Below are 72,089 nucleotides of genomic sequence, written 5' to 3' on the forward strand. Positions count from 1 at the left end.
ATTCTAATACAAAATTCTAGTACAAAATTTAGGCTCCAAGGATACAGGATAAACTAAGATTGAATGGTGCACTAATGATCTACAAGTGTTAGAATAAGGTACATTAAAAAATACTCCATAAGGCTCAAATATATTTAAGAAAAGTCAAACTTTTATAAACAATGAAGTTTAGAGCTTTTTTTTTTATTATTATAAAGAAGAGAGGTCAAACTAACCATTGGGGGTTTATTCGGTCGAGCTTCGGTTTAACCAATTTGACTAGCCGTTGGAATTCAATGAAACTTAGATCTTTAAAAGCACTTCTTTTTTAGGTTTTCTTCTTCTTCTTGATTTTTGGCTTTGTTTTGTCTTTGTAATTGCTTTGAAAATCTTCCTACTTAAACACACTTAAGATAAAACATTAAATTCAAACATTGTTTCATTATTATCAAAATCAAGATTAACCAAACCTTGGTTTCACAATAATATTTTTTAAAATTCTAATATATATATATATATATATATATATATATATATAAACTTTAATATATAGTTAAAATTAAATAATTTATTTTTCTTTCATTTTCAATATATTCACATTTAAATATTATACATATTTTATTTAATAACATTTAAAAATTTTATACATTTATACTTGTGTATGATTTAATCGATAATATCAACAACAAAAAAATAAATATCATTGATTTTTAATTTATTTATGTAGATTTTAAAATTTTTGTATAATTATTTAAATTTTTTTATTAATATATAAATTATATATTTATGACATCATTGGTTCAACCGTGGTTCAATTACTAATCCAACTATTGAATCATGAACCAATAACTATTTCAATTCAATGGCCTGTCTAATTCTAAAAACATTGGTAAAATTCTTTTAGTGGTACCAATTATAGACATGGGTCACAAACTTTGTAAATACAAAGCTTGACTTAAATTAGTTTTTCGTATCTTGAAGAGAAAATGGGCATAAAATGAAAGCTCTACAATTTGACATGTATCTAAATTAGGGCTACTAGGGATAAATGCCTTAGTAAAACCTAATCCTTAACCATTTTTTGTTTGTTTAAGACCTATTTGGAATGTGTTTCCATAAACTGAAACATGTTTGATAATTGTTTTTTGTGTTCTCAAAGTTGTTTTTCGTGTTTTCAAATTGATATTTTTAGAAAACAATCTGAAGATGTTTTCTCTGTTTTTTAAACTGTTAACTAAATAATTAAATAAAAAACAAAAAAAAAATGAAGAATAGAAAACAATTGAACCAAATCCACAAACCCTCAAACCCTCAAATAAAAAAAATTGAATCAAATCCCAAATCCACACACGAAAAACAAACTCACAAACTTTCAAATTTGCGTTTTCGATTTTTTTTTTCTCATTCCCTTCTCCAAAGGAAAGAATATACTGGTGGGAATATTGGTCATAGAGGATGGTGGTAATGTTGCAATATGAACTTCACATAGATGGGGCAATGGTGGGTGGGTACGATCGTGAACTATATCTAGATGAAAAAATATGTAGGAGTGGGGAAATGGAGGTGACAAGATTAGAGAGAAAGAGAAGAGTGTGGAAGAAGAGATATGAAGAGAGATGGTGATTAGGATCTTAGAAGGAAGAGAGAGGTCTAGAGGAAAGAAATATTTGGGGGTGAGATGGCTAATGCAAAGGTTTAAGAAAAAAAAGAAAAAGGAAAAAGAAATGATAAAAAAACAATTTTTATGTAAAAATGGATACAATTTCTTTTAATTTGAAAATTTTGAAAATTATTTTAAAAATAGATATAATTTTTTATTTAAAATATTAAGTTGAAAAAATATATATATTTACTAATTCAGCCAAACATGTGTTTTTTTTTTTTAAGAACAAAAAACCGTTTTTTAGAATTTAGTTCCCAAACAAAATTTTGTTTTTGATAAAACAAAAAACTGTTCTTAAACATTGTTTTTGGAAACACTTCCCAATTAGACCATTAATTTCCTAACTTTTTAGTCCTCATACCTTAACAATTCACCACTAAAAGTAAAATAAAAAGAAAAAAAAAACCTTCCCTTCAATCTCTTTCTCTCTCACTTTCTTTGGGTTCAACTACTTGAATATTGGTTGGGTTCTATAAATTTAAAGTCCTTCATCTTTGGGACTAATCTACAATAAGAATAAAATTCCAAGAAGTAAGCACAATGCCAATAAGTTCCTACTTACACTTGAAGTCCTATTACATAGTCTTCCTAATCCCTCATTTTCGTAATCAAACACTCCTACGAGGGTTGCTATCAAAGAGTCTACTAGATTTTTTGCTAAAATAATCCTGGCCATAACAATAACACATCTCCCTACAAATTTCATAATGAGGTGATATTTCTTTCTCTTATAATTCTTAGGTTTCTTTACTGTGCAACTGTTCCACTATTGTCCCAATAAAAACCATGGTAAACCTTGTTTCTGCAACAACACTTAGATCTATTATCCCAATATAACTTCCTTAGCTACTATAAAAGCAACATGTCCAACCCCCGTTAGACTTTGCAATGCATGATAACTTCACACTCCTCCGATTAATGGCTTATCCTTTAATAAAAAACGATAAACCCTATAGGTTGATGCCACAAATTCCACCCCCAAAAACCATATTTTGACTGTGAACAAAATCTATCAAAACCAACTCATCACTAGTGAAGATGAGCATGTAATCTTGAATCCTTCTCAATTACTTAAAGATTGTGCTTTGTTACCCTCTAATTGTTGAACCTTAGCAAATTGATAACAATTAACCATCATAGTATAACAAATATCTAACTAATCTAGTGCATAGCATGACATACATGAGACTTCTTTAAGTTGAAGCATCGATAATCTTCCCCATTGCTAAAATGAAACAATTTGAATTCAAATATATTTATATATTTTAATTGGGTGAGAGAAAATTATATTGAAACTTGCTTTGGTTTTAGAAAAAAAATCTCTAACTTGCCCCTAACCCATTTATCGTTATCCCAAATCCATATTATTAAGAGCAGGGTTCTTGAAAAAACCTATCTCATTGTTATCCCAACCCTCAAACCTGGTTTTTTCAACCACCAAAAACTTGGGCTTTGACTCGGCCGAAAAGGCAGCCCAAAATGTGGGGCTTAAGAAACGTTCATGGGTTGGAAACTATATGGGCCTAGACCAAAAACAGGCCCTTCAGGAACAGTTCCATCCATTTGCCATTCATTTTGGGCGGGAAAACAAATTCCTACTGTAAATGTATAAAGCGCCTTGCAAATCTTGAAGCTTCTTTCATGGCGATGAAGCTGTAGCCTTAGCTCGACACTTGCCTTCAAAAAAATGGCTCCCAGGAAGAAACCCAGCTCCAAATCAAACCAAAACCAACCTAACTCACAGCCTTCCAAGTTCGGCATCCAACACTTCTTCCTTCGCCACTCCCAATCTTCCACCTCTCGCCCTAACGACGCTGTTTGCACCCCCGGCCCTAATCCACCATCACAGTCTGCTCCACCCCTTCAAAATCCTACAGCTGCTTGTCCTGAAAATGTTCTTATTTCAGCAACTGCTGCACGAAGCAACGCCGTTTCAGCCCCAAAACCTCCACCGTTGGAATCTGGTTTAGCACTTCAAAACCCTAAAACTGCTCCGAGTTTGGGAATTGCTGATGAAAACGATGCCGTTTCAGCCTCTGGGAACCCTCGGAAAGCTCTGAATTTGGATAGTACTGATCCAAAGAATGGCCTTTCAACCTCTCAAAACCCTAGCAATGCTGGTCGAATTGAATCTGTTTCAAACTTTGGAAATGCCCTGAATTCAGGAACAGCGGATTCAAACAATGCAGTTTCTACCAGGAAGAACCCTAGAAATGCTTTCCCAAGTGCGTCGACATCAAATTCACGGAAAACTGATCCGAATAACCCCTCCCAGAGTACGCCTCCTGGGAATATTCCAGCAATGGCTATGGATGTTGAGGAGAACCCTTCTCAGGTGTCACCTGAGGTTTCCAAGTCCATGGCACTTAAGCGGTTCAAGTTCTCGCCTGGAATGGTAAATAATTTTTTTTTTTTTCAATTTTTTTCCAGTTGAGCATTTTTTTTTAATGTGGATGGGTTGATTGGTAGTTGATAAAGCAAAGCCAGGATGATGGAGGTGACGAGGTGACATGGAAGATCTCTCCTGTGAATGAGCGGCTTCAAGCAATGACGAAGAAGCATGGCCCAGAGGTGATGAGAGTGTTGGGAGATGCTTCTAGGTTGATCTCATTGAATTTTAGACAATGCTCGCAGAATAAGGTATGTTTCTACTTTAATTTTGCTTTATATTTAGTTTCTGTTATTTGTATCCTATGATGGCTGATAAATGGTCCATTGTGCAGACTTCTCCTGATTCAGAAGGCAAACTCGAGAAGTGGCTTTGTTCCCCAACAATGAAAGCTTCTGAAAAATCTGTGGTATTCTCGAATCGGGTTAGCTTAAAAAGGGTGAAACTGGGTCAAGTCATGGATTCCAATGGAAATGAAATTGATATGACTGACCCAGGTGTGGTAAGAAAAAGACAAAGTCCTTTTCGAACTCCACCATCTTTATCATATTGCCACGAGAAGGTAAATGAGCACATTTACAATGTACCTTTGGGATTTTTCTTTTTCTGATGTTTTATGCATACTTAAAGTGCAGAATATTGATGGTGTTGATTGCAAATTGGTATCTGACCAGATGGGCTTAAGGCAACACAAAAAGGTTTGTAATAGTAACTGATTTACATGTTTTTCTAATTAAGCTATTGGTTCCTCCTTTTTATTCTCTTAGGATGCCTTGGTAATGTAGATGATCGATCTTTGGTGTGTCAGATACCTAGATTCTTGTCCTGTGACCAACACCAGTTTGGAAACTTGTAACAGTTCTGACTTTTGTTCATGTTTGTGGACAAATTGAATCTTGATACTATTAATGAATAGAAAGAATAAAACATTTATATGAAGAGGTGTAGCTAATTTAGGAACCTACTTTTTTTTACAGAAAATGACGAATTAGTTCCTGGAAATCAAGACTCACCAACTAACATGCTAACAACTTGGGAAAGAAGGAAAAAAAAATACATCTGTACAAAAGTATATAGTTCCAGTTTCATAGGGATTTTATCCTTTGTTAAAAACGAGTCAACAAATCCATAGTGATGTGTCAACACTCCCCCTCAAGCTGGTGAGTAGATGTTGTCCATTGCCAACTTGCTTGTAATATGTTGAAATGAGTAAGTGGGCAAGCCTTTAGTTAGAATATCTACAAGCTGCCCAGTTGTTGAGACATATGGAGTATAAAATAGACTATTGTCTAACTTTTCTTTGATGAAGTGTTTGTTTACTTCCATATGCTTAGTGCGATCATGTTGTATCAAATTATTAGCAATGTTGATTGTAGACTTGTTGTCACAACATAGTTTCATGGTTCTTGCCCATTTTACCCCAAATCTGCAAGAATTATTTTTAGCTATAATAACTCATAAAATCCCATGTACCATAGCTTTGAACTTTGCTTTTGTGCTTGATCTGCCTACTATTACTTGTTTCTTGCTTCTCCATGTTACTAGATGTAATGAAGCACTCTTAACCATGTCATTTTTGTCCACGTTTGGTTAAAAGAGCCTTCATAGCTTTAAAACACATCTACATTGTTAAGAGGAGTCTATATATATATATAATGTTAGGAGCTTTTTCTTTTATCCAATGTGGGATGTCACAATCACCTCTTGTATAGACTCATTTTTTTCGTGTCCCATAGGATTGTAAGGTCAAATAGATATACACCCCTTACGGGACCAAACAAACTCTTACATTAGGGTCGGGGATCCTCAACTCTGGTATGAGAGTTTGTTTGGCCCCACTAAAGAGTGTCTGTCTGGCTTCACCAAGTGGTGTTTGTCTGTTTGATTTTGCAATCTTGTGGGACATGAGGACGTTGTGTTTGCATATGGGGTTGGTGGTTGTGATATTCCATATCAGATAGGGGAAAAAAAGTTCTTGCACTATATAACTATGGATTTCTTTTAACCATCTAAATGCATTTTAAAGCTGTGAAGACCTTTTCAATTCAAAGCAGACAATATTTATACGGTCGGGAGTGAGTTGATACAATTGTTATTAAAGTCGATTTTCGACCTTGGTATGAGGTTTTTGTTTGACCTTGCAATCCTATGGGATACAATGAGAACATCGTGTCTATATCCCTTATTTGATATGTTTAAAAGTTTTTGATGCTATATGTGCATAAGCTCTTTTTAACTATGTAGATGTGTTTTAAAGCCGTGACGACTCGTTTGGGCTCATTTTAGGCAATATTTGCACGATTAGGAGTGGGTCGTTACACTAGATTATCACCTAAGAACAATAATCTAATGTCAATTTTCTATCAATCTCAAATTTAAGCCTAATCCATCCGTTTATGCTTCTAGAGAGCTAACATTAGACTTATTGTTCATAAGAAACAACTAACTAACTTGAGTATAATCATCAATGAAAGAAACAAACCATCGAGCTCCAATGATATTTGGCATTCGAGAGGGTCCCAGATATCGATATGCACCAAGGAAAAAGGATGAGATGTTTTATTATCACTTAAAGGGAACAAAACCCGATGATGTTTGCGAATTCATAGACTTCACAATGAAAAGTTCTAACATCCAAGTCTTGAAATAAAATAGGAAACATAGTCTTTAACAAGAAGAAATAATGATGCCCTAAACAAAAATGATAAAGCCAAATCTGAGCTTTATTTTATTTTATTTTATTTTTTTGAAAAATGAGAGAGAGATAGGCAACCACTGTCTTTGCCCCTACTTGTATCAAGAAAGTAGAGTCCTTTCTATTCCTTAGCATACTTGATTGTCCTCCCTATAACCGGGTCCTGAAAGACACAATGATGTCGAGAAAATGTAACATGACAATTTAGATCTTTAATAATCTTGTGTATAGGCAAAAAGTTCACATATGGTTTGGGAACATGCAAAAAAATTCTGAAGTAGAGTCCTTACTTGTATCAAGAAAGTAGGCAACCATTGTCATTGTCCCTACTTGTATCAAGAAAGTAGAGTCCTTCCTATTCCTTAGCATACTTGATTGTCCTCCTTATAACTAGGTCCTGAAAGACACAATGATGTGGAAAAAATGTCACATGACAATTTAGATCTTTAGTAATCTTTGTATGGGCAAAAAGTTCACATATGGTTTGGGAACATGCAAAAAAATTCTGAAGTAAGATAGATATGAACCATGAAGTGAGGGAATTGTGCCTTTTCAGATGCCAATGTGCCATTTGCAACTTTGATTTTGTTATTTCTAGGGCATGTGATATAGGAAGTGAAATGTTGGGAGAAATTTATCATATGATCAATGGCATCCGAGTCAATTATCCAGGTTTTATGATTACAGTTCTGTGAGGCACTAAGGGTTTGAGCTATGAGGTACTTACCTGACTGTGCCAATGAGCATGAAGCCACTAGTTTATCAATAGATGTGAGGAGGCTTCTAATCTTCTCAATTTCTTCTTCGCTCAATTTATCCATTTCTGGGTTACTAGGAGAAGAATCATGGCTTGACTTCTCTTCAGTAAGGGCCATGTTTGCTTGACTGCCTCTTGGTATATATTGTTTCTCGAGTGTAATTGTTATTTCTGCCAAATAGTTGTTTTCCCCTCAGTTTCCAGCAAGTTTCCTTGGTGTATCTAGGTTTCTCGCAGTAATTACACCAAAGTTCATCTTTATTGATCGATGGCTTGAATGTCTCCCCTCTGCTGCTTTCGAAGTTAAGAGTTTGGCTACCATAGTTTTTTTAGAGAGGATGGTTTCACCACAGCCAAAGGAGATCCTTCTTCTACTAGGGTGTCCAACATCACATTCCTTCTTCCTTTGTCAGCCTGAATGATGGAGAATACCTCATGTAAGTGAGGCAAAGATTCCTTCCCAAGCACTTGTACCTGTACTTGATCATATTCAACAGAAAGGCTAGCTAAAAGCTAAAAAATTCTTTCCCTTTCAACAAAGTTTAGTAACATAATTGCATCTTCACTATATTTCATTTAAAGATTTTGGTAATAATCTAATTCAAGCCATAATCCTTTCGTTATGGAATAGTATTTTGTTACTAACATTGTACCTTTTTTGGTTAAATGAATTTTGGTCTCGATTTCATAGATTTGAGAGGCATCTTGAACCTTGGAGTACGTTTGCCTTACTGTTTCCCAACTATCCCTTGCAGTGGCTAGGAATATACAAGTTCCACTGATTTCTAGTAGCATCGAGTTCCTCAGCCACACCATTATCATAGGAGTTAGCTTCATCCTAGGCAGTAAACTGAGGATTGCTTTCACCAGGCATAGGTCCAATAAGGTGGCTAAGTTTCCCATTCCCATATAGGAATGCACTCACAAGTTGTGACCAGATTAGATAATCTCAACCATTGAGTCTAAAGGATGGATGAATTTTTTGATATTCTCCTAAGGTTTGGTTTCTGTTTTGGGATGGAGCAAAGTTAATCTAGTGGAGACTTCCAAGGCTTCCGGCATTGCAAGAATCATAAGGGTAAAAAACTGGAATAGATGATTAGATTTAATATGGCAATTAAGGCTGCAACAAAGGTTGCAGTGATGGAAATACTTTTGTAGCAATGAAGGCTGCGCAGACCAGAAACAGTTTGATGGCAACGAAGGCCAAGGTGAGAGATTGTGGAAAGAATAAGCCCTAGAGCTCTGATACAACATGGACAGATTGCATCTCAATACTATTAATGGGTAGGAAGAATACAATATTTATAGAAGAACCTACCTTTAACTCAAAATTGGGTATTAGTTCCTAGAAATCAGGACTCACCTACTAACATGCTAACAACTTAGGAAAGAAGGAAAAAAAATACAGCTATACAGAAATATACAGTTCTAGTTTCATAGTGATTTTATCCTTTGTTAAAAACGAGTCAACAATTCCATATTGATTTGTCAACAATTTTAAATTTGTAAGCGTGTTATAATTTTTTTTCTCTTTTTTGTTGATTTCTGCTGGCACATATGACCTGTGTGCATATCACAAAGAAGTTAAGAAAGCACATGAGATGTGATGTGATGTTTATGCATAACACCCAGAACTTAAGAAAGGTTATATATTTTGGGTTTGGGGCAGCGGGGAAGGTGGTTTGAGATGTTAGAATGATATGGAGAAGGCAGAGAGTAAGGGAAAGATTTGAGAGCTGTGGCACATATTTTTCAGGACTCGTACATGATTATCCTTGTTCTTTGTTCAGTTATTTGTAAAGTAATCTGGTGCAGGATAACAGAGAGGCAAGGTCATGTGTGAGCCCAATCCTATTTGTTTGTAACAGTGTAGATAAACAGTGTACTAAATTCAAAAGCAGACACACTCACACTCACACTCACACTCACACTCACACTCATGTGTGATTGTTTCAATTTGAAACTTTTGTTTCTTCCTTGTCCGTATGGAAACTAGCAAACGTTTACAAGGAAACACATATAGTTGGGCCCTATGTCTAGATAATAATTGCTGTGTAAAAATAGAGGTTGGGAGAGGCAAAAATTGAGACCAGTCTATTGGTTGAGTGGGGTCCAGTTTGGCAGTGATGAAAACAACTATAATGATGTCAAAATCGATCTTCACATTTGATTTTTATCCTTCATGGTAGATAGGAAATAATTAATAGTACATATAGTTGGATTGATGCTAGAAGATGAGCTGCAGTGGTATTGAGCATGATGGTGGTAGATCAACATGTTTATGGCATTTAGGAGTGCTGTTGTACTGATACTTGTAAGGTGCAGGCAATGATGGCTTTTGTGGATGCTGGCAACTTGGTGGATAATGAAGCTGATAATAGTTGATGGAGCTGCATGCTAGGATTACAAAGACCAAAAAGGGTTTGTTGTGGTAGCTATCAAAAATGACTTATTGTGGGTTTGAGGTTGATACCTAATAGAGGTTGTTGAAGTATGCACTGATTATGGCTGGATGTAGCCAGTGAGGGAGGGGGAGAGGGAGAGGGAGAGAGAAGGATATGGTTATGAGTTAGCCAAATTTCGAATATCAAGTCTAGCTAGCCTTGTTTTGAAGTCCCTAATAACTTGGTGCCCTAATAAGCAATTAAGCATAAGATATATTGGTTATTATATATAAAATTTGAGATGTTTATGGTATTTGCAACAAAACATAATCAGGGCATCTTCAGGGATGAATTTCCTAATCCCTTTCCTTCCCCAAATTTGATCTGAGTTTATGTTCCTTTTTATGAATCCATCTCATCCCACTTAAGATGCTCCAAATGGACAAAACTTGTACCTGAAGAGTTTGGGTGGGTTACCTGATTTACCTGCCCATTGCAATTCCTATGTCTGACACCTTGAATTTGCATTGAACTAGTAAAATTGCACATCCATAACTGAGTCCCTATATCGAGATGTATGAGAATTGCCATGCTATAAAATTTGTGTTCTGATTTAAGTGTTCACAAATAATAGCTCATGAGCCCCTATGACATGGCTAAATAAATTTTTGGAGCATATTGTCCTGGCTGATAGCTATAGTTTTTGTTTGCTAATTTTCTTAGGCATTGCTTGAACTTTTGGATCAAGTAGAAGATGCCATTTCTGTTGAAGAATCAGTATCTAGTGATGGAGAGGCATGTTTATCCAAAGTCCAGTGCATAAATGGTGATGAGATGCCTCTTAGAGTTGATCCTGCATTAAAGATACCAGAGATGGGTCCAACAGAAAAGGTCAATGGGGAATGTTCCAACATTATTTTTCTTGTCTTGGAGGTATCCTTCTAGCAAAAATTACATTTAGAACCTTTCCATGCAGAAATGATGAGTTAGAGGTTGATTATTTTGTATCATATCTTTGCCATAGGTTTCTGAGAAGCGGGAATATGCTGATTTATCTGGTGCACAGTGTCCTTCTAAGGTTCTTATTAAACTTTAATCACAAAAATCTTTTTGTTGTTTTGATAGGATTGGTAACTTAGTACTGGTGATCAATTTCTTTTCAGGTACTTCGCTTACTGAATGAGAAAACTGGAGAAGAGCAGGCTGTGTCTTTGAGGGATGAGTGGTTAGCATTCTCCATCCCTGCTTTGGCCATATGTGTTTTTTTTGTCCTGTTTGTTTCTAGATAATTTTTGATTATGAAATATTCCTCGAATGTTATTAACGCACTGTCAAGATCAGGACTATTGGTTCGCTGCTCTGGCAGTGACACTGTTGTGCTATTAGTTGAGGTCTCATGACTTCAATCCTCAGTAGCTCGGATCTTACTGCAATTACAATAGAAAATATTCTTGACTTTCTTATAAATGAAAGTTTGTTTGGAGTGTTAACCCTGTTAATTGGTGTTTTACTTGTTTTGGTAGTAGAATATGACATTATCAATTAAAAATAAACTCTCTTTCTCTCTCCCTTTTTTGGTTTTTTTTTTTTTTTTTTGATTTTTTTTGTTTTGTTTTTTTTTTTGTTTTGTGTGTTTGGAAGGATTACCTTAAAATGAATTAGCATTGATAGGCAAACTTCCAGGATCCAAATAAAATGGTCTATTCATCTTTTACATTGTTGAATCTAAAGAATTGGCCATTGTTGTTGGTTTAATCTTTAATCAGTGTTCATCCTAGTTTCTTGGGGATCCATTCAACATTAAGTAGTTGGATTTTTCATATGGTTATGCAATCTACTTTTCTGTTTTGATTATTATCATGTGCGCCTTCAATCTTCTGCGTAAAACCCTTTTATATATGAAACTTATTCTCATCTGACTGTTTATAGGGTTACTGAATTCCATTACACGTATTATTGTCATACTGTTCCTGAAAATCTTCCTTTTCAGGTTTTATTCTGTCATTGCTCCTGGAGATACTATACATGTAATCGGTAAATTTGATGACCAGGGAAAGTGTGATGTAGACCATAACAACAATTTTCTAATTGTTCACCCTGATATACTGGTGTCTGGCACTCGGGTAATTATTATCTGCTTGCTTAAATATTGTGGCCTTTTCTTTTTCACATATGAAAATGTTTGTTGTTGTTTTTACAATGTTTAGCTGCTTCAAGCCACTTTGTGCTTTCTTTTACCCTAATTGTTCTTAATAAATTCAAGAAAACTTTTAGGTAGCTGCTAGTTTCAGTTGCTCAAGACGAACTGTCCTGGATGAGAGGCTAAAATGCAGTGAACATTCAACTGCAGCATTGATAGGTACCTTGCTGCACCAAATTTTTCAGGTGATAGTTTCAAATTCCCTTTGTTTACATTTCAAAATTGTCAAATATGATTTTGTTTTTGTCATGTGCAAGCTTTTGAAGTACACTGTATCTAATGTCGGATGCAATTCCTTCTCTGTAGGCCGGACTTATTAGAGAGATTCCTACAAAAGTTTTCTTGGAGGAGTATGCAAGAATAGTGGTTCAGAAAAATCTTGAGAGCTTGTATGCATGTGGAGGTGGAGAGTTTACACAATATCATTTCCCTAAAATATCACACTTTACACTGGCAAAATCGTCCAGCTTCATTGTTATATTGGACTTATGAAAGTATAAATGTAGTTGTATTAGTTTAGTTTCCCATATTTATTCTGCTTTTTAGCCTTTTGCTGTAAATGTGATCAACAAACTCATTTTTTTCCTGTTGAGATTTAACATTGTCCTTATCTGGATTTTGCAGTAAATGAAGATGATATGTATAAAACTTTGATTGAGGCAACTCCAAGAATACTAAACTGGATCGTCCTCTTCAAGAATTCACAGGTGACTGCTATTGAATTTCACTAATGTCACACTGTTATTAATTTAGTTATGCAACAGGGCAAATTTGGGATAGGACTAATCCTAAGCCAGATCAAGCCTGACCCATAGTTTCATCATACCTGCTGTCGAGCTAGTTTTGTATATCATAAGTGTGTCCTATTAAGGTGGGGGTGGGCTTGGTTACCTGATTAAAGAAGTATTAACATACCCATTGTGTTATATGTGGACTTGAAATTAGCTTCCTTGTTGATTGCAGAAATAAATCTCAGGTCTTTTCCATTGGGGGCGAGACAGCGATAATTACATGATTAATGCTTTATTACTATTATTACTTTATTGTTCAATGAACTTAGGTAATTTCTGGCCGATATTTAGATAGGATAATATCTATGTGACAGGGCTCTTCCTATATTTCCTTTTTCCCTTCTTTTGCATTGTTGAACATCTGGTATCTGGGTTGAAGTGAAATCCATGGTTATGTTTATAAGTCTAATAATATATCTTTTAGGGTTGGGTCTGCTAGACACCTTGTATCCATTTTGGAGACACTGAAACTCATGTTTGTCCACATTACATACATTGCCATCTTGTACATAGTAAGGTGGCTGTAACATTCCTGTATATGAGGCTAATGAATTTATAAGTTGTTGGCAGGAGTATAGAGGTGCTACTGTTGATTTTGGATCTGATGATGGCTTGAAAAGGGTGAATGTATCTGAGGTAAGTATCCCACTTGGTCTTGTTACTAAGGGCAAGCATGTAGGCATTTGATCATTGTTCTTGTCAATCAATACTTTTCATTACAAAATTCTATAATAATGTTTGCCCAGAAATAGGCACATTTACTCACCGAATTGGTACTTCTAAGCTAAGCCAATAACTTTTTTCCCCTTGCATGATGACTTTGCATTGTTTTATGAAAAATCCTTTCTAAAATGCAGGTAATAGATATTGAGGAAATGGCATGGGCCCCAAAATATGGCTTGAAAGGGATGATTGACGCTTCTCTTCGAATAAAATTTGAATCAAACACCAAGGAAGTGAATGAGATAATCATGCCTTTAGAGTTTAAAACTGGGAAAGGAACTAAAGGCCAGGCAAGTCTATCTTCTTTACTGAAATTCTGTGTCAGGGGAATTTCCAAATGGGATTTGGATTATGAAAGTTTTGTAATACGCTATTCTGCGTTATCTCCCTTGATGTCATTGTTCTTGTCACTCATACTTTTTATTTGTTCAGTCAGCCATGGAACACACTGCACAGGTGATCTTGTACACTCTCCTTATGTCTGAGAGGTGTGTATGGCCTAGCTAATTTCTTCCTGTGTAGTACTCCTTTATATTGAAAATTTGTTGTAAGGAGCATGCTTTTCTTCACCTTTTACTTCTGCTATTTTTAGGTATCTGAAACCTATTGATTCTGGACTTCTCTATTATCTCAATACAGACCATACACAGGTAGAATCAAATACATTTTTTTTCATTTTCTTCTCTATCCTTTCACCTTATTCGGTATGGGTATATTGTCTACCAATTTGTAAAGGGCATTGCAGTTAAAAGATCAGACTTGGTTGGTCTAATTATGCGTCGCAATGAACTTGCAAAAGATATTCTAAAGGCATCAATGATGCAGCAACTGCCTCCAATGTTGCAGGTACACCCATTGCTGAAACTTCTGCATCCTATATTTCTGGACAACTTTTCACTGGATTGGCATTTGAATTTGCTTTTTTTTTTTTTTTGTTTTCTTCCTTCTGTTGTAGAGTCCAAGCATGTGCAAAAGTTGTCGCCATCTTAATGCTTGTACAATCTATCATAAGGTAAATTTTTTATCATTCTATGGGCTGGGGGGATTTTTTTGGTCTCAAAAGATAGGCTAATTATTTTTAGTTGTTATAAGATTCCTCTCATGATTTTTCTCCACTTCAATACCCATCAAATCAATATACAAATTAAGACTAAAGTCCCAATTGGTGCACTGTTTTGATGGTCCAAAGCTATTTTAAACTATTACTAGTGCTTTATATGGTGTTTGATTGCACATTAAAACATTTTAAACTAGAAGGCATTTGATGTTGGGCTGCTCTTATTAATAAAGCTAGGAATGAGATGCTTTTATAGAAGGGCTTTTATCAAGATATTTCAGAATTTGGATTTCTCTTTAAACATGCTTGTAGGCAATATGTGAGAATAATCATATATTGATTTGAGGAAAAATTGTACATCTTATAGATAACTATACAATGAAAAAAGGAAACATATTAACTCCTATAAATCTATCCCAAAAATCATGGAAATTCTAATTCTGACTTCCTAATTTAAATTGTTATATACATCGACTTTCCTATTAAGAGGTTGAGTACCAACCATTATTTCCTTATAAGGGTCATAAAGGATGATTAATTAACATTCCCCCTCAAGCTAGTGAATAGATGTTTTGCATTCCCAGCTTGCTATTAATCATCATAAAAATCTGACATAAAAGTCCCTTAGTTAGGATCTCCCCTATTTGTTTTTCTGTTGAAACATAGGGAGTACTAATTAGGCAATTAGTATATGTTCCAACTTCAGCTCCATATTTCTAGAAGTGATTTTCCAATATATGATAAACCTATAGATTGCCTTTAGATGACTATTTTTTGTTGAATGCAAGAACTGGCTAACCACACTCACAATATAGGCTATATTAGGCTTAGGTGATGTTTGTTTTTTGACTGAATAGAAAAAGCCAAAATATTTGGCTTTTTTTTTTATTTGGTTAAAAGTAACTTGTTGATATGAACTAATATAACTAAAGTGAACTTTTTATTAATAGGTTTAGTTTAGTTACATTGGTTGATATCGACATTGATGCTAGAGACGACTCTTCTCTAGATTGGCTTTAAGTCCAGAAATATGTTTGGTTGATTTCAATAGGTTCAGTTTAGTTACATTGGTTGATATCAACATTGATGCCAGAGAGAGTACTCTTCTCTAGATTAACTTTATGTCCAGAAATATGCCTTCCATACTTGGACTTCCATTGGGGGGAAATCCAAAGGCAAGAGCATTCTGGGATCCAGTGATTGAGAGAGTTTCCTGAAGATTAGATGGGTGGAGAAAAGCCTATTTGTCTTTAGGAGGGAGGATAACTCTTATCTAATCGTGTCTATCTCATATTTTGAGCTACTTTCTATCCATGTTCAAAATTCCTTCTTTAGTGGCGTTGAAAACTGAGAAACTGCAAAGGGATTTTTTGTGGTTTGGGTTTGGGGAGCAAAAGAGAGACCATCTTGTTAGTTGGGACTTAGTGTGTAAAACTAAGGAGGAAGGGAGATTAGGGTTTGAGAAGATCTCTATATGGAATCAAACTCTATTAGGGAAATGACTTTGAAGGTTTTTTGAGGAAAAGTACGCTCTTTGGTATTGGGTTATCCTAGGCATTTATGGGACACATACTAACGGGTGGGATGCCAACATTGTAGTTAGGTGGTCACATGGCTGCCCTTGGAAGGCCATTGCATAGGTTTTTCCTAATATTTCAAGATACACTTGGTTGGTAGTGGGAGATGGGATAAGAATTTGGTTTTGGGAAGATCTGTGGTGGTGGGGGGGATCATCCTTTGTGCTCTCAATTCCCAGGTCTATTAAGAATTGTCTTCGTTAAAAACCTCACTATCTCATCAGGTCTTGGGTTCACTCATCATTCCTCTTGGAATGTAAACTTTTGTCGCAATCTTTCGGATCTTGAGATAGAAGATATTGAAACTCATGTCCTCTCCCTCACATTTGCATTTATCTCCTTTTGGTCATGATTTGAGAGCTTGGTCCCTATCTTCTTCAAGTTTATTCACAGTTAAGTCGTTCTTTTCAATCTTGACCAATCATATTGATCCAATTCCTTCATTTCCTATTGATTTTGTTTGGTATTCGTTAGCCCCATTTAAGGTCAAATCTTTTGCTTGGTTAGTGACATTCAAGAAGGTTAACACAAATGACATGCTACAATTGAGAAGATCCTACAAAACCCTCAGTTCTGATGTTTGTTTGTTGTGTATGGAGAGTGGCGAAATGGTAGATCACATCTTTTTTATATTGCCCATTGAGTTTGGGGTTATGACATAGATTATTCAACTTGGTTCATGTGGATTGGGCTCCTCCTAAGAGTATATGTGACATGATGAGTATTTCATATAGAGGATTAGGAAACACCAGTAGAGGCAAGGTGTTGTGGAAGCTTGCTTGCCTTGCTTTGATGTGGGTAGTGTGGCGAGAGAGAAATGCTAGGATCTTTGAGGATAAGGCGAGATCCTCAAAGGGTCTTTAGGACATGATTTTTTTCTTAACCTCCTTTTGGGCATCTTGCTCCACTACTTTTAAGGGTGTTCCCCTTAATTTGATCCAACTTGATTGGATGATGGTAACTCCAAGGGAGTGGGCTAGCTAGGATAGATTATTTTGTATATTCCCTCATGGAACATAGGCTGTGAAGCCTCATAGCTGTATAGATTCTTAAAATTGGAGGTTCTTGCTTTCTTTTTGTGTACTTTTTGGAGGATCTCTCATTCTTCTTTGTACTTATTTTACTAACTTCAATATACTACTATTGTTTCTCATAAAAAATAAGTTTTTTAGCTGAATAGAAAAAGTCATATATTTTTATTTTTTCTATTTAGCCAAAAAAACAAAACACCTTAGTATATGACAAGTAAATTAGTTTTCTCATTGGTCTTTGGTACGTACCATGGTCTACTACTACCTCATCCTTGTCATTAATAAGTTTATGATTATGTTCAAAGGGAATATTGGTTGGCTTATGCCCCAACATCTCAATTTCCTTTAAGAGATCAAGGACATATTTTTGTTGTGAAATAAAGATGCTCTTATTCGAATGAGTAACCTCAATACCCAAGAAGTACCTCAGCCTCCCTAGATCTTTAATCTCAAATTTTGTAGCAAGATGTTTTTTAAGCCGTTCAATCTCTTCTAAATCATCCTCGATCACAACTATATCATCCACATAAATGATTAGAACCATGACCATTCAAGATGTTGAGTGCTTAATAAAGAGAGTATGGTCTCCTGGATTTTGTTCATACTTCATCCTTAACATAACTTTAGCAAATCTCTTAAACCATACCTTAGGAGATTGCTTAAGCCCATATAACGCTTTCTTTAGTCTACACATATAATTACTACAAAAGTTCCCATCAAATCCAGGTGGAGCCTCCATGTGGACTTCCTCTTGTAAATCACCATGTAAGAAGACATTTTTAACATCAAATTGCTGCAAAGGCCAACCAAGGTTAGTAACCTAAGATAATAAGACTCGAAAATGTTCATCTTTGCTACTGTTGTAAAGGTTTCTTGGTAATCCACTCCATAAGTTTGAATATACCCTTTAGCTACTAATCTAGCTTTGTATCTTTTTAGAGTCCCATTAGCTTTGTACTTCACAATGTATACCCACTTACATTCAACTGGTTTTTTCCCCTTAGGAAGTTTTACAACCTCCCGTCCCATGTTTGATTTTTCTCAATTGCTCTCATTTCTTCACTTATGGCATTTCTCCAATTCTCATCCCTAAGTGCCTTTTGAACTGTTTTTGGGATTTCTAAGGGCCTTAGGTGACTAAGGCTGGCTTTGTGTGAGGGTGACAATTTGTCAAAGGAGTCAAAGTTAGAATTAGGTAATATGAGAATTTAGATAGTTAAAGACAAGTTCGTCCACGTGCTCTTCCACAAGCTAGTCAATGTGTGGTGAAGAACGTGAATTATGAGAGGGAAAGATTTCAATTCCTATTACGGGATCCAATATTGGACCGGCTGGTGCCCAAGGTGAGGCGACTTCCTTCTTGAATGGACTTGTAATGGTGCAATGATAGTATTGCAAAGTCTTTTTTCTTCTAATGGTGTCTTAGAGATACTAGGGGGGTGAACGGGTATAGAAGAGGGCACGAGTAAGTCAAGATTTGGCAGATCCAATAGAATGGGAGATTTATCTTCTAACAAAGGCTCCTCTTTAAGATAAGTTTTAGGCTAGAAGGACTGGTTTTCCACAAAGGTAACATCCATGGATGTGAAGAATGTTTTAGAAGATAAGTGATAGCATTTATACCCTTTCTTGGTTGGAGAGTAGCCAATAAAGATATGCTTAAGGGCTCCAGGATCTTGCTTGCTACGGTTTTGATCATGGATATGGACATATGAGATACACCCACGCACTTTAGGAGGGAGTTAGTTGAAACCATTGAAATCGGGAAAAAATTGCGAGAGGACAACCATTGGAGATTGATGATCCATGACCTTATAAGGCATTTTGTTTATCAAATTTGTTGATGTTAGAACAACTTCTCCATGTAGGACTTGGCACATTATTTTGGAATAGTAGGGCTCTTGTGACTTCTAGCAAATGCCTATCTTTTCTTTCTTCAACCCCATTTTGTTGTGGGGTATTGATGTAAGAGGATTGATGGATAATACAAAAAAAAAAGGTGATAGAACCTAATTAAAGTATTCCCTCTCATTGTTTAACTTGACAACTTTTATTCTCACTCTAAACTAATTTTCAATCATTTTGTGAAATATAGGGAATACATTACTCACATTAGACCTATTTTTAAATAGATAAAGCCAAGTGGCCCTAGTGTAATCACCTATGAATGATATAAACCATCTAGAACCAACAATATTTGGAATTCTTGAAGGACCCCATGCATCAATATGAATGAAAGTAAATGGATGAAAAGATTTTTTATCATTTAATGGAAATGGGGTTTGATGGTGCTTAGCCAACTCACAGACTTCACAATGGACTATATTGACATCTAAGTTCTCAAATAGTAGAGAAAACATTTTTTTTTTAGCAAAAGAAAGAGTGGATGTTCCAATCTTCGATGACACAACCAAATCTGGTCCTTATTGGATGAAAGTTTTTTATAGAGGTAGGAGAGTGCTAACCCGTCACTATTTCCACAACAAGCTTCAAGAAGGTAGAGTCCTTCCCATTCTTTAGCATACCCGATCATCTTACCCATAGCTTGGTCTTGAAATACACAATGCGTCGAGAAGAATGCATTTTTTTACGTCAAATTGTTCTATATAGATCTCTTCTTCTAAGTCCCCATGTAAAAATGCATTTTTTTACATCAAATTGTTCTAAGCTCCAACTAAAATTAGCCGTCAACGATAATAACACTCTCACGGTATTCATCTTAGTTATGACATCAAAGGTTTCTTAGTGATCAACCCCATAGGTTTGTGTGTAGCCTTGAACAACCAATGTAACATTATATCTTTCTAGGGACCCACCAGCTTTGTACTTAACCGTATATACCCATTTACACCCAATTGGTTTCTTCCCCTTAGGCAGCTTTATTATTTTCCATGTTCGATTTTTTCCAAGGCCTTTATCTCAATCCTCATGGCTTGTCTCCAATTCTCATTTTTAAGTGCCTCAACAAGGTTTTGTGAAGTGGTTATGGCGTACAAATGAGTGAGAGAACTTTTGTGGGACTAGGAGAAGTTATCTAATGACAGAAATAATGACAATGGATGTTGAGTTCATTGTCTTGTACCTTTCCTAATAGAAATGGTTAAATTAAGATCATTATTTTGTAGTAGGAGAGATAGAATTATTACTTGACCTCAGTTTAGACTCTTGAGTATGCATGGGTTCAATGGTTGTTGCTTTTCTCGTTGAGTAAACTTGCAATGATTTCGTAGCAATAGTTTTTGTACTAGTGTTAGTAGAGGGATCTAGTTCATTGTTTTATGAAGATGGGTCTAATTTAGGCTCATTTGGAATATTATAGATAGAATTGTTAACGACAACAAGGGTTGGATTAGGATTTGAAGGGATAGAATTCATAGGCAACACATAAAAGTCAAGCTATGGGGATGAGGGTTCTTTTTCTTTTGAAGGTAATGTCTCCCCCTGAAGATAAGAACATGAAAAATAATTTTCTTTTTCTGCAAAGGTTACACCCATAGATACATAAAACTTTCTAGGACGATGAAAACATTTTTAGCCCTTTTGTGTTGGTGAATACCCCACAAAGGCACATCTTAAAGCCCTTGGATCTAACTTGTTACTTTATATGCATAAATATGAACAAGTGACGCACACCCAAAACCTTCAACTCAATTTATAGGAGGTATGACAATTAGGAAAGAATTTAGCAAATACTTCCATGGGACTTTTGAATCCTAAGACTCTAGATGAGACCTGGTTTATAAAATGGGTAGCAGTTAAAACAACTTCCCCCCAATAAGGTTTTGACACATGTTTTTGGAACAATAATGCTCGACTAACCCTTGTAAGATGACCATTTTTCCTTTCAACAACCTCGTTTTGTTAGGATGTATTAACATAGGATGATTCATAAATTATCCCCTCTTTTTGGAAGCATGGGGACAAGATTTGATGAAGTAGTCCCTTGCATTATCAATTCTGAACCTTTTTATACAAATCCAAAATTGAATTTTAATCATGAAATGAAAGATGGGAAATATATTGCTTACTTCAAACTTTTGTTTTAACAAGAAATTCCATGTTACCCTTGTATAGTCATCAATGAATGACACAAACTATTTAGCACTAGAAGCATTTGAAACTTGAGAAGGATCGTGAATATCACTATGCACCAAAGTAAATGGGAAGGAAGTTTTTGTATTATTAAAGGGAAGCAAAACACGTTGATACTCAACAAATTCACAGATGCTAGAATGGAAGTTGTTTACATCCATAGATTTAAATAGAAAAGGAAATATGGTTTAAAGAACTCTAACTAAGAAATGCCCAAGATGAAGGTGATGAAGACAAATTTGCCCTTTATTGGAAGTGTAATTTCGGTTAAGAAGGATAGAGAAGATTGGGTTTTCTTTTAGATAGCACACCCACTAGTTTTTTCAAGGTAATGAAGCCCGTCCTTTACCTTAGAATGCCCAATTGTCTTCCCCGTCACTTGGTCCTTAAACACAATAATTTTGGAAATAGGTTACACAACAATTTAGTTCTTCGGTTAATTTATTGATTGACACAAGGTAATCTGAAAGTTTAGGTCCAAGGAACAAATCTTGTAAAACAATAGATTAGGTGGGATTAATTTTTCCTTGACTAGTAACCGTGGTGAAGAAACTATAAACAATAATTTTTTTTTTTTTTGTTATTGGGGCAAGGATTATATGAAGAGAAACAATGAGAAAAGTGGATCATATGGCTTGTGGCTCTTGAGCCAATGACCCAAGCGACAGTGAAGGGCAAATATGAGGCCCTTATAGTATGAGAAATGGAAGATTTACTTGTTTGTGCGAAAGAACACATACCTAATTGTTTATCAAGATTACTTACAAAATTTCTCAACCTTTCTATCTCTTCCTTGTTTAATTCTTCAAATTCTTTGCTGTTGGAGCCTCCTTCACAGTTTGCCATATATGCTTGTTTGTGTTGTTGGCATGCTTTATTTCTCCTATTTCGATTTAGGTTGTGAGGTTTTTCATAAAGCTTTCAATACTCCTCTTTGGTGTGTTGGGGCTTCTTGCAAATTTTTTTTTTTTTTTTTGATTGGAAACGACAAAGGCATATATTGATAAAAAGGAAAGTACAAGAGAAGGATGAGGAATCCTCCCACCAAAGAAAAACAAAACTACAATGAAACAAATGCGAGAAAGGGCTTCTTGCAATATGTACACCAAAGTTCTTCACGGTTAGGATTCTTTGAACCATTAGAACACTCAGTTTCTCCAAAAAGATTTAGGCTGAATTTGTTTGGCTTCGCAACAACCATGGCAGAACCATTAATAGAAGATGGTTCGAGCATCACACCTCTTCGACTTTCTTTAGTACAAATGATGGAGATGACTTCATTCATGATAGAAGTTCCTCTTTTTCTAGAGCTTGGACTCACACTTGATCAAACTCCACATTGAGCCCAACAAGAAATTCAAAATTTCGTTCTCTTTCTACAAAATTTTGAGCATTATTGCATCTTCATTGCATTTCATTTGAATGTTCTGCTAGTAGTCAATTTCCTGCCACAAATCCTTAATGATATTTCGCATATTCAGTTACATAATGGGTTCCTTGTTTTGTGGTTGAAATCTTCACCCTGATTTAAAAAATTTGAGCATAATCTTGTACTTTTGAATAGGTTTGTTAGATAACTTCCCAAATCTCCCTAATCATTATAAAAACATACATATTTTGCTAATTTTAGGGTCATTGAATTCCATAACCAAGACATGATCATGGAATCCTCTTTATCACAACTCTGAAATTTTAGATCTCCAGGCTTTGGTCCTGTGCTGATTAAGTGACTTAGTTTTCCTTTGCCCTTTAGGAAGGGTTGCACCAACGGAGACCATTAAAGATAGTTCTTCTCAGGTAAGGGGGTAAGATGCTTGGAGGTTTTGCAATTCTCCTATGGTTTGGTTTAGTGGCACCTTGAATGTCGCCTAAATAGAATTGGTGGTAGGACTATGGTCTAACATTTTAGATATGATAGTATTGATGAACGTAGATGGAACAAATCAGAAAGAAATTGACAGTGAAGGTCGAGGAATCAAAATACCATACCACTCAAAGTTTCACCATGCACGTTGAGGACCTGGAGTTGGCTTTGATACCATGTGAAATTCTGAATTATTCTTATTCACAAAAATCAAGAGATACACTAGAATATATATATGTAGGAAAGGATAATTCCTGATATACGCAATAATTCAAATCAATTTAGATCTCCTAGTAGCTAATTTACAGCTCTACACGAAGAGTTCTAAAAGGAGAAAAGTCCTAGCTAATTTACAGTTGTATAAGAAGAGTCTGAAAAGGAGAAAAATCCTAAATTATAGGACCCAAACTTTCAACATACACCAATAAAAATAAAAGTGAGTTAAACTTAAATTAAGGATGACATTTTTGTGTCGTCTGGAGAAACATTTTATGATTATTTTATCTTGGATATTTTGTATGCTTTGCAGGCACATGGGGGAAGCATGGAGAGCAGCGGACTGGGAGATTTGTTTGATTCAAATGTTAACCACTTGACAACTTCTCATTTTGCTTTCCTTCGTCATTGGGATTGGTTAATCGACTTAGAAGCTAAAGAGATGGAGGTACCATCTTAAATCATATATGTGTAGCATAGTTTGTATCCAGCAATTTAATACATGATTAATTGAGATTTGATGTTTTTCACTATGCCAGGTCATGAAGAAAGGCATTTGGCGTTCACATAGTTTAAAAAGAGATCCCTCAACTAGTTGCTTATCTTCTATTGTTCTTGATACTTCAAATAACCACCCACAGAAAAACTCGTTTAAGGACAACAAATTCATTTACCGATTTGTGCGTCAAAATGTACCTAGTTTTCATGTGAAAGAGCATAATGAAGATTCTTTGCCATCTGTCTCTTCTCCTGCAAATGATTTGGATTGCACACTTAGAAATGGGGATTATGTGGTATAATTTTCTCATTTAATTTGACTTGTTCTTATCTATAGATTTATTTTTTCTCTTTTGCCCTAGTGTGGATGTGATTTTGTCTGAATTTCTCTTCACTTGGAATAGAATTCTGGTACAAGATTATTTTGAATCTAAGGATATGTTTAGTGTGTGTTCCAGTGAATACATTTTTACATGTTGAGTATGCTCATATTTATCTTTTAGTATGTGTTAAACTATGTTGATAGTGTATCTGGATGCATTTCATTTAGATTCCCCTTTATATTTTGCAGTATAGACCATTAGGAGAATTTGAAGATGTTCATGTATACACTCTGTATACGTTGCTGCGCCTTTTGCTTAGGTGTCTTTAATATATATTCGCTTTTTGCCTATCAAAAAAAAGAAAAAAGAAAAAGTATATTTGGCATGGTTTGTTACTTAAAAGTCATGTTGTTGGTGCTTTCTGAGGGTTGTTATTTGTATAGATCTTAGGTTTGCTGTTTCTTTACTACCTTGAATACTTATGTGTATGCAGACATACATCTTTTCCATGCATTCTGATTATGTTTAATCAGTGCCCTCCATGTATTGACCATTGAATAACTAGGAACTTTTAATGCTGGTATCCGATTTCACTTCTATCCTTTGTTCCTGAAGGTCATCTGTATAATTCTTAATTTTTTGACATAATATATAATTAGTGATTCTCTATTGCATTCCAATAAATAATTCCTTAATCAGTGATGTGCTATACTTAGAAAAGGTAAGAACAATGAGCCATCCTAATTAATTTCTAAGAGAAACCTAAAAATTTCAAGAGCTACAAGATCTTGATCTTGAATGTGCCCTTTAATCTCACATCTGTTCAGTCCCCCAGCCTCTAATATGCTGGCTTCTTATATTGGGCTGGGAGAGGGGTGGGGGTTGGGGCTAGAAAACAAACCTATGGCTTCCCCTCTTATCATAGGCCCTTTCAAGGAGTTGTTATCTAGCTTTTCTCCTTATATATGCCTTTTGACTTGAACCCTCCTGAAGAGATTAGGATGATAATAGTTCAATCCTCGGATTTTACTTTTATTATTTTGGTCTTTTGAGCATATTAAATGCTCAATGGTCCACTCTAGATTGAAGACAATTATTTCCTAGCCAAAAATAAATCTTGATGTATTTTATCTAACAACTATGCTATTTGCAAAAACGAGTAGAAAATTTGCAACATTTTGTAGAATGATGATTATTACATTGAGTTTGTTGAGCTTGTGATCCCATCGTTTGTATTCTATCGTATTCCATTGGGGTTCATTCCTATATCACCAATCAGTCTCAAAACCTTAGCTTTCCAATGCAGTCACCTGCTGGCTTCCATGAGGGATACAGTGTAATATTCTTAGTGAGTTTCTACTCAGGTTTAGGAATTAATGTGTGTGCGTGTTGATGCCCTTGAGACCATTACCTGTATTATCAGTTTTATTTTATTTTATTGTATTTCTTTATAACATGTATGCCATTTGATAATCTCATTGAGAGTATGTTGCATATGCACGCTAGATCATGGTTAAAGATAAGTTTTTAAGAACCAGTCATGTTGTCTAAACTAGTCTTCAAAGCACATGCATTGTGTGTGTGATGTGATGTTGGTGGGTGAAGAAAAAAAATGTGAGTTTAAAGACAAAAAAGTATGGAATTAACCATCAGTTTTGGTACAAATTCTTCATCTCAGATTGTTGATTGTTTGGTTTGTAGTTAGTCACATGGTTAAGAAGTTAATGTTGGAACAATTCAAAAAGGAAAAATATGTGCATGATGTGAAAAACAGTGTGCATGGCAACCAAGAACAAACCTCAATGGAAAATAGTTGAGAAGGTAAAGAGTTATGTGAGCAAAGCCTTCCCAATAATTGAGAGGAACTGAATGAGATTCTTCATTTCTTCATTACCACAAACTTGTTCTCCTTTCATCTGAAACTGTCCTGTTGGATAAAACAGATGCAACATTTCTCCTTCGTTATGTTCTCTAGATAATTGGAACAGATGACTAACAACCTGCAAGTTAACTTTAACGGTGGAAATTAAGAATTTTTTATTGTTCAATGTCTTGCTTGGAGTTATTGATGCTTATTATTTATTCACCTATCAGTATTTTTGTTTTTTGTGTGCTTTTTTTTTTTTTGTTTTTTGTTTTTATGAGAAACAACAGTATATTGAAGTAAGTAAAAAAAAAGTACAAAGAAGGATGATAGATCCTCCAAAAAGTACACAAAAAGAAAACAAGAACCTTCAATTTTAAGAATCTATACAGCTATGAGGTTCCACAACCTATGTCCCATGTGGGAATATACAAAAATAATCTATCCTTGCTAGCCCACTCCTTTGGAGTTACATGCCAACATCCAATCAAGTTGGATCAAATTAAGGGGAACACCCTTAAAAGTAGTGGAGCAAGATGCCCAAAAGGAGGCTAAGAAAAATATCATGTCCTAAAGACCCTTTGAGGATCTTGCCTTATCCTCAAAGATCCTAGCATTTCTCTCCCGCCACACCACCCACATCAGAGCAAGATAAGCGAGCTTCAACAACACCTTGCCTCTACTGGTGTTTCCTAATCCTCTATATGAAATACTCATCATGTCACATATACTTTTGGGAGGAACCCAATCCACATGAACCAAGCTGAATAGTTTGTGCCATAGCCCCAAACTCAATGGTCAATGTAAAAAGATGTGATCTACCGTTTTGCCACTCTCGATACATAATAGACAAACATCAAGACTGAGGGCTTTGTAGGATCTTTTTAGTTGTAGCATGTCATTGGTGTTTACCTTCTTGAGTGCCACTAACCAAGCAAAAGATTTGACCTTAAATGGGGTTTACGAGTATATAAAATCTCAAGAAGCAATGCTTCTGGGCTGCTATCCCCACTTGTACTGTTTCTATGGTCAAGTTCAAAACTTGATAATTAGGAGATCCGATGATCGGTCCATTCTGATGAAACTTCTAAAGCTATTACTGAACATCTGGTGTCCTCCACACGTTGATTCACATTTTGTCAGTTTACAGACATGTTACTCTTCAGTGCTCACTCTAGATATCACTTTGTTCAGGTCTCAAATACTATTGCGACTAGTTTAGTAATCTTAGTTGTAGAGTTTGGATGCATCATATTAGGGTCTTACGTGTGATATTTCAGAGGTGTTATGGTTTTCTGAATGACTTGGTCTAATATCCTTAGTTGTTTAAATACATACATGCCCAGGATATGCATTTTTTCAATGTAATGCAGCTGTATGTTTGTGAATAATAGTTGCAGAACATGATTTCTAAAGTTTCCATTCTAACAATTTGTATGTCCAGTAGTTTTACCTACATTTACATGTCCTAGCATTCCTTGAACAATTTGCTACAATAGTTTCTACTCATGGAGCGTGTTGTTTATTTTAATTAGTATTTATCCGCTTGTTTATTATTATTTTTTTAATTTTATCATTTGATTTATTTTTTATTTTTATTTTTTATCTATAGATACTTAGCACTGAATCTGGACATCTAGCACTTGCAAGTGGAGTCATAACAGATATCAGTCGCTTCCATGTCTATGTAAGTAACAGATTTGCAGAATTTCGCGTTCATGGATGCATCTTTTTTGAGCCAGATGACCTGCTTAGAAGTGGTTTCCCCTGGATCCAAATTCATGCCTGATTTTATAGCCAAGGAACGTAACTAGTACAAACTGTTTTTTAGGGTCATTTTCTAATCAATAAGATTGTTGAGTTGTGTTGTTTACCATCATTTGAAAAACTTGTAGGTTTGTTTTTCCAAACGCTTAAGGCTTCCTTGGAGCAAACGATCTTCAGAGGAACAGGATCTCCTTGGTGAGGTCTTTCGGATCGACAAGGATGAGATTGTTACTTCATTTGCAGTTATGAGGTAATTACTGGACACAAAATAATATTAACCATCATTGTGGGACTTTTTCACTTGTAGCATTGGCTGGTTTGAATCATCTGAGCAGTGTAGCCTAAGTTCATGATTGTTTTTGTTGAAGGTTCAACCTTATACAACTCTTTCTACAAAGCATGCAAGGTTCTCATCTTAGGAAGATGATTGTTGACCTTGAGGTGAAGATGTCTTGCTAACCTGAATTCTAAACTCAGTGGTTTTACTAACCATGGTGGCCGTTTTTTATTCATATGCCCATTGGTGACTCCTTGTAGGTTCCTAGATTTGATGGTGGCTGCATATTCAGTCAAGATCCAGCAATATCTTATATACGTTCTGAAAAGAGTTTGAATAATGATCAACGCCAAGCCATACTCAAGGTACCTGTACATTTTTGTTCCTCATGCAGGGGTCCCATGATTTCTTAAACAAGTTTCTTCTGGTTTTCTCATTTAATCTTTACCTATTTTTAATTGGAATCTAACTGTCCTCAAATGCCTTTATTACTCACTGTTTCAGATACTCACAGCAAAGGATTATACTCTAATTTTAGGAATGCCTGGAACAGGCAAGACATCCACTATGGTGCATGCTGTGAAGGCCTTGTTGATGAGAGGTGCATCCATTTTGCTTACATCCTACACAAACTCAGCTGTTGATAATTTACTAATCAAATTAAAAGCTCAGGTAATATCTGCCCCTCATCCATCTTATTAACAGAATGTTAGTTGCTTCTATTGTTCAATATCTTGAAGTTTGTCCACTTGAACTAGAGTTGTTTATGAAAAAAGAATAATTTAATTGCTGAATATAGAGAAAGAATTTTATGGTGATAAAAGAAAGAGATGGCATTTAATAAATGTGGTTTTGGAAGTATGAGAGCACCCACTTCTCTCCTGATTACTTTTTGATCATTTTAATGCCCAAGGTTGTGACTTCTATGATTATCTTATTTTACGTAATTCCTTTCATGTGCCTCCAAACTCAGATATTAGCATGTATGTTCAATCTGATCAGTTCTCAAATGGATACATATGCAGCCATGTCCTTGTGTCTAAATTTTGAGAAGTTGCTGAATTTGACACCCAGTTTTATTTTGGAATACAACACTCAAATGTCTATGTATTGCCATATAAAGTTTCATGTCATCGTAAAATTTAGTAATCTATGTAAGGAATTCATATAACTATTCAAAGCATGGGCATGGTGTGTGGTTTCTTAAAGTAATATCACCCTATTGGTTTTGTCATAACAAGTTTTTGACAGAATGGTTCAGCCACAAGCATCCACAAAAAGCCTTGGGTGGTAATTACATAAAATGAAAGTCTGAAAATGACTGATTTGTAAAACTAAATCAGGTTTAGTAGCATGAATAATGGAAAATTTTCCCCCATGTGCAAAGAATCAAGATGTCTTGAAAAAGGACTCAAAAAGGGGATCACAATCTTCTTTTGATGATTTTGCTTGAATTGGTGGGTTATGAATTTGGAATAGGATCTTTTACTTGATAGTTGAGAAAAGGCCAAATTTTGAGGTAAAATCAATTGATTGGAGTTAATTTGGTATGCTTTTATGTTAATTAGGAAAGTATGATGATATTGATATAGTGAAAAACAATTGGATACTGTGAAAGAATCTAGCACTTGGTAAAAGATAAAATGACATGTCTTAATTTGTCTAATAAAGAATATTTTTATCTTCAAAGATGTATGGTTGATTACTAATAAATCAAAAGTGAGAATAGGTCGCCTAATAAAAAAGGTGTAGGGGCACTTAATGTGCCACAACTCTTCTCTTTCTTTTTGGCATGTGGACCAATAAAAAGAGCTTAGATAAAAAGGTTTAAAAATTCGGTGAAAGACAGGGAAATATCATTGATATAATCAGTTATCAATGACAATTGAAAGAAAAAGGCAAGGGGAAACGCCATGGGACTGGAAATTGTCTATTTTGGCAAAAAATTGGAAAAATATTGATGACAAGAAAGAACACGTGGTTAGATGCATGCCATGTTAATACATTGTGGAATATGTGAGTATTTGGGAAAAAATTGACCTAATCATCTTTTTATTTTAATTTTATATTATCCTTTTACTTTATATAATCCTTTCATTTTTTTTTTCATATTTATCACATTAATTCTTAATTTAAATAATTATAATTATAATTTTTAATTTTTAATTTTAGAATATTAAAAGATAAAATTATTGGGCAAATAACTAAACTAGTAAAACAATTACTAAAAATAATTTTTTTTTCATATTTCATAAAATATAAATATTAAATAGTATTTAATTTTCTAAGATGAATTATGACTACAACTTTCAATAATTTTAATAATTTAAATATATTTACAACAAAAAAATGTCAAACAAATTTGTCAATGAAACTTTCAAAATAAACTTATAAAAAATCTTATTGAAAATTTTTGAATGGTTTAATTTTTTATTCAAAATGTAATAAAGTTTTTTACTAAAATTAATAATTTTATTGGTAGTTTTTAACTTTTTAAAAATAATAAAAGAATTTAAGATAAGTCTAGTAGAAAATTAGATTAAAATATGAAATAAGTAATAAAAATTTGAATAGTTTTATGTTAGATTTTTTAGTATAAATATTTTTTGCATAAAATTTCTACTATTTTATAATTGTAATATGTTTTGATTTTAAATATTGAAATGTAACTTCTTTTTTCAATAAAATGAATTTTTTCTCCACACTAATATGAATTTATGCTTGACCATTGCTATTAATTTTTTGATATGTATATTATTTTATAAAAAAATTAGTTTAAAAGAATTTTAACCTAGTCTTTAGTATATATTTTCAAACTTCATATTGCTTATTAGTAAACATTATTTTATTGTTATAACCTCATAAGTTTTATCATAATTATATTATTTTCTTCAATAAAACAATTCCAATATATATATTATTACTTATTGTTGCTTGTAATTTTTTCAATATTTCTATAATTTTGATCAATTATTATCCTATCGATATTTTAAAAAAAAATTTATCTGATATTTTTAATATTTCTTGAAATTTCTGTAAAATCAAACCACCGATATTTTGACAATTTCCATTATTTTAATCCTTGTATAAAAATAAGAAAAGTGACGGTAACTATAAATCTTAATAATTGTAATGTAGCACTTTCAACTTATCAAAAATAAAATAAAATTGTAATCGCACTTTCAATGTCTAAAGAAAATATAGTTGTACTTCATATTTTTTTTTATTTAACATTATTATCATGCTTGAAATATGAAGTTCTGATATGGTTCTAAATCTTAGGGAAGGGCTTATATTTTGGATTGGTTGAATTGAAGTTGTACATAGAAATAATGATTGGGGAAACAATGGCCATTAAAATTTAAATCCTTAAAGTAATGTCTCTAGGACTACCAATTCCCATTCTCTGGAATTTTTATTAAAGAGATTGGAACACCATCGAATAATCAGTGCATGTTGGAGAAAGCAATATTTGGATTAAGCTCCCTTAAAGCAAATATTCAAAAAGCATGGTATTTATGCTTGAATATTAACAAGGGCAAAAAGTTTCCAAGGACAGGAGCGTTTGTCTGTGTGTGCAATGGCAGATATCATCTGAGATCCAAGTTCTTGTTGAGATCCTCAACCTTAGGCCTGCCAAACTTAACATTAAAATGGGACTTAATGTAGTTCGACTCAGGGGCTGCAATGCTCATGGGGTTTTTACAGGAACACTTATGGATGAATTATAACTGCAGCTTATATTTTTGTTTTTTACCTTAATTTTTCAATTATCTTTATTATTGTAGTATACCATGCAGTTCCAATTATGTTACTATTGTTTACGACATTGAAAGATAGACAATTGCAGAACATAGATTTTGTGCGTATTGGAAGACATGAAGTGGTGCATGAAGAAATTCAAGGGCATTGCTTTTCAGGTGGGAATTCATATACTAAGATCTTTCTTTTTCTTTTGTGTATGTACTTTTTCTTTTAGTATTGAAGTTTCTATTGCAGGAATGGACATACATAGTGTTGAAGACATTAAACTAAGATTAGACCAAGTCAGCGTTGTTGCAGTTACTTGTTTGGGGATAACTAATCCCTTGCTTGCCAACAAGAGGTTTGACATATGCATCATGGATGAAGCTGGGCAGACCACCCTCCCAGTACGCTTTCTTGTTAATTTATGTTCCTTTATAAATGTGCGATTGCAACTGGAAAATGCTTTTATTGGTGTTACTTGTGCATGCAAGAAGATACAAAATGGATTTGAACATGTTACTTACTAGGATTTAATTGTGAAATAGAGAAAAAGGAAGAATAGAAGATAACAAAGAAAGAAATGACTTGAAATGTTGTTACCATAAAGTATAATGAAAAATAGGAAAAACAACTAATAATATCTATCGTACTCAAAATAGTACAAATTTGGCAATTTGTACTCTCTCTTAGCTAGAATGTTAACAATCTGATTTGCAAATGGAAGGATGCAAATCAAGCCTGCATTCACTGTATATTAACCAACTTCAATATGTTCATTTTGCACCTAGAGTGTTTCTTACCTTTCAGGTTACTGGAATTCCCTTGAAATGTTCAGTAATTAGAAGAAGACCACCTATCATTAATGACCTGACTCAGTTTGCATATGTACTTGACTCCAGTCTAAAATGAACTTTTTTACAAGGGAAGAAATGTACTTCTAAGAAAAATGGGAGTATGGGCTAATCTTTGAAGCCATTAAACTGATTGATAATTTTGAGAGCCACTCTGGTTATTGGACTAATGAGATTGTGCAAGGTTTTCGGCTTTGTGTCAAAGAAATTGCAATCTATTCTTATTACAGTTGTTGTCAATCATCTACTTCATTCCTTGTCATTGGAAGGCATGATGCGAGGGATAATTCAGAGTCTTGATAATGCTTCTTGTTAAGCTACCAATTGACCTAAAACTTTAAGTTGTTATGTAATGGGCTAACCAACAATGTATATCAAGCTTATTTGGGTTGCAATCATAACACCTTGCTTCACAGGCAGCCTTATTTGGTACTTGCAAGTGGGCTCAATTAATGGTGGAAACAAACAAGTGGTGGGGTTTGAACTCACAAGCTTAAGAAACTTCCTTGGTACAATGAGCCTTCTTGTGATAATCACATTTTAGCTTATCCTTCTCATCTCCCAATATCCTACTAACCTTACTTCTGCGATGCTTCTTCCCTGTCTCACTGCATATAAAGAGCAGATTTCTCCCTCAAAGGTAATACTAAGATTGCTTGCCATGTACTTCTCTCTCTCTCACTCTCTCTCTAGTATGAGCATAATCTTGAAGAGGGAATTGCTTTCTACCTAGGACGTGTGCAACAGTGTAAGAACATGATTATATTTTGGGTTTAGTCTGCTACAAACTCAAAAGCATCACTAGTGCCAGTAACTCTTGCAACTTAGCAGCATCATTGGCAAACTATTCTAATAGTAGTGTGTTTCCACTCACTTTGCTTCAAAATTGAGAAGTAAATACTGAGATGTTGTCCCATGGATTTGATTTTTTAACTGAAAGGTTGGTGAGATATTCCTCATGCTGTCATGCAAACATATCTGAGCTAGAGTATCCCAGATTCCTTCAGCATTCTACAAAATGAGAAATCCATTATTGAGTTCTTGGCTTCCCATCATTGATTCAAATTCATTGATTGGTTATTTGTAGCATTTGAGTGTGACCTGTCTTGAGTTCACTCACTCTTAATTAAATAATGTTGATTGCTTCCAAGTGATGTTCCCAACATTTGTAATATTGCTAGGTGGGATTCTCATTCTAGATGCTAACTCATTTCAACCTTGATGTGGGTGCATCTTCGAAGTTTAATCATGGAAAAAAGGAAAAGATAACGTAGAAACCCTAAGCTGCTACTATTAATGGTATTTTGACAGATTTATGTTACATGGAGTCAAATTACTAATGGTTAGTTATTTGATTATACACAATGATCATCATCTTAACATAGAGCACAAGGAGCCATCACCATGCTACCAAAGAACAAGGATATCTGGGACCGTTTGATACCTAATAAAAATAAAGAAACTACAACATGAAATAAATTGGCCAAACTTCACATAGCAAAGGAGTAACAAACATCAACATCAGAATGAAGTACATTCCCTAAAACAATGATTTGCACAACAGAACCTATGAGAAGTTTGTCACTTTCAATGAGCAAAATGCCATCTCAATTCATTAAAACATATCAAATATATGGGATGCCAAATTAGATCAATATGCACCCCTTTAGTGTCATTATGGCCATAAACTACCTTTGAAATGATCTAGATGCCCTTTGAAAGGTCTAAATGCAAAGATTGTTTTAACTAGCTAAATATTTTTGTTGTATGATCAATTTTCCTAGAAGCTTAAGCTGTAAGGTAGTAAGTCAACAATGTATATTAAGGTCATTCAAGCTTTAGCCTAAACACCTTACCTAATGAGTAGCAGGCCAATAATATATATCAAGATTGTTTGGGCTTTAGTTGTAGCACCCAACCTCTTGGATAGTCTTCTTTAGGCTTGCATGTGGGCTCAATAAATTGAGGGGATAAACAATAGGGTGACGTTTGAACCCATGACATTCTACTAAAAGAGTTTTTTCATGTTATGTTGAACAACCAATTCTCCTAAAAGTTTAAGCTCTTCGGTAATGAGTCAATAATGTATGAAGCTCATTCAGCTTTTAGCCCTAACGCCTTTAATCGGTAAGAACTCCTAGAAAGTAACCTAAATTAAATTTGATTTTGTATAAATTGTACCAACATCACTTCTAAGCTAAAAACTCAAGGTTGGGTTGGGATTATGCTAAGAAAAACTGTTAAGGTTTATGCATGAAAGTAGTTGTACAGATTGGGGTTAACATTTATCTTTTCTTCAAGAAACATCATGTTAAGCTTGTTATGTACAAGGGATTTCTTTTATGGAAATAAAGTGACTAGAAGAAGAGAATAGTAGAATCTCTTTTTAGTTAAATATGTACTCTTCACAAAATTGAATTTCTTCCATTTTTTTTTCTCTATTTTTTGTTTTAGAGATAGATTTTGTTCCGGTTTTACATCCCTATCCACAAGCCTTAGAAAATAAAGAGGAAGGACATGTTTTAAGCAAAAACTTAATCCTTGCCAAAAGTTGTCATCACTTGAAACAATTTTTAGACATTCATTGTATCACTTAGCTTTAGTCACTCTTTTAATGCAAACGTGACCCTAAATCCAATCTTTTAGGCCAATATATCTTTCAAAGTGAACAGGGGGTGGCAAATCTTGTCACTATGAGTTTTGCCTATTCCTAGCTTTTGTATATTTCCTCTTCAAATTTAGCAGCCAAGGATAAAAAAATTTCACACATTGTCCATTATATTCTTTTCACCCACTGGGCCACTTGTGGCACTAAGAGCATTGAATCTATAAAATAGGCAACACCAAGGGACTAATAGTTATTTTCTGATAGGCAAAATAAGTTCATCAAAGGGCGCTATTCTAAAAGAAAAAAGAAACACAACAAAGCTAACAGCTTGGGTGGATAATCAATGAGGCATTTAGCAACCCTGGTGAGTTCCTGTCCACACATAAATCTCTTAGAGAAGCTTTTTTAAAGACTCAACTGGACTCTCATTGTAATAAAAAATTTCTAGGTTCCCCTATATCCAAATGACCAAAACAGGCACAATGAGTTCATTCTCCATATGTTCTCAAGCTTCTTGCTGACACAACTCACACAGCAACCAAATCTAACCTCTTTTACGGATGAAGGGCCTAAAAGACCTAAAAAAGAGAACCAAGAGCTCCACAAAATCTGTTTTAAACTATAATAGATTAGAATGTGATTCACCAATTCCTGATGAAGCTTTAACATATAAGAACGATAAACTAAATGCCAAACTTTCTTCTTAAGCTGATCGCCTAATTTTCTTCTTAAGCTGATCAATTGTTGAATTTAATCCCATACCACCTCCCATGCTACTAAACTCACTTTAGAATGACAGTTTGAACCTGTACCTCCATTCTAGGGAAAAAGCCTCTAAATCAGCAGTCCAAGGGCCTAAAAAAGGATTAATGGCTAAAAAACTTATTCTTAATGTACTCCTATGACTGATCCTCATGACCTCTACTCACTTCTATCAATTGAACCCATTGTAGGATTACAACCACACTCTCAAACTTGAATCTTAAAACTCTTCATAAAATAAGGACTCTAGTGTTTGCTGCCACATGGCAAGTTCTAAATATCAACCACCCAAGTATTTGTGTTCAAAACTATGCTAACAAAGAGGGAAAGGAATTCTTAATAGTGAAATCCCATATCAAATGCCCAGTCAAAGTTTCATTATGAGGTCATCACCCACAACCAAACTAGTCCTCGAGGAGCAAAAATTTCCACAGATGGCTTACTAAGCACCAACTCCAAACCACCCTTTCCTCCTCTCCTAAGAGCACCGAATCCTAAGCTTTTCTCCAAATTTACCAAAAAAATAACCCTTTTCCAAAAGTTGTGCTCCATTGCAAATCTCCTCAACTATTTATCTAGAGGCAAGAGGAGTTTTATTAAGAATTGACATACTATGATGATCCTGTTGAATATAATGTATTTATAGTGTATAACCTTTCCTTGTTAATATAGGACACATATATGGTAGGACACATGTATGGTAGTTAGGACTCTTAGCCTTGTAGGACTCTTAGCCTTGTATATATATATATTTCTCAATTGTAAGTAGATTATTACATTAATGAAAATCAAGGTCTTTCTTCTTTCTCTCTCTTTCAACATGGTATCAGAGCCAATGAAGAAAACCTAATTCTTTCCTGTTTCCCGTGTCATCAACTCCGGGAAACCTTCCGATGACCGTGTTTCATTCCGGTCACCTTCCCCATCTCCCAATACTTTTCGGTCATTCGGATCGTCGACAGAAACCACTCACCGCCGACGAACTTTTCTGGTGAACTTTTCCGGCGACGTATTTTTCCGACACCGACCATACCAGAAGGAGCGCCTGGAGGAGATCTCCAACTTTTGTGAAGGCACCAGCACCAAAAGAGCCTCCACGCGCCGCCCACGCGCACTTTTCCGGCCGGCGGCTGCATCTCACGCGCCGGCGCGTGAGGGCGCGTGAGGCCTTTTCCGGCGACGCGCCTCCTCCTCCAGCTTCGCCTGACGCCGACCAGCCTCCCTACCTCCACAGTAATGTTCCTTTTTGTTTTTGGGGGGACGCTGTTCTTACCGCTTGTTATTTGATTAATCGTATGCCCTCCTCTGTCTTACATGATCAGATTCCTCACTCCCTTCTCTTCCCTGACCAACCACTTTATTTCCTTCCTCCTCGTGTCTTTGGTTGTACTTGCTTTGTTCATATTCTCACTCCTGAACAGGACAAGCTTTCCGCCAAAGCCATGAAGTGTCTCTTCTTGGGATATTCCAGACTTCAGAAGGGTTATCGTTGTTATTCCCTTGAGACTCATCGATACTTTATCTCCGTTGATGTCACCTTCTTTGAGGACTCACCATTCTTTTTCACCACTTCTGAGTCTCTTCCTGTTTCTGAAGTCTTGCCTATTCCTATTGTCTCCCCACCTGATGCTATGCCTCCTCGACCACTTCAGGTTTATCATCGTCGCCCTCGTGTCGTTGCTCCTCTCCCTTTTGCTGAGGCACCTGCTGACTCACTTCCTATCCCTTCGGCTTCACCTACCCCGGCTCTGCCTTCTCCTAATGACTTACCCATTGCTGTTCGGAAAGGTACTCGCTCTACTCGTAATCCTCATCCTATTTACAATTTTTTGAGTTATCATCGATTATCTTCACCCTATTCTGCTTTTGTTTCTGTTATATCCTCTGTTTCTCTTCCAAAGAGCACCCATGAAGCTCTTTTCCATCCAGGCTGGCGACAGACAATGGTTGATGAAATGGCTGCTCTGCACTCTAATGGCACTTGGGATCTTGTTGTTTTACCCTCGGGTAAATCTACCGTTGGCTGTCGTTGGGTCTACGCAGTTAAGGTTGGTCCTGATGGTCAAGTTGATCGCCTTAAGGCCCGCTTAGTTGCTAAAGGCTATACTCAGGTTTATGGTTCTGATTATGGTGACACATTCTCTCCTGTTGCCAAGATTGCTTCTGTCCGTCTGCTTCTCTCCATGGCTGCCATGTGTTCTTGGCCTCTTTATCAATTGGATATTAAAAATGCCTTCCTTCATGGTGATCTTGCCGAGGAGGTTTATATGGAGCAACCTCCTGGTTTTGTTGTTCAGGGGGAGTCTGGTTTAGTATGCAGGTTACGCCGTTCTCTATATGGCTTGAAACAATCTCCTCGAGCATGGTTTGGCCGTTTTAGTTCTGTTGTTCAAGAGTTTGGCATGCTTCGCAGTACAGCAGACCATTCAGTTTTCTATCATCATAACTCTTTGGGGCAGTGTATTTATCTGGTTGTTTATGTGGACGACATCGTCATTACAGGCAGTGATCAGGATGGTATTTAGAAACTAAAGCAACACCTTTTTACCCACTTTCAGACCAAAGACTTGGGGAAACTCAAGTATTTCTTGGGAATTGAGATAGCTCAATCCAGTTCTACTGTGGTCCTTTCCCAAAGGAAGTATGCTTTAGATATCCTGGAAGAAACCGGTATGTTAGACTGTAAACCGGTAGACACACCTATGGATCCGAATGTCAAACTTGTACCAGGATAGGGGGAGCCTTTAGGAGACCCCGGGAGGTAGGGAGGCTGGTCGGCGTCAGGCGAAGCTGGAGGAGGAGGGTACGAGCTGTCTCAACAAGATGTCGATTCTTGCGTTCAGCTACCCCATTTTGTTGAGGAGTATGAACACAAGAAGACTGATGAAGAATCCCATGATGGGACATAAACGAAGTAAATGGTGCTGAAAAATATTCCCTGGCATTGTCACTGCGTAACACACGAATAGAAATATTGAACTGGGTTTGGATTTCAGCATAAAATTTCTGGAAAATAGAGAATAACTCAGCTCGATTTTTCATTAAAAATAACCAAGTACATCGAGAATAGTCATCAATGAAAGTGACAAAATACTGAAATCCTAAAGTAGACGCAGTCCGACAAGGACCCCAAACATCAGTGTGGACAAGCTCAAAAGGAGACTTTGCCCGATTATTCAAACGCTTTGGGAACGAGACACGAGTATGTTTCCCAAGCTGACATGACTCACACGGAAGTGACGATAAAGTGGAAAAACGAGGGACCATCTTCTGGAACTTGGAGAGACTAGGGTGGCCCAGACGATTGTGAATGAGGAGAGGAGCATAAGTGGAAACGCAAACTGCAGGAGATGAATCCGAGGTGAGGTGATAGAGGCCTTGAGACTCACGTCCTATGCCAATCGTCTTCCCCGTACTCCGGTCTTGCAAGGTTACAAATTTATCAGAAAAGGTAATAGAGCAATTAAGAGTACGAGTGATTTTGCTGATGGAAATAAGATTAAAAGGACATTCAGGAGTATAAAGGACAGAAGTGAGAGGTAGAGAAGGTAGAGGAAGGGCCAAACCAATACCTTTAGCCACAGTTTGAGAACCATTAGCTAAGGTAACAGTAGGTAAAGCAGAGGTAGTAGTAATAGAGGAGAAAAGATCCTTATTACCAGATAAGTGATCAGAAGCTCCAGAATCTAGAATCCAGGGTCCAAGAGAAGATGTGTGGGTAAGGCAGGTAGAGGCATTACCAGGCTGGGCAACAGAGGCAACAGAAGCCTGAGATGCGGAAGAGTTCGGAGGCTGAGGCAGCGGAGAATCAGAGGACTGGGCCACATGGGCAATGCGAGGAGGTCGTCCATGTAACTGATAGCAACGATCGCGAGTGTGGCCAAGTTTATTGCAATAGGTGCAATGAGGACGTTGACCTCTACCTCGGGTACCACTGCGGCCTCCTCGAGAGCTAGTTTGAGAAACTAACACAGAAGAATCTGAAGTGCTATTAGATGGCAAAGTCTGAGTGGAGGAGATACGGAGGAGGCGAGCAAACACATCATCCAAGGACGGAACTGATGAACTACCAAGAATCTGATCGCGGACAGGCTCAAGATCCGAACGGAGGCCAATAAGAGTAAGAACCATGAAGAACTGGTCAAGCTGTGTTTGTTGAGCCCCAACATCAGGAGTAAGAGGCATCACAGTCAAGAACTCCTCCTTAAGAGAGGCAATCTGGCCAATATAAGTAGATAGATCCAAGTCCTGTTGGCTGAGATGGACAATAGCAGAAGCCACCTTATAAAGACGCTGGATATCATTCGTATATAATCCTTTGGCCTGAGTCCAAAATTTAAAACAAGTTTTGTAGGCCCGAAGATGAAGAAGAATCTTGGGATCAACCGATTGCCATAATACACTACATAACTGTGCATCTATCTTCCTCCACTGTACGCGGTCAACCTCAGGGATATCTGCCTCCTGTGTAATCAAGTGATCCTCATATCTTGACCCATAAACCAAAGTTCAACAGAGGCAGACCAGGAAAGATAATTGTCACTGCCAACCAATTTCTCCGAAGTAATCATAGGAGAGCCAGATATAACAGCAGAAAAAATGGAATTTTTAGTAGTCATATCTACTTATCTGGAGAATGAAGTATGTTTGGATCGAAGAGAGCCCTAATATGGCTTCAGATTGCGGCGTGGCACCACCGAAAAAGGGAGACGGCCTCAGATTGCGGCGTGGTACCACCAGAAAGGTAGAAGAACACTTCCCAAGGCACGTGCAGGGATTGGAGTGGAGAAAAAGTAGTCGGAGCTTCGTCGGAAAGACTGTTTGGAGGGTCGACGGAGACAAAAATCCCCAAAAGAGGTATGTGCAGGGCTCGGATGGGAGAACCAGGGAGGTAGGGAAGATCGCATCAGGATGTGTTGCTACAAGTTTTGTTAATTCAAATGATCAACTAGCTGACATCTTCACTAAATCTCTCAGAGGTCCTAGGATTAAATATATTTGTAACAAGCTTGGTGCATATGACGTATATGCTCCAGCTTGAGGGGGAGTGTTGAATATAATGTATTTATAGTGTATAACCTTTCCTTGTTAATATAGGACACATATATGGTAGGACACATGTATGGTAGTTAGGACTCTTAGCCTTGTAGGACTCTTAGCCTTGTATATATATATATTTCTCAATTGTAAGTAGATTATTACATTAATGAAAATCAAGGTCTTTCTTCTTTCTCTCTCTCTCAACAGATCCAAAACACCCTTCATTTTATCTGAAAAAATTGTTCACCATCCCATTCGGTCCATCTTCTCAAGAGGCTTTTGCTCAAAGGAATTGAGCCTAGACCATCTCTGGCCTGAGTTGTGTTGCTAGGAAGCATGAATAAGGATCTAAAGTAGATGTGAAACTGGATAAAGTGCTTTTTAACATATTCAACCTTCCCTTCTCATCAAGGGTTTCCTTTTTGGGGAAGCAAGCTTTCCCTGAACCTCTCCTCAAACACATTCCACACTGCTGAAGATTTATTTAGGGCTCCTAGGGAGAGGTCTAAATATTTATAAAGCAAAAGCCTGAGTATGTAGAAAGCAACTTGCATGCCTTACATCCGAAAACCTTGCCCACCAGAATACACTCACTCTTCTAATAATTGATTTTCATTTTGGAAACCACCTCAAATCATTAATAATCCACCTCAAATACATGAGTGGCTCATGATAAGCATTAAAAAAGAGAAGAGATTCATTTGTAGAGAGTACATCCAAAATCTCCTCCCACACTTGGCCTCTCCATCCAGCATTGAAACCATTAAATAAACCATACTGTACTTTAAAAACATGTATACAATGCTTTTATGTAAGATCATATCCTTGTTTTTATTTCCTTATCACTTCTTTTTCTTTTTGAATGAGAGTAGATACTAACTACAAAAACAAAGAAAAGTCACCTTTAATTAAAATGTGGAGCTACAAAATATGTTCAAGAAATGAATGCAGCTGAGCTAGGAGCTCCTTCTCACTGAAAATAAATTCTTAAACCTACTTTAACTGCTCTTTTATTAAAATTAACTGTTGCATGCATACATCTAATGCTGTTCCCTGGATTTTGCTTTTTATATTAAAGACTAAACATATTTCTTCTTGTGCTTTACTTTTATTTACAAGATTGTAACTTAGTCCCTATGAAAATTGCGGTTCATGTACTTAAAGTATTGGTCTTGAATGATTTAATTAAGGCAGTTAGTTCTATCAAGCTTCATAGTTGGTCTATTAGTGATTTCAGTATCTCTTCAGGTATCCTTAGGGCCCTTGATGTTTGCTTCAATATTTGTCCTTGTTGGAGATCATTATCAACTACCTCCACTTGTTCAGGTATATATATCTTATGTTTTTTTGTTCTAATTGCTCAAACTTTCCCTGCCATGACTTATGAGTGAACAAAAGTGTCTATATTCCTAATTAATTTCTAGAGTGCTGAGGCTCGGGAAAATGGAATGGGAATAAGCCTGTTTTGCAGGCTCTCAGAAGCACACCCTCAAGCAATTTCGGCATTGCAAAGCCAGGTTAATCAAATTGAATTTTTATGGCTGGCCTCTTTTTTACTGATCTTTCCATAACATAGTTATATACTAAGTAATAATTATGTAAACAGTACCGCATGTGTCAAAGCATTATGGCACTATCAAATGCCTTGATATATGGTAACAGACTGCGTTGTGGTTCCTCACAAATAGCGAATGCAAGACTCAAGTTTTCAAGTTCAAATTCTATTTCGTCATGGCTAAAGGAGGTCAGAAAAGTTCAGTAATTTTAATATCAATTATTTAGCTTTCTTTTGTCTTGGCTGTAGTTAATGTTTTTTCTTTTTCTTTTTTCCATTTTCATTCATGTAAAAGGCCTATGGTTATTTACTTTTATCTTCTATTTTATTGAGGCCTTTATACATTCATCTGATGCCTGCCTTGGTAGTTGACAATAATATAGGTCAAGTGTTAAGATATTAAAATAAGGTTGCCTATATATGTAGGGGACTGTTGATTATGGGATCTAGGTTAGAATGAGACTGATTTTAGGTTGGTTACAGGTTAAAATTAAGGGAAAATTTACTCACATTCTGTGAAATGTTGTGTTCGGTTGCAATAAAAAATGGAACAAAGTAGGAGAAAATACCCTAGACTTAGTGTTATGTAAAAATCCGAGTGGCTCAAAAAACCTGTCCAAACTGAACTGAACTGAAATGATTGGTTTTACATAATTTTTCACGATTTGAGGTTTATAAATTTAAAACTGAATGGAATTGGTTCTGTTTGTAGTTTTCCATTTCAAAATTGAAAATAAATTGAACTGAACTGACTATTATTTATTAAAACTTTTTTTTTTTTCTGATACACTTAAAATGTATGTGAAAATAACTTGAAACATAGAAATGAAAGAAAACATTACATGCACCAAGGACCTTGAGAAATGTTGAAATATATTTAGAAATATTAAGACATGGTTAATATTCCATTATGGATTAAATTTAATATTAAATGAGTTTATTATTGAATACTGAAAAGACAGCTTCGGGTTCATCAGAGAGACAGTTAAATAAAAAAAGAAAACTTGGCTAAAAAAAAATTTGAAATATAACCAAATAATTGAAGAAACATGTCCACTTATTAAATAAATACATAAATAAAAGATTGATCAGACTAGTCATGCACCTTATAGTTGATTACAAAGCCTTGGTTCATGGGTGTGTAAAACTAATACGATTTTGCTTAATTTTTAAAATCCCTCAAGCTGTTTTTATACTGTTGGTTATCCTCCTAACTTCTAAAAATGTCATTATAAATGAAGTAATAAGGGAGTGCTCTACTGGATGAGGATTCACTAGCAAATTTTTGGAGCATCTTTGAAAAGCCTGTCATTCAAATTAACTGATATTCTGCAGATGGGTCAGAATTCTTGGATCATTAAATCTTATTTTCCTGTCGCTAATACCCCTTAGTTGGAACTATACATATTCTCCACGTCTTCTTGCTGGTAAAGTTTAGCAATTGTATTTTTGTGTGGAGTAGCAAAAGTTTTAGGGGGATGTCAATATAAAATTTGAATCTACTTTTGGAATGACAAATTTTAGCCAAGTCAAGTTTAAACCCTAATGGTATTAACTGGTGCAGGCTTTGGATCCTGAAAGGCCGGTTATATTTATTAATACAGGTTTGTTAAATGTTGATCTCTTTTTAATTTGCCATTGAAGATAGTTACATAGCTTGGTATTCTGACCAAATTATGCTTCCAACTTAGATATGTTGTCAGCTTTTGAGGCAAAGGATCACAAGACTGTTAATAACCCAATTGAAGCTTGCATCATTTCAGAGGTATGCTTCTCACATGAACGTTCTATCAATAGTTCTGTTCAAAAGTAACACAAGTTTCCCTTTGATTTCTTGTTTTGTGACGTGGTTGATTAGCTGGGAGCATTACTGGTTGTTGTTCATTCCTCTTATTTTATTTTATTTATTTTTTTGTTATTACATAGGTGGTAGAAGAATTGGTCAACAATGGCATTGAAGGGGAAGATATTGGCATCATTACACCCTATAACTCACAGGCAAATCTCATCCGACATACTGTTTCCACAACCTCTGTGGAGATAAATACTATTGATAAATACCAGGTCATGCTCAAGCATACGTATCTTCTAAAATGATTCTTAAATGCTTATTTTTTACTTTTTGGAAGTTAATATAATGACCCATAAATTTTATGGAATAACTTTAGGGGCAAAGTTATTTGAAATGCCAATCACATTGCTAAGCTTTAGTGCTCAGTCCTTTTTGTGTGTTGCACTCACATGTGAACCTTAAGATTTCAAATGGCATTAACTTGTGCCAAATTTTGAACAGTTTTTAAGTGTTCCTAACCTATGATGTTTCTCAACCATCAATTAAGCTTCTTGTAATCAATTTTTTCTCTGAATTGTAGTATTCAAATTATATTTCCTTTAAACTCTTCAGGGAAGGGATAAAGACTGCATTCTGGTATCATTTGTAAGGTCCAGTGAAAATCCAAGGAATTGTACTTCATCGCTGCTTGGTGACTGGCATAGGATTAACGTGGCGCTTACACGTGCCAAGGTAGGCATCATTAGAACCATGCTGTTTTAATTTTTTTGCATTTTTTATTTTATTTGCAATAACAGTTGACTTGGAAATTGAAAATTTACATCCATGATTTTATTTCTATGCACTGACCATATAAGCAATACATGTGAAAAAAAATAAAAAATAAAAAAAATCTAATGTTAGTAAGTATTCCTTTGCTCAAGTAACTATCTCGAAGTGAAAAATAGAGAAAAATTAAATATCCTCAAAATTCCATGTCAGTTTGATCATCAGCTTGAATTTTATTTTCTGCAGAGGAAGTTAATCATGGTAGGTTCATTTAGAACCCTCTCTAAAGTACCACTGTTGAGGCTTCTCATTGAGAAGGTTGAGGAGCAGTCTGGCAGATTAAATGTTTCCTTGAAGGATATCAACTACAAGGGAGAGCTGAAAAGATGTTCCCAGTTGAGATGAGTGTAAAATTTTTTTTGCCACTTCTCATATTTTTTCAGTGTTATGGGAAATTTTGTGATTATTCTTGTAACATTTCCAGAAATCAGAATTGTAGATAAAATATATCTCATGTAGAAAAATTCATCTTCATTAGAACAATATTAAGCTTTCTTGAAATATCACAGAAAGAATGAGGGAAGTGAAAAGATGAGTGTCAAAATTGCTTGATGAAGGAATTCATTTTTGTTTGCTTGGTGAACATTGTTGGCCCATATCCAAATAGCTAAAAAAATATAAGTGAGTATTTGAATATGTTATCAGAGGTATGGTTAACTAGAGGTGTAAGTTCGAGTCTTTTGATTTTGTTTTGGACATTATATCAAATGAAGTGAGATTTTTTAAAGGGTTCTTTGATTAAAAGTAATGTTTTTAGAATTGGATTGATCATTGAATTGGAAAAATTATCAGCTCATAGTTCATTGGTCGGACCGGCGGTTTAACAACGGTCGAATAAGTGGTTTAACCTCGGTCGAAGGTTTAATTGCGGTCATGGTTTAATTGCGGTCGAATCGGTGATATCATAAATAAATATTTTATATATTATTAAAATTATAAAAATAAAAATAATAAGTTCTACCTAAATATTCTATCAAATTGTAAACAAAAACAACAATTTTAATCATCATTCATCAATAAAAATGTCATCAACCATCATATTAATTTAAAGAATTAAGTCATCAACAATTTATAAAATAAAAAAATTAAAGAATTTGAAATTTATTATAAAAATTTCTTTCATAAATTTACTTTAAAATAAAAAGTTTATTTAAAATTTAAAAATCAGATTTTTTTCAAAAAAAATAAAAAATTTAAATTTATTTAAAATTATTTAAAGATGGGATCACAATGTTTGATTTATTGATTATTTCCAAAAATTTATTTTTAATTTCTAATGTTTTTAATGATTTTATTAATTTATTTAAACTCAAATAAGATATTTTAGAAATCAAAATAAATAAAATGAAAATAAACAAATATATAAAATGTAAATAAATGATTTAATTATTCAAATGAAATTTCAATGAATATTGAGATTCTAATTCAATAAATCAATTTGGAATAAAATTATAAAATATTAAATATTAAAAAAAATTGAAAAATTCCAAAGTACAACTCAAAATGGGAGATTTCAGATTTGGAATGTAGTGGGTCCTCATCAACGTGAGAGGCAATTGCTCTAACGGGTGTGCTAGATGGAGAGTGGAGACAAAGCAGGCACTAGAGGGGGGGAAGGGTTAAAAAAGGGTTTACATACATATCAAAACGATGTCATTTCAATATTAGATGCATCAAAACGACATCGTTTTGATGGAAAAAATAAAAAATAAAATAAAAATCGTGAACCGTTCGATTCGGCCAATTCGAGGCCAGTTCAACCCCTAGGCAGTTCAAATGACTAAATCGAATTGGAACGGTGATCGGCCGATCCGGTCCAATTTTTAAAACCATGATTAAAAGGGATGAAATTCTTGTATATTTGGAAGAACAACCTTCATCTTTTGAAAATATGAAATATAACCATTTTTAGATAAAAATATCTTCTATTAATTTTAATTATGGGATAATTGATTAAAGGAGAAAATTATCATGAAATTGCAAATCTAACCTCTCACTCTTAATGGCCTAAAAAAATAACCCATTTTGGATAAAAATACCCCTTCGGGCAATTTTTCCTCTAACCCACGTCTTACTCTGTGCTCATTCCTTACCCTTCAACCTCATTTGTTACCCTTTAGAAAAGAAAACATAGAGCATGTTTTTATTCATTCCAAGAGAATAGGAGGCCAATAAGAGAGCAAGAAATCAACAAGAGGGAAAATGCAAAGTAAGTTTTTTGTGTCCTTCCATCTCAGTTCCTCTAAAGTCTAAAAATGAACTTTCATGTACTTCAATAGATTGGAGTGAAAAGAAACCCTAAGTGCCTTGTTTTGGTTCCTTTTATTTTTTAAAATCAAACCTGATTTTTCATCTTACTGATATTGTAAGTTGACTCAGTTTATGAAAATAGAGGAAGAAGATTCATTGATGAAGAATATCAAATCAAAGATGTGTAAAATCCTAGTAAGAAAGGGAACTGAGAGAAAACGATACTTTAAAAACCCTTATTCACCAACAAAAAACGTGAACAAATCAATTGAATCGATAAACATTAATTTTCTAATAGAAAATTTTGTTTTTTTTAGTTTTATTTTATTTTATTTTAGGAATTTATTTGTGATGAGTTGGTAATGTAATTGAATAAAATTTTTATGGAATTGAAGTTTCAATTTTTTTCTGTAAGGTTGTAGTCCAAGATTTGAAGTAACATCTTAATAAGAAAAAACTAAATTTAACTATTATTAAGTTCACTATCAATAGGTTTAGGTTTAAGTTGTTTTGGTTTTGTTTGAAATTTTTTTAATAAATTTATTTATTATGAATTGATAATGGAATTGAATAATTTTTTTGTGAAATTATTTGATCTAAATATTTAGAATTTTGATTTAAATATCTTAAATACTTGATATTTTATTGATATCTTTATTTTCTCATTCTTTCTTGATATTTCTTTATATTTATTGGAAGATCATTATCTCTATTTGATCATTTGCTTCCATCCTTTAAAGAAGCATTAGAGTCCTTTCAAAAGTGGATGAGTCAAGCTATATACATCCATAACTTGTAAATTTGTGTTTTTTTGACAAGTTCTTAAATTACAAATGGTTTTTTCTACTTTGATGTTAACAAGGTCTACGGTTGACATTGACTACATGTAAATTGAAAGTGGTTTCAATCATTAGTTAATCATGGTTCATGGCTTGTTGACACGTTTTGTAAATGATGCATCTGTTTTCATTTTTATTTATTATTGTATGGAGTTCAAAACTAGTTCCCGACCCTTGTTTGAGCGGGTTCCTTGCAAAGTGATGAGTAATCCACTATTGCTTCATGGATTTTGGGCAATCCATTTAATAATGTAGTGCACCACCTTTTAATTGGAGGGATGGCTTGTTTTGGTCATTGGGATGGTTATCCCATGGTGAGTGCACTAGTGTATGTGATGCATATAGGATGGTGAAACATGATGTAAGACTATTTGTTGTCATGATTCACCAAACTACTATACCATATGGACTCTCAACCTTGAAATGGTATTGGGTCTATGCCAAAATCAACAGGAAGATATGGGTGAGACCTTAAATGTAGAGAACCTTAAATCTCTTTGTTCCCTATCATAGGACTAGGTTAGGTACATGCAAATCTTCTTAGGGCTTTCTAAATCCTATGCACAACATAAAAATTACATTTTTTTTTTATAAAAAGAAAAAAAAATAGATTTAGATATTAGTGTTATAAAAAATGATACGTGAGATTTGGATGTTCCTAAATCTATTCCTCATGGTGAAGATGAAAATCGTTGTCGTAGGAAGTCGTAAACCTAAGATCTTTTGCTCAATGACTCTTTCTTGATCTTGACACACGTCTGGTGGGGTGAGAGGGTGGAGTTTCTGACTTTCTTTTTCTTTGGAGGTGGAAGACAACTCTCTTGAAAATAGGGTATTTATAGGGCTCCTTAATTGGGCTTAAGTGACTTAAGCCTACTAAGAGCTTGGGTCACTTAATGTAGTCTAAAATGAGTCTTAATTGATTAATTAATCCAATATGACCTATTAGATAATTAATTAGGCCAATCTAGAGACCTTGTTCACTAACCCCTATGCAACCTTATGTAATTACCAAAATACCCTTATGCACAATAGTGAACCTAGAGCCAATCCAACTCTCATAAACCGTGCCATCAAGGTATATGAGTTCAAGCAGAGACCACTAGGACCCATAGGACAGTATTGGCTTCCTTAGAATCTAATTCTAAAGTTTATTCAACATCTCATTATAGAAAATCAACTATATTCTAGTACCTTATGTAAGTAACAATGAGACACTATATGTTTGGGTCCAAGACCTGCTATCCATTGTGTTCAGTCTCCCCATGAATTGACATTCAAAATCTAACAAGGTAAAAACTATTAATCTGTCAAGCCTATTTATACTATCCTTGAGTTATAGATCATCATATTGTGTATTCAACTAATATGTTTTAACTCTCAAAGTGCCTATGTCAAGTTCCACTTAAGGAACTATTATGACCATAGTTTACATGAGTACATTTCTTTATGGTTGCCTAATGAGACACTTTGTCTCAATCTCATGAGATATCATGATGCTTCTATTGAGAATACTTATTGTTACCAGCTTTCATCAATAGTGACCTAATCCATAGGGAACATATGATCATATTACAATCTCAACTATAGGTTAAAGTCATTACTAACTTTAGCACAAGTTCAATATTATCTCAAGGTTGAGAGATAACACAATGTAACAACTTAGTGAAGTCATGCCTGATTAATAGCCTTAATTCATGACTCACCGTAGGTCCTGTATAATGTGTAACCATACATATTAGTGTACTCATAATGGGAAACTCATCTTGATGGCCAAGAATAGTCATCCCTCTGATTAGGAGATAGGTGCACTAAAACCTTAAATGGGTTGCCTAGACCCATGAATTGGTTATGAACAAGTCAACTATTTACAAAGAACCTGTGACTTGGATCTTCCATGCAACTCTTAATATACCCAAGTCACATACAATGTATAAAATGTAAGTCGGAATGCTTACAAGGTATAATGCATGGAATTAGGATAGATAAAAGTGAACAAAAAATTTATTAATAAATAATAAAATCCAAAAGTTTATTACATCATGTCATACTTTTAAGAGCTATATTCTAACACTAAAGTGGTCATATATCCCTATGGATTAGATCATTGTTGATGGAGGGTGATGACAATAAACATTCTCAATAGAGGTACCATGATACCTCATGGTGTTGATATAGTGTGTCCCCTTAAGATAGTATGAGCATAACATTTCACTTAGTGAAATTTGACATATGTTCCTTGGAGTTAGAGTATGTCAATTGATCACATAATAAGAAATATCTGTGACTCAAGGATTTGAGAGATAATTTTGATTGGTGATAACACTACCTCATTAGTTTACGAATACTTGTTCATAGGGATTTTGCATGCAATGGATAGTAGGGATGAATTTGAATTATGCTTATTATAATTTTATAGGATACTAGAGTGCAATTGATTCTCGTTAGTGGAGTGTTGAATCAATTTCAATTTTGAGGGAATTAGTATTTTCCTATGGGTCCCAATGTTCTTTCTTCGAGCTCCTATTACATGGAGGCACGTTTGTTTTGAGGCATTTGGGTTTCTGGTTCATAAGTGTGCATAAGGGTGTTTTTGGTAAAAATATAAGGTTGCATTAGATCTTATGATTTGTCTTTCTAGTATGGGCTACTTAATTAATTCAAGCTCATTAGGGCTACTTAATTAATTCAAGCTCATTAGGGCAAATTAATTAATTAGGACCTAGTTAGGCTAAATTAGGTAACCTAAGTCCATTTTAGGCTTAAGTCACTTTATACCCCTACTAGGGGTTAGGGTTTTTGTTTTCCCTATCATCTTCCAGAAGAGCCTATAGAGAGAAACCTTAGACATCCTTTTGAGAGAAAAGCCTATACTTGACTCATGTCTAGCTATGTGTGAGGTGAGATCGGGTGGAAGATTAGTGGGTAGACGAGATCTATGATGACTGCAATTGATCTGGGAATCTAAGTGTACGTTGCCTCTTCTCTAGTGTTTTTTTATTTTTTTTATTATTTATTTATTTATTTATTTTTTATTTTTTTAAATCTAAATGGTTTTTAAAGCCATGTTTCTACTTAGATTTCTTTATAGAGAAGCTTAGGGTAGATAGCATGCTCCCTATATAATCCAACGCATGGGTATGGAGTAATTGATGTTCCTAACATGAGGGTGTACATTGTGTTTACATTGGGGTGTACATTGTGTTTACATTGGGGGGGAGGGGATTGATTATGATATCTTACATTGGATAGGGGAAAAAAAATTCTTGAAACTATATATGTATTAGTTCCTCTTACCCTTGTAGATGTATTTTAATGTTGTGAGGGCCTTTTGGACCCAAAGTAGACAATGTCTACATAGCTGGGAGTGAATCATTACAACCTAGATTAGAGTTTAGATCTTGAAGTTTTGGAGATTGAATAAGGAGGCAATAGGTTTGGTTATTTATTTTCTTTTCTTTTATTCTTTACCTTTTGATTTGAGTTTTTTGATTCACTACATTGTTTGGCATTAACTAAGGCTTCACACATGAAAGTTTAGCTTTAGGACTAATGAGAATAATGGGAAAATGAAAAACTTAAAAATGAAAGCTAATAAAGGTTTGAGTAAAACAATGGAATAAATAAATTCTTTTTCTACTTTAATTTAACTGAATGTACATAAGAAGTTTACAGAGGTACTAGTGATTCTTGGTATCCTTTGATCATTAGTTAACTCAATTTATTCTATCCTTATCTTTCCTAAATTCAAATCTACAAGAGGATTAAGATCCTATACATTATTTAACTCTATATTGGTTTCATTTACTTGATGCTAGTTAGAGATTTGAAATAAAAGGAATATTAAGTTCCAAATCCAATTTTGAGTTATAGAACTCAGGTTCATCGCAAAGGACTATTGACCCTAAAAACCTTAAGATCACCTTAAATTAAAACTCCTTATTCTCTCTAAGTTCTAAGACTGAAACTAGATTGTGGAGCATCGACTTTGAATCAATAAATTTAAATCAATCATTTATCTATTTTTCTACTTTGTTTTTCTTGAATTAAATCCATATTCCATAAATACTTTTATCATTTTAGGTTAAAATTTAAATTATGAAATCACTTTAGGCTAGTATTGATATATTCATAAGCTGGTCTTTGAGGATAATACTTAGAGTACTATAAAGTTGTGATAACTCAGTTATCAGGTATTAGGTTTAGTATTTAGAGATAACAAAGATTCTTGAGAACCAAGAAACGACACCATTGTCATAGATTGGCAAGTGCAAGTACTATGGTAAAGTAGTATTTTATTTTATTTTAGTAGATTTTAGTTAGTTTTAGGTTTTATTAGGCTTTCCTCAATCTTCATATCTAGGTTTCAAAAAGAAATAAAATATGGAATATCTATTTATTATTTTTATTAATTTAAGTATAAAATATCTAATTAATATTTTTCTATATACATCAAAATATAAAATATTAATATCATCCTCTATTCTAATGTTTTCCTTTTAAATCATTTTTATTATTTTATCAATTAAAAATCTAAGTGCAATGTTACATAACAAGATGGAGACCAATGCGAAAATAAATATGATTGGTATTTTAATTATTAACTACAATTTATTTGTTCTCTTAGAACCCCATAAAAAGTTAAATAAAATTATATTCAAAGGTAAAATATTACAAAAATTTCCAATTGAAAACATCATAAAAAATTAACTAGATATTAAGTTATCCAAAATAATAAATTTATTTTACAATGAATTATTTTAATATGATATTTTTATAAAAATGATTCAACTCACCTTCAAAGTAAAAAAGTATAAAGGATATAGAAATGATAATTGGAAGAAAATCTCTAAACATATTGAAACATTCATATTTTTTATCCTTTGTGTTCCTTCTTTATTCTTTATTTATATATATAAATTTTATTTTTTAATAATTAAAAAATAGGATAAGATAATATGAAATAATAGGAATGATGGTTTGTTGGTGATGCCTTACAAGAAACTCATATCCAGGTATATCTTGAATTTATGTTACAATAAAAAAATACAAAAATTCATGATAAATATTTGCTAAGACATTATGCTATACCCATAGTACTTTATTCAATATTTATATCTAAGAAAAGGAAACTAGAAACCGAAAATTATGTCTTAAGTGGAAGAAAAATGTAAAAATGTAGAAAGAAAAGAGTAAAATAAGTTACTTTTATGCAAGAAACTAATTGCTTAATTATTAAAAGTGCTTATTTATATAAGAAAATTTTACAACAGGATTTTTTATTTGACATAAAAAACCTATTTAGTATGTTGGTTGAGTGTATTTTTAGTTTATAAGGTAAAAAGCACATATATGATAACATGTTGGTTGGATATTATCGGTATATTTTAAAATATTATTTTTAATAGGATATAATATTTTTGAGTAATATTCAATGAAAGATGTTTTGCGATATATATATATTAGTATTATTTGAAAATTATTTAGAATTTAAAATTTATAAATAAAAAGTTATTTAATGTTATCTAATATATAAAAATAAATTGTATATATATATATATATATATATATATATATATATATATATATATATATATATATGTATATATATTAAATATTTTATTAAATAATATATATTAGTATTATTTTATAATATATTTTATAAATTTTTTTAGTTCTCTCTCTCTCTCTCTTTTTTAAGAAAGTAAATATTTAATTTTTTTTTTTTTTTTACATAAGAATGTTTTATATAATTATTTAATTAGTCAATATATATAGATATATATAATTTCCAAATAAAAAATAATTTCTTAATTATTAAAGAGACCTAAAAAAAAAAGGCCTTTACAAAACTTACCATGCACCAACAATACCTTTTCAATATTTGATATATTGATTGAGAGTGTTTTTGGCATATAAGAAATATAAAAGACCTTAGTATAATGATTAAAGTTATATATATATATATATATATTTGGTAAGTTGATTTAGGGTATTTTTAATATAGGAAAAAATAAAATAAAACACTTCCTAAGTATATAGAATAGTAAGAATAATATCATTATTATAGGTAGATAAAACACTTATTTCCATTAACTCTATCAAATATACATATAGAGGGGGCAGTGGATACTACTCATGGGATCCAATGAATGAGATATTTTTCCATATGGGCAAGTCCAATATTCCCTATAAATTAATAGACCTTGCCTGGCAACAGGTAAAGAGTAAGCAATGGCAAAGGACTCTGTAACTTTTGGCATTCTCCTTCTACTCGTCCTCACCCTTGGTAAGCAATGGCATTATGCCTTATTTGGTAATTATTTTTTAAAATAACTATAAAAAATAATTGTTAAAAACTGTTTTTAAAAATTATTGTATGATGATTCGAAGAACAAATATCTATTTGCAAACCCAAAATATTTTTAACTTATTTTCTATATTTTTAAATACATTTTAAAAATAATTTTATGTGAATTGATTTATTTTTTTACCATTCTATAATTTGTATAATCATTTTTTAAAATAATTTGTATATTTTGTTTTTTTATTTTTTATTTTATTTTGGAGAGCAAAAAATTGTTATTGAAAGCAGTTGCGAAATAGATCCTAACTTATTTTTAAGGTTACGAAATTTGTTTCCCGATTGTTTAGTTTTGAAGAACAAAGACAGTCGGCAAAGAGACCCTTGGTGTCTCATTTTATATATATTTTTGTTGGAATAGTTTTTGTGGTTGTTTAATAATAGCCTTAGCCTGTGGTTGATTAATTAGTGATATATATGGTTGTGTTGCATGCAGTTGGTAGCATGGTGGGGATGGCGGAGTCAAAAAAATTGTGCAATTAAACATTACACTCAATGAATTATCACTTTCTTCAGTTGCTTCATATCGTATTTTGTTAGCCTAGTATTCATACCATCTTTATGGGATGTTCAGTTAAAATAGACGTTTTTCATTTTTATTTTTATTTATTTTTTTAATTTTTTAATTTTGGTTTCAAAATGAATGTCATAACTATTTGTGTAGATCTTGAGAAAGTTGGATGACAAAGAAAAAATATAATGCTCTAGGATAAAAATAATAATAAATATTTAAGATTAATGGGTATTTGGTAAAATTTAATATTTATTACTTAAGTTGACTTTAAATTATATTATTCTTAAATTATTAAGAGGGTGTGTGGTAAATCAATTTAATGACTTAAAGTGACTTAATAACTTAATTTATATCAATCTCAAAATTTTTTTTTAACAGAATTTTAGATTTAAGTAAAAATAAGTTTATTACTCTTAAATTATTAAGAGGGTGTTTGATAAATCAATTTAATGACTTAAAGTGACTTAATGACTTAATTTATATCAATCTCAAAATTTTTTTGTTAACATAATTTTAGATTTAAGTAAGAATAAGTTTATTTTATTTTAAGTATTAAGGTTATTTGGTAAAAAATAACTTAAAGTTAATTTTAAATCATCTAATTGACATATTTACCCTTCCTAATTTTAACTAATATTTATTCTTATTGATTTTAATTCATATTTATTTTCATTAATTTTAAACAATAAATTTATTATAAAACATTCACATTTAAAGTATTATAGAGTTTGTACGCACAGTTTGTGTAAGTCCTATAAAACAAGCAAAACTATAGAAAAATAATGCAAACAAAAATTTGTATTTAAATTAATATTTGTGGGGTATAATCTCAAATATAATATTTAAAAAAAATATTTTTCCTTTATTTCTTTCGTTTTGATCTCAATTTGAAGAACAATTACGAAAGTGTTTTCTTGGATTTGAAGATCAATTGAGGGTCTAAAATGACTTTTTTCTCAAATGAACTTATTGAATGACAAAGAACATGTGTGTAACTATGTGGATTTCATTTTCTTTATGTAAAGAAAAACGATTGAAATGCAAAGAAAAAACACCTAGTACCCAAGTTCAAAGTTGTCATACTTCACAACTGCATGCAAAAATCATGAATAGTCAGACAAACATATCTCTAGATTAAAAAATAAAAATTGATAGTTATTATATTTTGAAGTATTTGAGAAATTTCACTTCAAGGTTGTTAATTCAAAGTTGGTTTTATGAGATTTCAAACTATTATTCAAACCAAAGTACGAAAAAGATAATTTTCTGTAATAATTTTATGAAGGATTTGTAATTGGTGAAAAGTGTTAATATTTAATAAGTTTAGGGGGCAAAGTATAAAACACACTAAAAGTTGTGGGGTAAAGCGTATGTAACCCTTACTATTATTATTATTGTTGTTATTGTTGTTGTTGTTGTTGTTATTTATCATCATCATCATCATCAAGAAGTTAAATTTATGATCAATCAAAATTTCATATTTATAAATTTGTTGAAATCGAATATGGAAGTTTTTAAAATTAAAAAATTAGTGTGTTTGAATATACTTTCTATTCTTTATTTTTAAAAATAGAAAGTAATAATAACTATTAATAAAAAGTAAAAACTTTATAAAAATATCTCAATTTTTTAAAATCATGACATTTTTAATATAAGCTTTTAAATTTTTTTATAATTTATATACAAGTTATTATTATTTTCTATTTTAAAAAATAAAAATTAGGAACTATATCCAAACAAATTCTTAATAAATTAAATTTGAATAAAAAAAATTGGACTTAATAAATTGGAACTATAAAATTGAATTACTCATTCATCCTCGATAATTTCCATAAATCAAGAACTCACTATCATTCATTTAATTTATGAAGAATGATTGAAACTTCATTGAATGTCTTTGCATCAAAGAAAAAGCTTCAAAAGTTTTGTGCATTTAAACTTTTTAGGCTAATTATGTTAAGATAAGGAAATGATGCATACGTTTGAATTGTTGATCAATTGGCTATTGATTGATGATTGTACCATTTTTCTTAATTACAAAGGTTATATTTGGTTGTTAGGATAAGATAAGATATGATATGTATATCCTTAAATATCATATTTCATTGGATAGAAAATGTATATATTGGGAGATAATTTCTAATAGGATATGATATCCTTATATATTAAATTCAATGGATATGATGTTTAAATATAATATATCCAATATCATATTGCATTCCAATATTTTATTTTTGAAAAAATATGAACTTTTTCCTACATTTAATAGTATATATATATATATACATCTGTAGACCCCCCAGAGAGGGAGCTGGATTTTTCCATCATTAAAATTTTCTGACCACCCCGGGATTTCAGCTGGAGGAGGCGGCCAGATTAGATGGGTGATGGCAGATGGAGGATGGTTTGCGGGGCAAGCTAAAAACAGAGAAAGGAGGAAGGAAAGGCAGGGGAGCTCTGGAGGGGGAGATCGGGGTGGAAAAAGAAAACCAGAGAGAAGGAGTTTCCTCGTGCGCGGTAAGTTCCCATTTCTGAATGCCTACTTCACCATTTTGATAATATATTTCATTGTTTGCTGTGGACTTCGAGGGCCACAGGTTTGGTTTTGGGGTGAACTCGTTTGTATGCACACTATGCTCTGTTCCCGCTTTCATTTCCTTCTTTGGTGTTCATCTCTGTATCTGTATGGCCGTTATCATTCTTATGATTTTTGTTTCGGTCTCTATACATGTCGCCATCGTCATGCTCCCTTGAGTGCGTCTCATTTTCCTCCTTTGCATTTCATGGATCCTTCACGTCAAAATACTCCCCCGCGCACCACTTCTCTCTCTACACCGCAGCCATGCCCATTCTCCCTCATTACTGCATGGCTGCCACCTTTCATACTCGTCTCCTCAGGCTCGCTCGTTTAGCTGGATCCATGGCGGCCGCACCTCCTGGACGTCGCCGAGCCGCCGCTGCTCGCTCCGGCCACGCGCGCCTGCACCAACCGCCGCAGCAGCAGCGTCGAAGACGCCGCCGCAGCAGCACCTCCTCGCCGCGTCGCCACGTCGCTGCCGCCCGTGGCAGCACCTCCTCCTCGCGCCACCGAAGCCCGGGGGCTGTCCACTTGGCCTGGAGGATCCACAACCCCGAACACCGCCGTTGCTGCCGCCGCGTGGAGGTGACGGAGATGTTGCAGCCGCGGGGGGGGGGGGGGGGGGGGGGGGAATATGCAAGGAAGAAGATGAAGATGAGGACCTTGGGCTTGGATTGGGGCACTAGGCCCAAGTTTGGGGTGGTCTGGGCTTGGGGTAAGGCAAGGCCCAATTTTATGTTGCTTGGTCTTTGGACTTGGGCTTGGGCTTAGGCTTGAGGGCTTGGGATACTATTATTATTATTATTATTATTATTATTAAGTCTTATCCTATTGTTATTATTATTATTATTATTAACCATTATCCTATTATTACTATCACTATTATTATCATTATTATTGCTATTAATTCAACTTTCAAAATTTTGTTACCATTATTATTTCAAAACCTATTTAATTATTATTATTATTACTACTATTATTATTATTTCAAAGTATTATTATATTATTATTATTATTATTATTTCAAAATCTCGCTATCATTATTTCTTGTTAATTCAACTTTCAAAATATTGTTATTATTATTATTATCGACTCAACTTTTAAAAATCTTACTATTATTATTGTTATCAATTTAACTTTTAAAATATTACGATTATCATTATTATTATTTATTCAATTAAAATATTATTATTATTATTCTTATTGTTGTTATTAACCCGAACTCTCCAAATCTTATTACTGTTAAGATATTATTATTATTATTATTATTAACAGATATTATTATTATTATTATTATTAACAGATATTATTATTATTATTATTGTTAACGGATATTAGTATTATTAACAGATATTATTATTATTATTATTATTAACAGATATTATTATTATTATTATTATTAACAAATATTATTATCACTATTATTAGCGGATATTATTATTATTATTATAATTATTATTAGCGGGTATTATCTTTATTAGTTATTATTATTGTTATTATTATTATCATTGTCATTATTATTATTTGTTCAATTTTTCGAATTTTATTATTATTATTATTATTGTTAATTCAACCTTTTCAAAATCCTATTATTATTATCATCACCATGGTCATTATTATTTTTAATTCAATTTCTCGAACCTTATTATTGTTATTATTATTATTATTATTATTATTATTATCATTATTATTATTTCTGTTATTGTTATTATTATTGTTATTATTATTGGTTATCATTGTTACTATTATTATTATTGTTATTATCGTCGTTCTCATTTATCTTATTATTGTTATCATTTTAATCGGGTCAACTTTCAAACCTTATTCTTATTTTTATTAATCCAACCCTTTAAAATCTTATCATTAATATTATTATTATTATTATTATTAATTCCACTTTCAAAATCTTATTCTTATTTTTTCTATTAATCCAACCTTTTAAAATCTTATCATTAATATCTTATTATTATTATTAATTCCACTTTCAAAATCTTATTATTATTACTATTATTATTATCGTTATTATTAATTCAAACCCTCAGAACCTTATTGTCATTATTATTAATTTAACTTTTAAAATCTCATTATTATTATTGTTATCATTAATTCGACTTTCAAAATTTTGTTATCATTATCTATCATTATCATTTCAAAACCTTATTAATTATTATTATTATTATCATCACTATTATTATTATTATTTCAAAATATCATTATTATTATTATTATTATTATTATTATTATTATTATTTCAAAATCACACTATTATTATTATTATTAACTCAACTTTTAAAAATCTTACTATTACTCTTGTCATCAATTTAACTTTTAAAATGTTACGATTATTATTATTAATTCAATTAAAATATTCTTATTATTATCCTATTACTATTATTATTAATTCAAACTTTCAATATTTTATTATTATCATTGTTAATTCGAACTCTCAATATCTTATTATCACCATTATCATTAATTCACACTTTCCAAATCCTATTATTAATATTATTATTATTACTATTATTATTAATCCAAACTCTCAATATCCTATTACTGTTATTATTAATTCAAACTCTCAATATCCTATTACTATTATTATTGATTCAACTTTCAAAATTTATATTTTCACAGTTTAATTTCTTAAAGTTCATTTCTTGTAATTATTATTATTGTTAAATCAACTTTCAAAACCTACATTCTCGCAGCATTATTATTATTATTATTATTATTTAAAATTCATATTCTCACAATTCAATTTCCTGAAGTACGTTTTTTTTATTATCATTAGTGTTATTAATTCAAGTTTTGAAATCTATATTCTCGTAGTTCAATTTCCCGAAGTTCATTCATTGTTATTATTATTATTACAAATTCAATTTTCAAAATCTATACCCTTGTAGTTTAATTCCCTAAAGTTCATTTCTTATTTTCTCTGGCAAATTTCATTCTAATTATCGAAGCTCTAATCTTTTAAATTTAATTCCCAAGACTCCAATTTTCCAATAAGCTCCAAAAACCCAATTTTCACTCGAATAGTTTTTAACTCCATTTCGATTCCTAAATAATCTTCCGTTCTTCTTGATTTTACATAAGCAATAGTGAATTCTCCTTAATCCTAAAACACAGAATTTGTGAGACTAGTTCATGAGTAATAAATTGGGCTTTGATGGGGGCCCTATGTTCGATCTCTTTCAATTTGTCAACTGTTGTGTTTAGTGTATTTTGCTTGAGCTTCGTTTTGCACTCCGATAGACATGAGCTATATTTTGCATTCATTAATTATGCACTAACCCTGTTTCTTGATAGCGCATTATGGCTCAAGGCCGAGGTACGCATCCACTCCCATTCTAGCTAATCTTTATTACTTGTTTTGATTCTCATATTGTGCATGATTTAGGTGGGTATCCATTGATTTTCTCGTTGATTGCCACGTCAGTTTCATTGTATTAGTAGAGACCCGACTTTAGGGACTTAGAGGGGTGCTACGGTCGCTACCGTACCTTCCCGATAAGTAACCTGATCCCCGAACCCGATCCGGTTTTTCATAGACCACCTTTTCCGAAACAAGGAGTCACACTTAGGGTTTTTCTTTCTTATTTTGTTTACCCTTTTAAAAATAAAACGAAAATAAGTGGCGACTCCAAGTCATTTTTAACCAATATAAAATCATTTTCAAAGTAAAATCGAGTTTGCCATCGAGTGGGAAACGCATGAGCCGAAATGCGGGGTCCACAACATCTTAACTTACGATTAACAAAAGATATAAAAAGGATGATGGATAATTTACCCTATCAAAAATAAATTTATGATACATGAGATATATTAACTACATAATATATTCTACCATTTATGGGTGGAACATAGGTTAGGTTAATTTATTTTATCCTATTACTAACCAAACATGGAATAAGATATATTATTATCTATCTTATCATATCTTATACTATATCTTGCCAATTTATTATTAATTAGTTAAATCATCTAGGTTCAATGATCAAACATTTAGCCGTCCTAAAATATTATAAATACTATATCTAAAAATTTGTATAGTGTATATTTAGTCATTGAAAATTTTGATTGCAACCATAGCTTCACAATCTTAAATCACTATTAAATTTGGCCACAATTATAGGATTTATTTGTTATCTATATTATACGTAGTACCCACAATTTGAAAGCAACTTAGTTTCAAATTTTTATCTATTTTTTTTTTAAATGCTAAAAGTAAATCCTCATAATTAAAGTGAATTTATTATTATTTTTACTTCTTAATACTCAAATAAAATATTGAAGACACAAATAATTTAATAATTGAAACAATGCCAATGAAGAAAAGATTAAATTGGTGTCTGATAAAACTTAATATTTATTACTTAATAATTTAAGTTAACTTTAAGTTAAATTATACTTAAGTTATTAATTTAAAACTTATTACTTAATTTTAACTTTAAGTATTAAAGTTGTTTGATAAAGTTAACTTAAAAATTTATTCTAGAACATAATTAAGTCAACTCTGGTAAAAAAAGTAAAATAAAGGTATAAACTTAAGAATAAGTTAATTATTTTTACTTATTACTTAAAATTGTTTTTGACTTTAAATTATACTATTAAGTTATTTTACCAAACATACTTAATTTGCTTAATGACTTAAATTAAAATTTCAAGTTACTAAGTTGGTTTACTAAAACATCCACTAATTTTTTTTTTAATTAAAACTATGCCAATGAAGAAGAGTCTCTTGACACCAAAATATGTGAATTTAATTTATAGGTGAGAAGGATAAAGTTCCTATACATTTTTACATATAGTTGGACTTGTTTGTGGGGTTGTCAAAATCACCCTAAGATGATTAGTTCAACACCAATGTGAATTATTAGAATGAATGAACTTGCTCTAGAGGAATTATGTGAAATATATTAAAAAACAAAACCTTAAAATGACAATCCTTTTTATGTTCCATGTTTTTCCAATCCTTTTATTTTTTCCAACCCAAATAATAGAAATTTTGGCTATGTTTAAAAACTATTCTTAAAATTGGTTTTTTGTTGTTTGAAAACAAAAAAACAAGAAAACACATTTATTTATTAATTGTTCTAAAATCAGATTTTTGTGAATTGCTTTGAAAAAAAAATGTGTTTTCTCATAATATGTTTTAAATATTTTTAATTGCTTTCACTCTTTTTTATAACAATCTTAAAAAACAATTGTATAAATATAAATAATGATTAAAAATAAACAATTGTACATAGAATTTATTTTAAAAAATATATTGAAAACATTCTAATTTTCTAGACAAATTTTTGTTGTAAAAAAATTTAAAAACTATTTTTGAAAAATCTTCTTCAAAATTGTTTTTAAGATTAACTTATAGATATAGATATAGTTGGAATACAAATGTGTAAAGATGAGATATTGAGTCGAAAAAGCTCTCACAGTTCAAAATACATTTAAAATGTCAAGAAGAGCTCGTAACTTAATTTATTGATTGTATGGTTGGGAATAAGTTATAGATATAGATGTAGGTGGATTGACTCCGAGTCCAAAGAGCTCTTACAAGGTATATATATATATATAATGAAAATGAAGGACTTCTAACAAGGATATTGGCAATTACAAAGGGCTATATTCCCAACGGTGGCGCAAGTCCCCACTCCACCACGATGCTTTAGAGCACACTGGGTGCCGCAGTCCACGGCCCTGCCCGAACACTCACCCAGTCCCTCATTGCATGTTTTCGACTCCACAATGCTACCAACTGCAACATACATCGACCAAAGCCCAAGGTTTATTAAATCAAGCCAAAAGGGCACTCAAACGATGTACAAGGAAAAAAAAAAGAAAAGAAAATTCCTTACCACAACTCAAGATGAGGAGGAGAAAGCCAAAAGTCACATACGCCTTTGCCATTGATTAGAAATAAGCAGTATACAATGCTTCCAATTCTCTTTGAATAATGGTGGGCAGTTTAGCCAAGGTATTTATTGAGAAGGGCCACATCCACTTTGTATGGAAATATATCCTTATTAGTAAAAAATCTCAATTTGTAAACAACCAAATTTAGAGACAATATAAAAAACACTCACATTTGTACTTTGTATTGTCCTAATTCAGACACTTTAATGTCAAGAAAATCCCGGATTTTTTTTTTCAAAAAAAGGAAAAATGAAAAGAAAACTAAATTTTTTTTTTTTTAAAAATACAGTATCTTTTAAAAATATTGCTCAAAATATGGTAATTGAATATTTCCAAACCGGTACCATTTGTTTGGATTGAAACACAATATTGTATTTTAAAAGGTAATTTCTATTTCCCTCTTTTAAAAACATAAAATAATAATACCTTTTCAATATATTGATTGAGAGTGTTTTTGGCATATAAGAAATATAAAAGACCGAAGTGTAATGATTAAAGGTATTTTTTTTACTATGTATTTGGTAAATTGATTTAGGGTATTTTTAATATAGAAAAATAAAATAAAATAAAACAAAACACTTCCTACCTATATAGAATAATAAGAATAATATCATTTCCACTATGTGAAATATACAGATAGATATTTAAGGGCAGTGGACACTTATTAATTTCCATTAATTCTGTCAAAATTTGGGGTAGATTTTTTCTTCTATAAATAAATGGGTCTGATTCTGGAACCTAATGCATTAGATATTTTTCCATACAGGCAAGTCCAATATTCCCTATAAATCAGTAGACCTTGCCTGGCAACAAGTAAAGAGTAAGCAATGGCAAAGGACTCTGTGACTTCTGGCATTCTCCTCCTCTTGGTCCTGACTTGTGGTAAGAAACAAAGGCAAAGCATTTGTGCCTTGCCAATTGTTTTTGAAATACTTCTTTGAAACAATTTTAAGGAATAGTTTTTAAAAATTATTCTTTGGTATTTTGAAGAATAACCTAAAATGTTTTTAATCTATTTTTTATATTTTAAAAATAACCTTATATGTATTGCTTTATTTTTCATCATTATATGTATTTGTATTATTATTATTTTTTAAAAAATTCTTAGAAAATTAGTGGAAATAGTTGAAAATGATAAAAATATGTTTTTTGAAAATATTAGGCTTATTTGGTAATTTTTTTTTTAAAATGAAACGGTTTTTGAAATTGATGTTTTGTAAAATAGAAATATGTTTTGAAACTGTTTCTAACCCATTTTTAATATTTATAAATTTGTTTTAAAAATTATATTTAATGCTTTATTTTTAGTCATTCTATATGTTTGTATAATTATTTTTTAAAACAATTATTAAAAAACAAGTGAAAGCAATTAAAAGATATTTTCTAAAAATACTATGTTTTTTATTTTTATAAATAAAAAATAGAAAATAATTTTTTACTAGCCAAACATGTTTTGAGAACATAAAATCATTTTTGAAAACAATTACCAAATAGAGCCTAATTTTTTGTTTTAAGTTATCAAACATGTTTTTTTGTTGTTTTGTTTTGAAAAACATAAAATTGTTTTAAAAAATAATTGGAAAAGAGAACCTTGGTGTCTCGTTATATATATATATATATATATATATATATATATATATATATATATATCTATTGGAATAGTATTTGTGGTTGTTTAATAATAGCCTTAGCCTGTGATTGATTAGTTATATATATGGTTGTGTTGCATGCAGTTGGTAGCATGGTGGGGGTGGCGAAGTCAAAAACATGCAATCAGGGTCTACATGAGTGTCCAGCCAGGGGCGTCGACTGCAATGCCAAGTGTGTTTTTTTGCATCCTGGTGGTGTGGGGATTTGTACTACTATTGGAGGCATATCCCTTTGTAATTGCCAATATCCATGTTAGGACTAAGGATTGCTTCCTTTTTCTTCACAAAATAAATAAATTGTGTAATTAAATATTACGCTCAATAAATTATCACTTTCTTCAGTTGCTTCATATTGCATATTGTTTGCCTAGTATTCATACCATGCATCTTTATGGGTTGTTTAGTTGAAATAGACGTTTTTCTCTTTTCCTTATTTTTTTATTTACTTTTATTTTTTTTTCAAAATGAATGTCATAACTATTTGTGTAGATCTTGACAGGTGGCTGACAAAGAAAAAAATTATTATGCTTTAGGTTAGAAATAACAAATATTGAATCTTAATGGATGTTTGATAAATCAATTTAATGACTTAAAGTGACTTAATGACATCAATCTTAATTTTTTTTTTTAACATAATTTTATATTTTTTTAAAAAAAAGTTAACTATTTTATTTTAAGTATTAAGATTCTCTAGTAAAAATAACTTAAAATAAATTTTAAATCATCTAATTGACATATTTATCCAACCTAATTTTAACTAATATATATTTATTCTAATTGATTTTAACTCATAATTTCATTAATTTTAAACAATAAATTTATTTATAAAATATTCATATTTAAAGTATTATAGAGATAACCATAAAATATTTATTATGAAAAATGAGTCATGGATGTTGAATCATAATTTTAAGATAAATGAAATAAAAATAATTTGAAACTGAAAAATGAGTTAACTATTTTGACTTAATACTTAAAGTTAAAAATAACTTTAAATTATAATATTAAGTTATTTTATCAAATATGCTTAATCTATTTAATGATTTCAATTAAGTTATTAAGTCATTAATTTGATTTACCAAACACCTTTTTAATCTTCTCCTTGATCTCAACCTATTATTTGAATAATCTTGATTTGTTTCTTTTATAGTTTCCTTTGTTTTATTATTTCTCTTATTTATTAGAATTTGTCTCTCCCACTTTCATTTTTTAATTAACAATAAAGGATTAAGATGAATAATCACACAACCAAAACGTGGAAACAAAATAATCAACCTTATATTGATAAGGTAGACCTATTCTTATGGTAAAGTTTTATTAACCCCCATGTACTAAAAAAAAGGACATTGCTATGTGAACATGGACACATTTCTACCCTATTATGTTCAATTGGTTCTTTTTAGGAAAAATTACCCAAAAGGGTGACCATAGGATATATATATATATATATATAAATTTCCTTTAATGACCATCCTTTTAATTTAAAAATCCTCAAAAGGATAACTTTTTATTTTCTTTATTTTATTTTCTTAAATTTATTATTATTATAAAAGTATATAAAATATTCTATATTATTTATCCAATGATATATAATATTATTACTTCAATTGTTTCTTTTCAACTTTTTGAAATAATATCTTTTGATGTGTGGACCTCTCCTGTTAATTCATTTGATGATTTCAAATACTATGTTACATTTGTCAATCACTTTACAAAATAAATTTGGTTTTACCCTTTCAAGCAAAAATATTATGTCTCTTATATTTTTATTTAATTTAAAGCACTTGTCGAAAAAAAATTTAATTGAAAAATCATCATACTCTACTTTGACAATGGCGGGGAATATCAAACCCTATCCACATTTTTTGCAACTAATGGTATTTCTCATCTTACCACTCCTCTACATACATTACAATATAATAGGCATTCTAAATATCGTCATCGTCATATTATTGGAACGGGTCTCTCTCTTCTCTCATGCTTCCATGCCTCTCTCATATTAGTCATATGCATTTGTCACTATTGTCTATTTTGTTAATTGCATGCCAACTCCCACTCTTCACCTTTCCTCTTCGTATGCAAAACTTTTTGGATCTTAGCCAAACCACCAAAAACTTCATTTCTTTGGTTGTCTATGCTATCCTTGGCTACTATAAGAGAAAAAGTGAAACAATGATGTTTTTTAAATGTTAAGAAAGGTAAAAGATGACACTTTTCCAAAGCGTCGTCTTTTGCCTTGTCATTATATGTTATAGTCAACAATGACACTTTCAGGAAGAGTCATCTTTTATTAATGCTTTCAATAGCGCTTTAAGAAGTGTCATCCTTGAATGATGTCAACAATGACACTTGTGAAAGTGTTGTCTTTAAACAATTTTTGTTGAAATAATTTTTATAAAATTACCCATCTTGACACTTATACAAGTGTCATCTATAATTAATTTTATTAATGACACTTTAAAAAATGTCATCATTGCTTCATGTTAACACTGACGCTTATAAAAGTATCATCTTTAAACATCTTTTATTAAAAAATAATATTTTTATTATGTTATTAAAATAATTGATTTCTTATATAATTAAATTAAAAAAACAATTATAGCCAATAAAATAAAATCAAATTTTAGTAGTTAAAATATCTCCATATATTGATATACATTAACCTAGTTTAATAATTAATGAAACTACCTATATATATTAATTACACATGAACTTGTAAATTATATCAAAATATTTCAACAAGAGTATCTAATTCTAACATAAGAACAAAAGTTGGTACCAAAACCACTAAACCATAATCATTAAAAACATAGTGCAACCTCCTAATAAGTTCATTGATATAGTCTTCATGGTTTTCGACATCACCTTCTTTAACACAATGATTTCTCTTCTTTTAGCAACAAGTTTCCTTTGCAACTTATAAATAAAAATAGGAAGAATAAAAAAAAAATCTAAATTATAATACATACAATAACTAATAAGTATAAATGAAATTATAACCTTCACAAAATTAATTTAGGTTATTCAAGTTTGCTTTCATGAAACCCTTAGCCTCTTACATACATGGATTGTGTTTCTTTCAATTCATTATAAGAAAAAAAAAAATTATATTATAAAAGTGCATCTTTCATACTCTCCACACAAACTAGCACCTTGCTTCATACCATGTGTCCTTTCACCCAAAGTGCCTACCTTTGATTAGATCATTTTATCTCCAAAATTTACACCTCTCATCATGTAAAATTTTCTGAAAACATTTTTCCTTTTAATTCTCTTCAGAGTCATCTTAGTTGCCCATAATTAGATACCTTATCTAATTGGCTCTTTCCCATGTTTAGTGTCCCTATTTTACCTTCCTTGGTGCTTGACATATCATCTCAGTTAGAATAAAGCCCTTACAAGTGTGACATGATGTAATTCGTTTGGAATTTGTTGTTCATTTAATGATATTCCAAGTTCACTTTTACTTATCTTTATTTCGTGCATTATGCTCTATGAGCATTCTAGCTTAGTATCTCTTGCATTGTAGATGACTTGATTACATTAGGAGTTGCATGAAAAATCTAAGTCATACGTTCTTTGCAAGTAAATGATTTGTTCACAATCGATTCGTGGACTTAGGCAATCCATTTGAGGTTGTAGTGCACCACTTCTTTGTTGAGAACCCTAGATCTTTTTATTCTTATACCCTATATTATATAGGTGCATGCAAACTAATCTACGCCTCTAAATCTTATGCAACAGAAGCGAAAATCAAAATTTTAACATTTTAGGATCTAAAGATAAGGCATTAAGAAACTTTAAAATTGATTTGGCTATTCCTAAATCAATTATGCTCGATGAAGATGAAGCCTGAAGAGTTTGGGGGCCTTGTACACTTAAGATCTTTCATTTGATGACTCAAATCATGATCTTGACACTCTAAAGTGTGGGCTTTAGAAATGAGGAATCTTAGGCTTCTTCTTTCTCTAAATGCGGAAGACGACTATCTCTCAAAAAGTAATGGAAACCCTAACTCCTAAGAGGGTATTTGTAGGATTCCCTTACTAAGCTTAAGTGACTTGAGTCCACCAAGGCTTGGTCACTTAATCTATCCAAAAACGGGTCCTAATTTATTAATTAACCACACAGGGCGACCATCCAATCAATCAATTAAACCAATCTAAAAAACTTGTTCACTATCCCTTGTCCAATATTATGTAATTACTAAAACGCCCTTATGCATAAGAGTGAACATAAATTGTGTCATCATAGTATATGACCTCAGAACAGGGACCATTGGGATCCATAGAAGTATTGACTTCTTCATAATATAATTTTGAAGATGATTCAACATTCCATTAAAGAGATTCAACTACACTCTAGTACTCTATGTAAATAATAACGAGATGAAGCTCAGGTCCATGACCTACTATCCACTACATGCAAACCCCCCATAAACTGGTGTTCATAATCTAATAAGGTAGTGCTATCACTTATCAAGATTACTTTTTCAATGCTTGAGTTACAAATCCCACTTATTATGTGATCAATTGACATACTTTAACTCTAAGGAGCAAATGTCATGTTTCCACTAAAGAAAATGGTATGACCATAGTTTTCTAGACCACATGTCATTTGGATCACCCAAAAGAGCACATTGTCTTAATCCATAAGATATCATGGTGCCTGCCTTTATTGAGAATATCTATTGCCACCGACCTTCATCAACAATGACCCAATCCATAAGGATATATGATCACCTTAGGGTTTCATCTATGGGTGATCAAAGCGTCTTGTTGACTTTGACACAGACTTAATATCCTCCAAAGATTAAGAGTCCATGTAGTATATCCTCTAAAAATCAACAATGACCCAATCCATAAGGATATATGATCACCTTAGGGTTTCATCTATTGGTCTTTGTCATTGGGATGAGTTTTCCATGGTGAGTGCACTGGTATGTATGGTTACACATTGGATAGGACCTACAATGAGTCATGACATAAGAATATTGGGTAGTCATGACTTCACTAAGCTTCTATACTATATTGTCTTTCAACCTTGAGAGAATATTGAGCTTGTGAATAAATTAATAGTAGCTTACGGATGAGATCATAAGTTGGTCATAATTCCCTATGGATTGGGTTATTATTGATGGAAGTCGGTAGCAACAAGTATTCCCAATAGAGGCACCATGATATCTCATGGACTTTGAGATAGTGTATCCCCTTAGGTGATCCTAAGCATGTGTGATCATCAAATTGGTGGATCTATAGTAATTCCTTTAGTGGAATTTAACATAGGCTCTTAGTGAGCTAGAGTATGTCATTTTATCACATTATAGGAGGATCCATTACTCAATTATTGTAGAGGTAGTCTTGAAAGGTTGATAGTTTTCACCTTGTTAAACTATAGATGACCAATTTACAAGGAGACTATATATAGTGGATAGTAGATCACAGACTCAAGCACTACATGTTTAATTGTAATATACATAGGGTATTGGAATGCAGTTGACTTTTTGTAGTAAGATGTTAAATCAACTTCAGAATTAGATTTTAAGGGAGCCAATATTGTCTCATAGGCTCTAGTGGTCCCTACTTGAGCTCATATTCTTTGATATCATAGTTTATAACGATTGGATGAGTTTTTAGTTCACTTATGTGCATAAGGGCATTTTAGTAATTACATAAGATTGCACAACAGTAAGTAAACAATATCTTTAGACTAAGTTAATTGATTAATTGAAGTCTTATTGGGTTAATTAATCAATTAGCAACATTTTTAGGCTAGGTTAAGTGAATTGAGCCCATAGTGGGCTCAAATCATTTAATCCTAATAGGAGGCCTATAAATACTCTTTTTAGGGGTTAAAGCTTCAATCTTACCATTCTCTCCCTATAGTCCAGAGAGAGAACCCTAGTCTCCAACCCTGAGATATCTACCATCTTAGTACCTAGACTTAAGGAAGAGTGATTGGGTGGATGATTATGTTAGGATTAAACCCCTAAAAGCAAGACATGATATAACAAAGTTAGACTTAACCGCTCATTTGTTATCCCGTTGGTGTATTGACATTGATTTGAACATTCAACTCATAGCTTTTATATTGTATATGACTTGGGTGGATTAGGAGTTGCATAAAAGATACAAGTCATTGGTTTCTTATAAGAAGATAAGTTGTTCATAGTCAATTTATGAATTTAGGAAATCTAATAGAGATTGTAGTGTACCATCTCCTAATTAGAGGGATGAATTATCTTAGCCATCGAGATGAGTTTCCCATGGTGAGTCACTAGTATATGTGATGCACACTAGACAGGACCTACAGTGGATCATGATGCAAGACTATTAATTGTTATGATTCACTAAGCTACTATACTGCATAGACTCTCGACCTTAAGCTTGTGTCAAAATCAATTTGAGTCTTTGAACTATGGATGTGATCCTAAATTGATCATATATCCCTATGGATTGGGTTACTATTGATAGAGGCTGGTGGCAACATGTATTTTCAATATAGGAACCATGATATCTCATGGATTAAGACAACGTATCCCATTAGGTAATCCAAAGAATATGTGATTATGAAATTTGTGGTCATAGTAATTCCTTTAATGAAATTTGACATATGCTCATTAGAGCTTGAGTATGTCAGTTGATCATAC

The 72,089-nt window shown here is 32.8% G+C and overlaps 1 protein-coding gene across 1 annotated transcript; it reads left to right on the top strand.

The window, feature by feature from the left end:
- The first annotated feature begins 3,273 nt into the window (after positions 1–3,273).
- On the top strand, positions 3,274–45,916 carry LOC117932821 (DNA replication ATP-dependent helicase/nuclease JHS1). Its single transcript, XM_034854155.1, has 34 exons — positions 3,274–4,037; positions 4,112–4,282; positions 4,366–4,593; positions 4,667–4,729; positions 10,594–10,803; positions 10,895–10,948; positions 11,034–11,095; positions 11,861–11,993; positions 12,145–12,255; positions 12,377–12,473; positions 12,695–12,777; positions 13,432–13,497; positions 13,719–13,874; positions 14,017–14,072; positions 14,177–14,234; positions 14,320–14,430; positions 14,540–14,596; positions 23,735–23,869; positions 23,961–24,215; positions 27,719–27,793; positions 28,002–28,123; positions 28,242–28,314; positions 28,411–28,515; positions 28,655–28,822; positions 32,001–32,070; positions 32,150–32,301; positions 42,407–42,484; positions 42,583–42,675; positions 42,765–42,902; positions 44,278–44,317; positions 44,405–44,478; positions 44,640–44,777; positions 45,118–45,237; positions 45,520–45,916. The coding sequence occupies exons 1-34, from the start codon at positions 3,330–3,332 to the stop codon at positions 45,676–45,678; spliced, it is 4,419 nt and encodes a 1,472-aa protein (XP_034710046.1). The 5' UTR covers positions 3,274–3,329; the 3' UTR covers positions 45,679–45,916.
- The last annotated feature ends 26,173 nt before the right edge of the window (positions 45,917–72,089 follow it).

The sequence above is a fragment of the Vitis riparia genome, chromosome 15 (genome assembly GCF_004353265.1).
Source record: "Vitis riparia cultivar Riparia Gloire de Montpellier isolate 1030 chromosome 15, EGFV_Vit.rip_1.0, whole genome shotgun sequence".
NCBI lineage: Eukaryota > Viridiplantae > Streptophyta > Magnoliopsida > Vitales > Vitaceae > Vitis > Vitis riparia.

Coding starts and splice junctions, on each gene's coding strand:
- LOC117932821 (XM_034854155.1), top strand. CDS start 3,330: ATGGCTCCCAGGAAGAAACCCAGCTCCAAATCAAACCAAAACCAACCT. Junction 32,071..32,149: donor TCAAGGGCATTGCTTTTCAG/GTGGGAATTCAT, acceptor TTTCTATTGCAG/GAATGGACATACATAGTGTT. Junction 45,238..45,519: donor TGGCGCTTACACGTGCCAAG/GTAGGCATCATT, acceptor TATTTTCTGCAG/AGGAAGTTAATCATGGTAGG.